The sequence below is a fragment of the Pleurodeles waltl genome, chromosome 6 (genome assembly GCF_031143425.1).
Source record: "Pleurodeles waltl isolate 20211129_DDA chromosome 6, aPleWal1.hap1.20221129, whole genome shotgun sequence".
Classification (NCBI taxonomy): domain Eukaryota; kingdom Metazoa; phylum Chordata; class Amphibia; order Caudata; family Salamandridae; genus Pleurodeles; species Pleurodeles waltl.
In genome coordinates, this window is record NC_090445.1 from 414,251,589 (window position 1) to 414,323,677 (window position 72,089).

Here is a 72,089-nt window from a genome sequence, read left to right on the forward strand (position 1 = left end):
ACAATATCTAATGGCCTACGTGCATGTAATGGCCACTCATTATCACACAAGGATAAACTCTCAAGTTCTCAAGGCAGTGCCACAGAAGCAGGATTGACTACATTATGTTGGACACAGCTATATGGGACAAATTAGTGTTCTTTAAAATGGTATCAAGAATTAATAGTGATCATAATCTGTTACATCTAACTGTGAGGTTACAAACGATACACAACCTCTCTGATCACAGGGGACAATTAAATGACCTCGAGTGAAAGCTAATGCAGATTCACATAAAAAAATATACAATTCCTTTAATACTGCCTTCACTCCTTATATCCATCGCCCTAGATGTGAAATTCTAATAATCGAGATCTTTTGTCCACTATTGAGGACACTGAAGAAATGTTTTAGAGGTTCCAAGAGTATCTTCATCTAAAAAATCTAGGGCTGCACTGTAGTATTCAAACAAATGTTGCAAGGCAAAATCAAAATTGAGCCTAGCGATCAAATCTTGTAAGCCCATTGTAAGGAAATGCCTCCTTGGCATGGTTGCCCCCTGACTTTTTGCCTTTGCTGATGCTATGTTTACAATTGAAAGTGTGCTGAGGCCTGCTAACCAGGCCCCAGCACCAGTGTTCTTTCCCTAACCTGTACGTTTGTATCCACAATTGGCAGACCCTGGCATCCAGATAAGTCCCTTGTAACTGGTACTTCTAGTACCAAGGGCCCTGATGCCAAGGAAGGTCTCTAAGGGCTGCAGCATGTTTTATGCCACCCTGGGGACCTCTCACTCAGCACAGACACACTGCTTGCCAGCTTGTGTGTGCTAGTGAGGACAAAACGAGTAAGTCGACATGGCACTCCCCTCAGGGTGCCATGCCAGCCTCTCACTGCCTATGCAGTATAGGTAAGACACCCCTCTAGCAGGCCTTACAGCCCTAAGGCAGGGTGCACTATACCATAGGTGAGGGTACCAATGCATGAGCATGGTACCCCTACAGTGTCTAAACAAAACCTTAGACATTGTAAGTGCAGGGTAGCCATAAGAGTATATGGTCTGGGAGTCTGTCAAACACGAACTCCACAGCACCATAATGGCTACACTGAAAACTGGGAAGTTTGGTATCAAACTTCTCAGCACAATAAATGCACACTGATGCCAGTGTACATTTTATTGTAAAATACACCACAGAGGGCACCTTAGAGGTGCCCCCTGAAACTTAACCGACTGTCTGTGTAGGCTGACTAGTTCCAGCAGCCTGCCACACCAGAGACATGTTGCTGGCCCCATGGGGAGAGTGCCTTTGTCACTCTGAGGCCAGTAACAAAGCCTGCACTGGGTGGAGATGCTAACACCTCCCCCAGGCAGGAGCTGTGACACCTGGCGGTGAGCCTCAAAGGCTCGCCCCTTTGTCACAGCCCAGCAGGGCACTCCAGCTTAGTGGAGTTGCCCGCCCCCTCCGGCCACGGCCCCCACTTTTGGCGGCAAGGCTGGAGGGAACAAAGAAAGCAACAAGGAGGAGTCACTGGCCAGTCAGGACAGCCCCTAAGGTGTCCTGAGCTGAGGTGACTCTAACTTTTAGAAATCCTCCATCTTGCAGATGGAGGATTCCCCCAATAGGGTTAGGATTGTGACCCCCTCCCCTTGGGAGGAGGCACAAAGAGGGTGTACCCACCCTCAGGGCTAGTAGCCATTGGCTACTAACCCCCCAGACCTAAACACGCCCTTAAATTTAGTATTTAAGGGCTACCCTGAACCCTAGAAAATTAGATTCCTGCAACTACAAGAAGAAGGACTGCCTAGCTGAAAACCCCTGCAGCGGAAGACCAGAAGACGACAACTGCCTTGGCTCCAGAAACTCACCGGCCTGTCTCCTGCCTTCCAAAGATCCTGCTCCAGCGACGCCTTCCAAAGGGACCAGTGACCTCGACATCCTCTGAGGACTGCCCCTGCTTCAAAAAGACAAGAAACTCCAGAGGACAGCGGACCTGCTCCAAGAAAAGCTGCAACTTTGTTTCCAGCAGCTTTAAAGATCCCTGCAAGCTCCCCGCAAGAAGCGTGAGACTTGCAACACTGCACCCGGCGACCCCGACTCGGCTGGTGGCGATCCAACACCTCAGGAGGGACCCCAGGACTACTCTAAGACTGTGAGTACAAAAACCTGTCCCCCCTGAGCCCCCACAGCGCCGCCTGCAGAGGGAATCCCGAGGCTTCCCCTGACCGCGACTCTTTGAATCCAAAGTCCCGACACCTGGGAGAGACCCTGCACCCGCAGCCCCCAGGACCTGAAGGACCGGACTTTCACTGGAGGAGTGACCCCCAGGAGTCCCTCTCCCTTGATCAAGTGGAGGTTTCCCCGAGGAACCCCCCCCTTGCCTGCCTGCAGCGCTGAAGAGATCCCGAGATCTCTCATAGACTAACACTGCGAACCCGACGCTTGTTTCTACACTGCACCCGGCCGCCCCCGCGCCGCTGAGGGTGAAATTTCTGTGTGGGCTTGTGTCCCCCCCGGTGCCCTACAAAACCCCCCTGGTCTGCCCTCCGAAGACGCGGGTACTTACCTGCAAGCAGACCGGAACCGGGGCACCCCCTTCTCTCCATTCTAGCCTATGTGTTTTGGGCACCACTTTGAACTCTGCACCTGACCGGCCCTGAGCTGCTGGTGTGGTGACTTTGGGGTTGCTCTGAACCCCCAACGGTGGGCTACCTTGGACCAAGAACTAAGCCCTGTAAGTGTCTTACTTACCTGGTTAACCTAACAAATACTTACCTCCCCTAGGAACTGTGAAAATTGCACTAAGTGTCCACTTTTAAAACAGCTATTTGTGAATAACTTGAAAAGTATACATGCAATTTTGATGATTTGAAGTTCCTAAGGTACTTACCTGCAATACCTTTCGAATGAGATATTACATGTAGAATTTGAACCTGTGGTTCTTAAAATAAACTAAGAAAAGATATTTTTCTATATAAAAACCTATTGGCTGGATTTGTCTCTGAGTGTGTGTACCTCATTTATTGTCTATGTGTATGTACAACAAATGCTTAACACTACTCCTTGGATAAGCCTACTGCTCGACCACACTACCACAAAATAGAGCATTAGTATTATCTATTTTTACCACTATTTTACCTCTAAGGGGAACCCTTGGACTCTGTGCATGCTATTCCTTACTTTGAAATAGCACATACAGAGCCAACTTCCTACATTGGTGGATCAGCGGTGGGGTACAAGACTTTGCATTTGCTGGACTACTCAGCCAATACCTGATCACACGACAAATTCCAAAATTGTCATTAGAAATTCATTTTTGCAATTTGAAAGTTTTCTAAATTCTTAAAAGTCCTGCTAGGGCCTTGTGTGTTAAGTCCCTGTTTAGCATTGTCTTTTTAGAGTTTAAAAGTTTGTTAAAAGTTTGAATTAGATTCTAGAAACAGTTTTAGATTCTTAAAAAAGTATTCCAACTCTTAGCAGAATAATGTCTGATACAGAGATGCAGGTGGTGGAACTCGACACCACACCTTACCTCCATCTTAAGATGAGGGAGCTAAGGTCTCTCTGTAATATAAAGAAAATAACCATTGGCTCCAGACCTACCAAAATTCAGCTCCAGGAGCTGTTGGCAGAGTTTGAAAAAGCCAACCCCTCTGATGATGACATCACAGAGGAAGAAATTAGTGACTTGGAGGCCAATGTCCCTCCTCCAGTCCTAAATAGGGAGAACAGGACCCCTCAAGTCCTGTCTCCAACTGTGTTAGTCAGAAATAGTGAGTCCCTCACAGGAGGGTCCCACATTTCTGAAATCACTGAGGATGCTCTCAGTGAAGATGACCTCCTGTTAGCCAGGATGGCCAAAAGATTGGCTTTAGAGAGACAGCTCCTAGCCATAGAAAGGGAAAGACAAGAGATGGGCCTAGGACCCATCAATGGTGGCAGCAATATAAATAGGGTCAGAGATTCTCCTGACATGTTAAAAATCCCCAAAGGGATTGTGACAAAATTTGAAGATGGTGATGACATCACCAAGTGGTTCACAGCTTTTGAGAGGGCTTGTGTAACCAGAAAAGTGAACAGATCTCACTGGGGTGCTCTCCTTTGGGAAATGTTCACTGGAAAGTGTAGGGATAGACTCCTCACACTCTCTGGAAAAGATGCAGAATCTTATGACCTCATGAAGGGTACCCTGATTGAGGGCTTTGGATTCTCCACTGAGGAGTACAGGATTAGGTTCAGGGGGGCTCAAAAATCCTCGAGCCAGACCTGGGTTGACTTTGTTGACTACTCAGTGAAAACACTAGATGGTTGGATTCAAGGCAGTGGTGTAAGTAATTATGATGGGCTGTACAATTTATTTGTGAAAGAACACCTGTTAAGTAATTGTTTCAATGATAAACTGCATCAGCATCTGGTAGACCTAGGACCAATTTCTCCCCAAGAATTGGGAAAGAAGGCGGACCATTGGGTCAAGACAAGGGTGTCCAAGACTTCAACAGGGGGTGACCAAAAGAAAGGGGTCACAAAGACTCCCCAGGGGAAGGGTGATGAGACAACCAAAACTAAAAATAGTAAAGAGTCTTCTACAGGCCCCCAAAAACCTGCACAGGAGGGTGGGCCCAGAGCCTCTTCACAAAACAATGGGTACAAGGGTAAAAACTTTGATCCCAAAAAGGCCTGGTGTCATAGCTGTAAACAGCATGGACACCAAACTGGAGACAAGGCCTGTCCCAAGAAAGGTTCCACTCCAAACTCCCATCCAGGTAACACTGGTATGGCTAGTCTCCAAGTGGGATCAACAGTGTGCCCAGAGCAAATCAGGGTCCACACTGAAGCTACTCTAGTTTCTGAGGGTGGGGTGGATTTAGCCACACTAGCTGTCTGGCCGCCTAACATGCAAAAATACAGACAGCAACTCTTAATTAATGGGACTAGAATAGAGGGCCTGAGGGATACAGGTGCCAGTGTCACCATGGTGACAGAGAAACTGGTTTCCCCTGGCCAATACCTGACTGGAAAAACGTACACAGTCACCAACGCTGACAATCAGAGAAAAGTACATCCCATGGCAATGGTTACTTTAGACTGGGGAGGGGTCAATGGCCTGAAACAGGTGGTGGTCTCCTCAAATATCCCAGTGGACTGTCTGCTTGGAAATGACCTGGAGTCCTCAGCATGGGCTGAGGTAGAACTAAAAACCCACGCAGCAATGCTGGGTATCCCTGAACTGGTGTGTGTGAAAACAAGAGCACAGTGCAAGGCACAGGGTGAACAAGTAGAGCTGGAGTCTGGAAGAATGGCCCAGCCTACCAAGAGAACAGGAAAGTCAGTTGGGAAACCAACTGCAACACAGCAAAAGAAAGGGAACCTCTCTTCTCAGGAAGAAGTTCTGCCCTCTGAGGGAACTGAGCCTTTGGAGCTTGAACCTTATCAGGTTGAGCTCTTAGGCCCAGGGGGACCCTCAAGGGAGGAGCTGTGTAAGGGACAAGAAACCTGTCCCTCTCTTGAAGGCCTTAGGCAGCAAGCTGCTGAAGAGTCCAAAGGCAAGAAAAATGGAACACATAGGGTCTATTGGGAAGATGGACTCCTGTACACTGAGGCCAGAGACCCCAAACCTGGTGCCACTAGGAGAGTGGTAGTGCCTCAGCTGTTCAGGAAGTTCATCCTAACATTGGCCCATGACATTCCCCTTGCTGGACATTTGGGACAAACCAAGACGTGGGAGAGGTTAGTCAACCACTTCTACTGGCCCAATATGTCCAACATGGTTAAGGAGTTTTGCCTCTCCTGCCCCACCTGTCAAGCCAGTGGTAAGACAGGTGGGCATCCAAAGGCCCCCCTCATTCCACTTCCAGTGGTGGGGGTTCCCTTTGAAAGAGTGGGTGTGGACATAGTTGGTCCACTAGAACCTCCCACAGCCTCAGGAAATATGTATATCCTGGTAGTAGTGGATCATGCTACCAGGTATCCTGAAGCTATTCCCCTTAGGTCGACTACTGCCCCTGCAGTAGCCAAGGCCCTCATTGGTATCTTTACCAGAGTGGGTTTCCCTAAGGAGGTGGTGTCTGACAGAGGTACCAACTTCATGTCAGCATACCTAAAGCACATGTGGAATGAGTGTGGAGTGACTTATAAATTCACTACACCATACCATCCACAAACTAATGGCTTGGTTGAGAGATTCAACAAGACATTAAAAGGCATGATCATGGGGCTCCCAGAAAAGCTCAAAAGGAGATTGGATGTCCTCTTGCCATGTCTGCTTTTCGCTTACAGAGAGGTGCCACAGAAGGGAGTAGGATTCTCACCCTTTGAACTTCTGTTTGGTCATCCTGTAAGGGGACCACTTGCCCTTGTTAAAGAAGGCTGGGAGAGACCTCTCCATGAGCCTAAACAGGACATAGTGGACTATGTACTTGGCCTTCGCTCTAGAATGGCAGAGTACATGGAAAAGGCAACCAAAAACCTTGAGGCCAGCCAACAGCTCCAGAAGTTTTGGTATGACCAAAAGGCTGCACTGGTTGAGTTCCAACCAGGGCAGAAAGTCTGGGTTCTGGAGCCTGTGGCTCCCAGGGCACTCCAGGACAAATGGAGTGGCCCTTACCCAGTACTAGAAAGGAAGAGTCAGGTCACCTACCTGGTGGACCTGGGCACAAGCAGGAGCCCCAAGAGGGTGATCCATGTGAACCGCCTTAAGCTCTTCCACGACAGGGCTGATGTGAATCTGTTGATGGTAACAGATGAGGATCAGGAGGCAGAGAGTGAACCTCTCCCTGATCTTCTGTCATCAGACCCAAAAGATGGCACAGTAGATGGAGTGATCTACTCAGACACCCTCTCTGGCCAACAGCAAGCTGATTGTAGGAGAGTCCTACAACAGTTTCCTGAACTCTTCTCCTTAACCCCTGGTCAGACACACCTGTGTACCCATGATGTGGACACAGGAGACAGCATGCCTGTCAAGAACAAAATCTTTAGACAGTCTGACCATGTTAAGGAAAGCATCAAGGTGGAAGTCCACAAGATGCTGGAATTGGGAGTAATTGAGCGCTCTGACAGCCCCTGGGCTAGCCCAGTGGTCTTAGTCCCCAAACCTCACACCAAAGATGGAAAGAAAGAGATGAGGTTTTGTGTGGACTACAGAGGGCTCAATTCTGTCACCAAGACAGACGCTCATCCAATTCCAAGAGCTGATGAGCTCATAGATAAATTAGGTGCTGCCAAATTCCTCAGTACCTTTGACTTGACAGCAGGGTACTGGCAAATAAAAATGGCACCTGGAGCAAAAGAGAAAACAGCATTCCCCACACCTGATGGGCATTATCAGTTTACTGTTATGCCCTTTGGTTTAAAGAATGCCCCTGCCACCTTCCAAAGGTTGGTGAATCAAGTCCTTGCTGGCTTGGAGTCCTTTAGCACAGCTTATCTTGATGATATTGCTGTCTTTAGCTCCACCTGGCAGGATCACCTGGTCCACCTGAAGAAGGTTTTGAAGGCTCTGCAATCTGCAGGCCTCTCTATCAAGGCATCCAAATGCCAGATAGGGCAGGGAACTGTGGTTTACTTGGGACACCTTGTAGGTGGAGGCCAAGTTCAGCCACTCCAACCCAAGATCCAGACTATTCTGGACTGGGTAGCTCCAAAAACCCAGACTCAAGTCAGGGCATTCCTTGGCTTGACTGGGTATTACAGGAGGTTTGTGAAGGGATATGGATCCATTGTGACAGCCCTCACTGAACTCACCTCCAAGAAAATGCCCAAGAAAGTGAACTGGACTGTGGAATGCCAACAGGCCTTTGACACCCTGAAACAAGCAATGTGCTCAGCACCAGTTCTCAAAGCTCCAGATTATTCTAAGCAGTTCATTGTGCAGACTGATGCCTCTGAACATGGGATAGGGGCAGTTTTGTCCCAAACAAATGATGATGGCCTTGACCAGCCTGTTGCTTTCATTAGCAGGAGGTTACTCCCCAGGGAGCAGCGTTGGAGTGCCATTGAGAGGGAGGCCTTTGCTGTGGTTTGGTCCCTGAAGAAGCTGAGACCATACCTCTTTGGGACTCACTTCCTAGTTCAAACTGACCACAGACCTCTCAAATGGCTGATGCAAATGAAAGGTGAAAATCCTAAACTGTTGAGGTGGTCCATCTCCCTACAGGGAATGGACTTTATAGTGGAACACAGACCTGGGACTGCCCATGCCAATGCAGATGGCCTTTCCAGGTTCTTCCACTTAGAAAATGAAGACTCTCTTGGGAAAGGTTAGTCTCATCCTCTTTCGTTTGGGGGGGGGGGTTGTGTAAGGAAATGCCTCCTTGGCATGGTTGCCCCCTGACTTTTTGCCTTTGCTGATGCTATGTTTACAATTGAAAGTGTGCTGAGGCCTGCTAACCAGGCCCCAGCACCAGTGTTCTTTCCCTAACCTGTACGTTTGTATCCACAATTGGCAGACCCTGGCATCCAGATAAGTCCCTTGTAACTGGTACTTCTAGTACCAAGGGCCCTGATGCCAAGGAAGGTCTCTAAGGGCTGCAGCATGTTTTATGCCACCCTGGGGACCTCTCACTCAGCACAGACACACTGCTTGCCAGCTTGTGTGTGCTAGTGAGGACAAAACGAGTAAGTCGACATGGCACTCCCCTCAGGGTGCCATGCCAGCCTCTCACTGCCTATGCAGTATAGGTAAGACACCCCTCTAGCAGGCCTTACAGCCCTAAGGCAGGGTGCACTATACCATAGGTGAGGGTACCAATGCATGAGCATGGTACCCCTACAGTGTCTAAACAAAACCTTAGACATTGTAAGTGCAGGGTAGCCATAAGAGTATATGGTCTGGGAGTCTGTCAAACACGAACTCCACAGCACCATAATGGCTACACTGAAAACTGGGAAGTTTGGTATCAAACTTCTCAGCACAATAAATGCACACTGATGCCAGTGTACATTTTATTGTAAAATACACCACAGAGGGCACCTTAGAGGTGCCCCCTGAAACTTAACCGACTGTCTGTGTAGGCTGACTAGTTCCAGCAGCCTGCCACACCAGAGACATGTTGCTGGCCCCATGGGGAGAGTGCCTTTGTCACTCTGAGGCCAGTAACAAAGCCTGCACTGGGTGGAGATGCTAACACCTCCCCCAGGCAGGAGCTGTGACACCTGGCGGTGAGCCTCAAAGGCTCGCCCCTTTGTCACAGCCCAGCAGGGCACTCCAGCTTAGTGGAGTTGCCCGCCCCCCTCCGGCCACGGCCCCCACTTTTGGCGGCAAGGCTGGAGGGAACAAAGAAAGCAACAAGGAGGAGTCACTGGCCAGTCAGGACAGCCCCTAAGGTGTCCTGAGCTGAGGTGACTCTAACTTTTAGAAATCCTCCATCTTGCAGATGGAGGATTCCCCCAATAGGGTTAGGATTGTGACCCCCTCCCCTTGGGAGGAGGCACAAAGAGGGTGTACCCAACCTCAGGGCTAGTAGCCATTGGCTACTAACCCCCCAGACCTAAACACGCCCTTAAATTTAGTATTTAAGGGCTACCCTGAACCCTAGAAAATTAGATTCCTGCAACTACAAGAAGAAGGACTGCCTAGCTGAAAACCCCTGCAGCGGAAGACCAGAAGACGACAACTGCCTTGGCTCCAGAAACTCACCGGCCTGTCTCCTGCCTTCCAAAGATCCTGCTCCAGCGACGCCTTCCAAAGGGACCAGCGACCTCGACATCCTCTGAGGACTGCCCCTGCTTCGAAAAGACAAGAAACTCCTGAGGACAGCGGACCTGCTCCAAGAAAAGCTGCAACTTTGTTTCCAGCAGCTTTAAAGATCCCTGCAAGCTCCCCGCAAGAAGCGTGAGACTTGCAACACTGCACCCGGCGACCCCGACTCGGCTGGTGGCGATCCAACACCTCAGGAGGGACCCCAGGACTACTCTAAGACTGTGAGTACAAAAACCTGTCCCCCCTGAGCCCCCACAGCGCCGCCTGCAGAGGGAATCCCGAGGCTTCCCCTGACCGCGACTCTTTGAATCCAAAGTCCCGACACCTGGGAGAGACCCTGCACCCGCAGCCCCCAGGACCTGAAGGACCGGACTTTCACTGGAGGAGTGACCCCCAGGAGTCCCTCTCCCTTGATCAAGTGGAGGTTTCCCCGAGGAACCCCCCCCTTGCCTGCCTGCAGCGCTGAAGAGATCCCGAGATCTCTCATAGACTAACACTGCGAACCCGACGCTTGTTTCTACACTGCACCCGGCCGCCCCCGCGCCGCTGAGGGTGAAATTTCTGTGTGGGCTTGTGTCCCCCCCGGTGCCCTACAAAACCCCCCTGGTCTGCCCTCCGAAGACGCGGGTACTTACCTGCAAGCAGACCGGAACCGGGGCACCCCCTTCTCTCCATTCTAGCCTATGTGTTTTGGGCACCACTTTGAACTCTGCACCTGACCGGCCCTGAGCTGCTGGTGTGGTGACTTTGGGGTTGCTCTGAACCCCCAACGGTGGGCTACCTTGGACCAAGAACTAAGCCCTGTAAGTGTCTTACTTACCTGGTTAACCTAACAAATACTTACCTCCCCTAGGAACTGTGAAAATTGCACTGTGTCCACTTTTAAAACAGCTATTTGTGAATAACTTGAAAAGTATACATGCAATTTTGATGATTTGAAGTTCCTAAGGTACTTACCTGCAATACCTTTCGAATGAGATATTACATGTAGAATTTGAACCTGTGGTTCTTAAAATAAACTAAGAAAAGATATTTTTCTATATAAAAACCTATTGGCTGGATTTGTCTCTGAGTGTGTGTACCTCATTTATTGTCTATGTGTATGTACAACAAATGCTTAACACTACTCCTTGGATAAGCCTACTGCTCGACCACACTACCACAAAATAGAGCATTAGTATTATCTATTTTTACCACTATTTTACCTCTAAGGGGAACCCTTGGACTCTGTGCATGCTATTCCTTACTTTGAAATAGCACATACAGAGCCAACTTCCTACACCCATAATATGATCTGCAAAAACATTACATAAATGGACCCTTGATATTCGCAAATGCAACAGGGATGTCATTCCATCGCATATGGTACTTGAGAAGAAAGTACCCAATTGATTAACTTATTCAGCCTAAAAGTTCGGTACAGCATTTCACAAACTTGTATTCATTCTATAGTTCAGAACATAGTTAGGCACTGGGCCATTCCCAGATCTTGTCAAACATCACTACATCTTGTCTTTTCCTTTTCTGATACTGTTAACCCCACAGATACCTTGCAAACAGGGAAGGCCCCAGGTCCTGATAAGATTTCAGGGGACCTGTTTCGCTCTGATATTAGTCTGGCTCCTGTTCATCAATATATTGTCCAATGCTGTGATTGCTGGAGAGGATGTTAATGACCCTTGTCCAAAGGCAGAAACCATACAAATCTACAGCAAGCAGTGGCAAAGCCAATAGATCTTGCCTATGCAAGCGTTATTGGCTTTGGTAATGTGTTTTAGCCATTTTGTACACCAGTGTGGCTGCTGTTAAGTATGGCTAATAGTTAGTGGTGTGGAATGGGGTGGGTAGATCAGAGTTGAGTGGAATGGGGTAGATTGGGGTAGGGTGAGTGTAGGTAGAGTGGGATAGAATGGAGAAAGCAGGAGGACTGGGTAATTTGGAGTGGTGTAGACTGGAGTGCTGTTGATTGGAGTGCGGGAGTAGGGTAGATTAGCATGGTAGACTGAATTTGGGTAGATTGGGTAGATTGGGGTGGAGAGCGGTAAATAAGGGTAGACTGGGGTGTAGTGGGGTAAATGGAGTGGAGTAGACTGGAGTGTAGTTGGGTAGATTGCAATTGAGTGGGGGTAGATTGGATTATGGTAGGGCAGAATAGAAGGGACTGGAGTGGGATTGATTAGAATGGGGGAGTTGGGTAGATTAGCGTGGTAGACTGAATTGGGGTAGATTGGGGTGGAGTACTGTAAAATAGGGGTAGACTGGAGTGGAGTGGGGTAAAGTGGAGTGGGGTAGACTGGAATGTAGGTGGGTAGATTGGAGTGGAGAATGGGGTTGATTGGAGTGGGGCAGATTGCATGGGTTATGGTAGGGTAGAATCGAATGGACTGGAGTGGGGTAGATTGGGGTAGTTTGGAGTGGGCTAGATTGGGGTAGATTAGAGTGTAGTGGGATAGATTGGGGGAGTGGGGTTGATTGGAAACTCTGAGTGGTGTGTGAAAGATTGGAGTGGGGTAGATTGGGGCAGAGTAGGGTAAACTGGGGTAGATTAGAGTAGAGTAGATTGGAGTGGATTGAGGCAGATTGAAGTGGGCATATTAAGATGGGGTATTTTGGGGTGTAATGGAGTAGAATGGGGTAGAGTGGTCTAGATTGGGGTCGAGTGGAGTAGATTGGAGTGGGATGGATTGGAGTGGGGTCGAATAAAGTGGGTAGACTGAAGTGTGGTAGGATAGATTGAAGTGAGAAGAGATTGGGGTGAGGTAGACTGGGGTGGGGGTGTTTGGAGTAGAGTGGGATATGGTGGAGTTGGGTGGATTGGAGTGAATTGGGTAGACTGAGGAGGAGCAGTGGAGATGAGTAGTTTGGACTTGACTAGAGAGGAGGCGGTAGATTGGAGTGGGATAGATTGGGTGGATTATTGTAGGGTTGATTGCAGTGAAGTGGGGCAGACTATAATGGAGTGGGGTAGATTGGAGTGAGATAGGAGTAGGGTAGATTGGAGCCGAGAGGAGTGGATTGATTGGCGTTGGATAGAGTGGTGTGGGATAGGGTGGATTAGAGTGGGGTAGATTGTACTAGAGTGGTATAGATTCAAGTGGAGTACACTGGAATAGGTAGATTAGAGTATATTGGAATGGGGTAGATTGGAGTTGGGGGATTGGTCGGGAAAGACTGGAATAGGGTACTTTGGGGTGGAATGGGGTTGGGTGAATTGGAGTGGGGTGGAGTGGGTTAGATTGGACTGGGGTGGGGTAGATGTGAGTGGCATGTGGTAGTATGGAGTGAAGTGGAGTGAGGTACACTGAGTAGAGTAGAACAGAGTGTGATACAATGGGGTAGAGCGGAGTGGGGTAGATTGAAGTGTTCAGATGGGAGTGAGGAACATTGGGGTACGGTTTTGGGGTATACATTGGAGTTGGATATATTGGAGTGGAGTGAGGTAGACTGGGGAAGAGTGGAGTGAAATGTAGTAGATTGGATTGGGGTGTAGTGGGGTAGAGTAGGATGGAGTTGAGTGGGACAGATTGGTTAGATTAGAGTAGGGTAGATTGGAATAGAGTGGGGCAGTTTGGAGTAGGATAGATTGGAGTGGACTAGAATAAAGAGAGATGATTGGAGTGGGGTAGAGTGGAGTGCAGTGGGGGTAGACTGAAGTGGGGTAGACAGGAGTGGGGTCGAGTGCTTTGGGGTAGAATGGGGTGGGGTAGGTTTCAGTGGGATGGGGTAGAGTTGGGTGATGTGCGGTAGATTGGAATGGAGTAGATTGGAGTGGAGTAGATAGAGGTAGATTGAAATGGGGTAGCTTGGGGTGGAGTAGATTGGAGCGGAGTGGGGAGGATTGGGGAGAGTGAAGTGGGGTATATTTAAGTAGAGTGTGGTAAGTTAGAGTGAGGTAGATTGGGATGAAGTGGGATAGATGGGAGTAGAATCTAGTGGAGTGTGGTGAAGTGGGGTATATTGGGAGAGTTGGGTAAATTGGAGTGGTGTGGGGTAGATTGGCATGGGGTGGGGAAGAGTGGAGTAGAGTGGAGTGAGGTAGAGTGAACTGGAGTAGACTGGGGTGGAGTGAGGTAGATTGGAATGGGGTAGATTGGAGTGGAGTTTAATAGATTTGAGTGGAATAGATCGGGATAGATTGGAGTGAGTTATATTGGGGTAGACTGGAGTGGAGTGGGGTACATTGGGAAGAGTGGAGAGCAGTGGATTGGGATAAATGGGAGTGGAGTGTGGTAGGTTGGAGTGGGTAGATTAGAGTGGAGTGGGGAAAAGTGGAGTGGTGTACAGTGGCGGCTGGCAGCTTTAAGAGGGAGGGGCCAGGCGGGATACACACACACACACACACTCATTCTTTCACACACAGACACGCACGCACACCCATTAACAACACTCATACCATTCAAACATGCACGCATTCACCAAACATTCATTTTAAAAGATCGCACACACTCATTCTTTCACACACACACGCACGCATGCACGCACATCCATTAACAACACTCATAACACTCAAACATGCACGCGCACACCAAACATTCAATTTAAAACATCACACACATACACACACACACACATACCTTCAGCCTCTAGGTCCCAGGAGGGTTGGGGCTGCTGCCTACCCTCATTGGCTGACCTATGGTCAGCCAATGAGGGAAAGCCGCAGTCCCAGCTTCGTCACAGAGTGGGATGGGGTCAGTGTGACTGTTGACCCCACTCCACTCTGTGACGAAGTGTCACTGATTGACACTCACCCTGGGCACTTCAGGGCTTAAACCTGAACGCCCAGGGAGAGTGTCAATTGGTGACGCTTTCCTCGTCACCCATGGAAGGGCTTCGAGGCACCTTTGCTGAGCCGAGGAGGTCACGCCCATAGGAGCTGTGACCTCCTCAGCCCAACAAAGTTCAGCTCAGGCAGCCAGGAGTGTGGCAAATCGCGCATGTCTGCTCCTGGCTGCCTGAGCTGAACATGGGGAGTGTCTGTCAGGCTGACCTTTTTTCAGCCTGACAGACACTCTTCATGAGGGGCAAAAGGTGGGGGGGCGTGGCCCCTCCGCCCTAAAGGACGGGCCGCCACTGGTGGTGCAGATTGGAATGGATTATGGTAGAGAAGATTACAGTGAAGTGGGGTCAACTGGAGTAGAGTGGGGTAGTTTGGAGTGCAGTAGGTTGGAGAGGAGTGGGGCAGAATGGTGTGGATAGATTGCAGTGGGAGTGGGGTAGAGTGGGGTAGATTGGGGTGAGTTAGATTGAGGAGGGGTAAATTGGAGTAGGGTAGAATGGCGTGGAGTGGGTTAGATCAGAGTGGATTGGTGTAGACTTGATTGGAGTGTAGTAGATTGGAGTGAAGTGAAGGGGGTAGATTTGAGTGGAGTGTGGAGGAGTGAAGTGGGGTAGATTGGAGTGGAGTAGAGAGAGGTAGATTGGGTAGAGTGGAGTAGACTGTGGTAGACTGGGGTAGGGTAGAGTGGTGTAGATTGGGTGTATTGGAGTGGGTAGTTTGGAGTGGAATAGATTGGGGTAGAGTGGAGTTTGGTAGACTGGAGGGGAATGGATGGAGTGGAGTTGGATAGATTGGAGTCGAGTCGAGAACAGAGTGGAGTGAAAGAAACTGTAGAAGAGTGGAGTAGGGCAGTTTCCATAGGAGTGGGTAGATTAGGGTAAAATGGAGTGTGGTAGGTTTGGTGGTGAGTCGGGTAGGTTGGAGTGGAATGTGGTAGACTGAAGTGAAGTGTGGTAGATAGCAATGTGGTGGGGTGGAGTAGGGTGAAGTGTGGTAGACTGGGGTAAAGTAGGGTAGATTGTAGTGGAGTAGAGTTTGGCAGATTGGAGTGGGATAGACTGTGGAAGGTAGACTGGAGTTAGGGGAGGTTTGAGTGAAGTGAGTGAGGTAGATTTGGGAAGAGTGTAGTGGAGTGAGGTAGAGTGAAGTGGGGTAGATTGGGGTGTAGTGGATTGCGATAGATTGCAGTGTGGTTGACTGAAGTGGGGGAGATTGTGGTAGATTGGAGTGGGGTACATTTTGGTGGAGAGGGGTAGATGGGAATGGAGTGGGATAGATTAGAGTGGAGTGGGATAAATTATAGTGGAGTGGGGAAGAATGGGGTGGAGTAGGGGAGATTAGAGTGGGGGGGCTTAATTGGGTTAGATTGAGTGGAGGGGTAGAATGTAGTGGAGTAGACAGGGGTAGAGTGGGGTAGATTAGAGTGGAGTGGGGAAGATTGGATAGGGTGGACAAGGGTAGACTGAAGTAGGATAGGTTGAAGACGGATGACTAGAGTGGGGTAGTTTGGAGTGGGGTAGACCAGAGTGGAGAGGGGTAGATTTGGGAAGAGTATAGTGGAGTATGGTAGTGTGAAGTGGAGTAGATTGGAGTAGAGTGAGGTACGTTGGAGTGTGGTAGATCAGACTGTAGTGAGGTAGATTGGAGTGGGTTTAACTGTGGTAGATTGCAGTGGGCTAGACTGTGGTGGTGTGAGGTGGATTGGAATGGAGTGGGGTAAATTTAAGTGAAGTGCAATAGACTGGGGTGGAGTGGGGTAGTTTGGAGTGAGGTGAGGTTTGATTGGGTTAGGTTGAGTGGACTGGGGTAGACTGGAGGGGAGTGGAGTAGATTGGAGTGGAGTGGGTGGGGGTAAAGTGGAGTAGGATAGATTGGGGCATAGTGGAGTGGGGTAGATTGCAGTTGGGTAGATTGTAGTGGAGTGGGGTAGACTGCACCCTAGTGGAGAGGACTGGGGTAGATTTGAGTGGAGTGGGGTAGTTTTGGTTATAATGGGGTGAATTAAATGTGGGTAGATTGGAGTTGTTTTGTCACATAGGTTCTCATTATCCTAATGAGACTACTGAATTTGGGTGACAGAATCACCTGTACTACAGGGTCTGGGTCTGAACTCACGCCAGATGACACCTCTCAGCCTAATTCGGGTTTTCTTCCGGCTGCCCAGCAGTGCCTCATCTCCACCCAGGAGCAGGGACGATTGGGTAACAGGGCGCATGACACACATGACTCCTCAGGGAAATTGTGGTCACTCAGATCTCATCCATTTCTCTCAGTTACATTAGTCTCACGTATGCAAGAACAATCAGAGGCAGAGTATAGTTTAAAAAGGTTTTATTGAAGTAACTGCATCTTAGATAATAAAGCATGTATTGCAATAACTAGGATGATGAAGCACAACAGGATTAAATTTGTGACAAGGAGAGTAAAACACAAAAATAACGCTACCATGGTGTAACTAAAATTGTGAAGGATAATTCCTACCAAGGCTGTGTTAGAGCACAGCATGTTAAGCTCTAATTCTGCCCTTCAGGTTTCACCTGGGAAGACATCATCCCTCATACCTGAGGAAGAGGCCAGTAGTCTACATAAGCAGCTGCAGCGAAGCACTCAGCAATCAGCATACAGTCGTGATCATCTGGCTGGAATCTCCCTCTAACGTACATGGGTCAAAGTAGTGTTTTTATAATAAAACAGCTGATGTTCCAAGAAAGGATCTCCACTTAAGAGTGTGTATGTTTCTGTGAACATGGAAGACAAAGCGTACCACTTTTGCCGGTAACCTATCTGTTGTGGTTTAGTTCTCTGGCTAATGATGTCAGAGATTAGAAGGTGAGCAGTCTGGGGATTCTAAGGGAGACAGTTAAAGAGAGGAGAATAGAGAAAGGAGCCTGTTGTTTATTTTGGTGGATGCTGTATCAATAAAGGACTTCTAAATAAGCTTAACCGTAGTGGGCTGACCTTAACAGTGGCGTCGAGGGACTGCAGCATCCACTCATCCGACGAACCTCAACCAAAGTGTAATGGATCGTCAGCCATCCTCAGCGTGTGGTTGAGCACTACTGCCGTGAAATTGGAGGGACTCTGCTGCCGGTCCGGTGAGGCGCAATTGAAGGGGAGGAGTGCTGTGTGCATCGCGTTCCACACGGATTTGTGGATTTGTGCCAAGACGCTGTGTTTGGGTATCTTGGCCTCTGGATGGGCGTGCGCATGTGGCGGAGCACATTGTTTCTTCTTGAGCATTTGCACAAGCGTACTGGCTTGAGCATAGCGCATGCAGGGAGAATTCAGAGGCCGGCATGAGCGGCATCAATCTCACGCATGTGCCCAGACTGTATTAGTTTGTGTGTTCACGTCCGAGTCTAGAGGCTGGCATGAACGCCAGATCTCGCATGTTTTATTTCAGCACATTGACTAGAGCGGCAACCTCTTTAATCAAAAACTCGAGCAAGCATTGAAATTCTTATCCTGATCTACTTCCTGATATCTTCAAACTTACTTCCTGATGTTCTGGCAAGAGCTAACTACATTAATGGAGGAATGGTAATTTCTTGTTTAAAGAAAAAAAGAAAAGGAAAGCAAATGGCTATATATTATTAGAAGTTGTTTTTATTTCCTACTTTACAGACATTAGAAATAAGTTAGAACTTAGGACTTTTTAGTGCTACAGTGTCTTCATTTTAACATAGTTGCTTGTTTTTTTTGTTTTTTCTTTCCTTGTTTAATTGAAACTATTTGCTGCAATATGGCTCCTCTTAATTTATCTCAACCACCGCAATTTTTATCTGAACGAGGTGAACCTGTTTTACCTTGGAAAAAATTGATCAATCTTTTTGAGTCTTATTTGATTGGCATTGGTGGAGCGAAATTCTCACCTGCAAGGAAACAAGGAATTCTCTTACATAATTTGGGTATTAAAGGAAGGAATATTTATGTGAAGTGCAATAGATTGGGGGTGGATTGGGGTAGTTTGGAGTGAGGTGAGGTTTGATTGGGTTAGGTTGAGTGGAGTGGGGTAGACTGGAGGGGAGTGAAGTAGATTGACCTAATTACTATTGGCACTGCTGACGGTGACCCTAGAGATGTGTATGAGATGTCAGTTATGATGCTTAAAAAACATTTTGGTACTCAAATAAATATAGTTATGGAAAGACAAACATTTTTCATGAGAACACAAGCCAAGGATGAAAGAGTGGGAAATTACATTGCATCTCTTAAAACATTAGCACAAACCTGCAAAATTGCTGACTTAACTGATTGCCTTATTAGGGATCAACTTGTACGGTGTACCAATAATCCGAGGGTACAAGAAAAATTGCTGGCATAAAACCCTTCTTTAAGTGAAGCTATTACTATTGTGGAAAGTATGGAGCTTGATACCTTTTGGGCTAAGGAAACGAAAGACACTGTTTCAAATTGTCTTGCTTATTCCGCACCAGTAGTTGAATCCACGTCTAATTCTGCAGTGGCTAGAGTCTTAGCTTAAGAAAGTTTACAAGTAGGAGATATTATACAAAAACAGCGGCAAGCCATCTTAGAGTGAGTAATGATTTGCCTAAAGACTCCAAAATTAGATGTTACAAATGTGGTAGTCCTGGACATCTAGCAAACAACCCAAGATGTTTTGCCAAGAATATCAATTGCAGGAACTGTGGGAAGAAAGGACATTTAGCAAAGGTTTGCAAGAGTCATAGAATAAACTGGTGGATGAGACATCAACGAGTCAACAGATGATATTGAATGTGAATTGTCCTGATAATCAATGTTCCTCTGCAAGTGATGATACCAAACTGGTTATGCCGAAATGCGACATTGAGGTTGATGGGAAAATTGTTCCTGTCCTTGCAGTCTCGGGATCTCCTTTCACTTTGATAGGTGATAAGAACTAGGAAACAATTTTTGGAGATGACAATATTGAATTATCTCCACCTGACATTGACCCCATTGGTTATGGTGGACAGAAGATCGATTTATTCGGCTATTCCTTGATTACGATTACATTTAAAGGGTGAGAAACAGTAGAAAAGATTTACGTGGGTAAACGAGGAGACAATTTATTGGGTTGGAAACACCAAAGGGACTTGGGTTTCATTCTCAATCCGAACTCACCTGAGCAAGTCCTTTCTGTATCACATGTAGGGAATGATGTCAATATTGTGAATGAATTTCCTGAAGTATTTAGTGATAAATCTGGGTTATTGGTGGATTTTAAACATAGAAATATTTTGAAATCTACTGCTAAACCAGTAGTGCATAAAGTAAGAAAGGTACCTCATTTGATGTTGACTCCATTGTAGGATGAACTTGATAGGTTATTGAGTTTGGAAGTTATAGAAGAAATTGAAGCTTCGGAATGGTTAGCTCCTATTGTTTTAGTTCCCAAGGATAATGGTTCCAAAATAAGAATGTGTGTGGACTTGAGGGGTCTCAACCAGTGTATATGGGTAGATCGTCAACCTCTACCCAATACTAATGAAATCATGACTATGCTCAACAAGCCAAGGTATTTAGTGTGATGGATTTGTCAGCAGGATATCATCAAATTTTACTCCATGAAGACTCGAGACACCTTACATCTTTTGTCACACCTTTGGGAGCATTCCGATTTATTAGGATGCCTTTTGGACTAGTATCAGCTGCTGTGTTCTTCCAAAGGGAGATGAAGGAGGTAGTTAAAGGTCTGGATTCAGTTCTGTTTTTTCAAGATGAAATGTTAATCTATGGTGAAGATGAGGAGAAACATGGAACAGCTCTAAGAGCAGTCTTGAAGAGGCTGAAAGAAAAAGGGTTAACCTTGAAGAAAGAAAAATGCAAATTTAGAGTTGGTACAGTTTCTTACTTAGGTCACACTATCTCAGGCGATGGTATTAAACCTAAATTAGCATTAGCCAAATCAATTATATCGATGCCTACTCCGTCTGACAAAGTAGGGTTGGATCTGATTAGAGCATTTGAAACCTTACTGATAATGAAAGGTTTGTCATTGTGTTGGTTGATTATACTTCCAAGTGGGTCACTGCCAGTTGTGTGAGTTCAATCACTACCAAGGTTGTTATAGAGTTTTTAACTGATGTTTTTCGTGTGAAAGAATTCCTAAGGTGATAATCACTGATAATGGTGTACAGTTCACTTCATTAGAGATGAAGAACTTCCTTAACAATTTAGCCATTTCTCATTTTCGCACTGCACTATATTACCCCCAGGCTAATGGCTTGGTTGAAAAGATGAACCAGTTAGTGAGAGCTAGTGCGCAGACTGCTATTGATAATAAACTTCCTTTGAAAACTGTTCTCAGGGAGAAATTGTGGGCTCACAGGAATGCCCCAAATGCTGTTACTGGTATGTCTCTTTTTAGAATCTTAAAAGGTAGGTTGGCTGGATCTAAACCAAATCCATTGTGGCTGTTCCCTGGTAGGGAATGTGGGGAGTCATCAGTTAATGGGGGTCCCATCCGCTATAAAATAATTGCGAACCAAGCCAAATATAAGGTAGTATTTGATGAAAAACATAGTGCACATCAAAGAGTTTGGCATGTAGGTGAAATGGTGTATGTAAAGAAACTTATATGGACTGAAAAGGGTGTATCCAAATTTATGGGACTGAAGAAGATTGTACAGGCCAAAATGAATGTTGTTGTTCTGGAAGGAGGTGATGTGTGGAGTATGTCACGTTTGGCTAAGTCTGTGGATAAAGGATTGTCCTGTGAAAGAATATGCAAAGAGCAAGATGCTTGTGAGCCTGATCTTGGTGGAAAGATTAGGAGGAGAGTAAGGAAAAAGATATTTCCCAAATATTTGGAAAATTCTGTGCGTTAAGGAATCTGTGATAGTAGTATAATGTATAATTGCATATTAACCATTAACTGTTTTTTTACCTTTAGAATCGTTAGAATTGCATTAATTCCATTTATATATAATCAATGTTGTTTTACTATTATTCAGTTTATATATTGTTGTTTTTGTTTTTTTATTTCCTTTGTGTCCCTTCATCTTATCTTGTTCTAAGATGTCATTGTAACAGAAGCTAAGCTAAAGTTATATTTGTTGTTATTGTAAGGGGGGAGATGTGTTGTCGTTTAGTTCTCTGACTAATGATGTCAGAGATTAGAAGGTGAGCAGTCAGGGGATTCTGAGGGCGATGGTTGAAGAGAGGAGAATAGAGAAAGGGGCCTGTTGCATATTGTGGTGGATGCGGTATCAATAACGGTCTTCTCAATATGCGTAACCGGATTGGTCTGACCTTAACACTATCTTACTGCAGCCTTGAGAAAAGCACAGAGTGAAAGAAATGTCTTGTTTACGAACGCAGTGCTGACCTAGGCGAAGAATAGCTAGATAGAGAAAATTAAACAAGACCACAAATGTAGCTATTGTTAAAATAATAAAATGAAGCTGAATAAAATATATCTCGGTTAAAGTGCACAGCGGCAGACCTCGTTTGCTAAAATAACATGTGTACAATTATAGCTAAAATGGCTACACAACACCCTCCCCTTGCCTTAAAGCATCTATATGGGAATATCAATGATGACAAGTTAAAAGACACTAGAACATGTGTTAAAAGGGCAATTTAAAATGTTAATTGTGGCGTCAGCAAAAGACGAATTTCAAAAGTCAAAGTCAATTTTAAAATTGCCAATTGAGTCTGGGATAATTGAAGACAAGAAATCTTCCACTTCAGCAGGTGGTAAAGTAGGAAGTTCATCGCCAAAGAAAACCAGCTAACTTTCGTGTTCCAAAGCCTGAGCTCCAGCTGAGGCAGAAGCATTCCGTGGTAAACAGAGAGTTTAGAGGTGCATGATCCACAAAGGGCAACTCATAAACAGTTTCCCGTAGCAAGCGCACCTTCAATGCGCATGTCTGGTAATGAGCCCTCAGCAAGAACATCAACAGATCAGCGTTCCAAGGAAAGCAAGCGCTGTGTAGAAAGACAAACTTTCAGTGCACATTCAAAAGCGCACCAGAGGCATCGAAACACGGGCTGCACATAATGCAGAACTGATCTGAATGAAAGAGACCAGTCACACTCCAATTGCTCCAGGAGTGATGCTCCAAAGTACTGCATCATGCATTCATGACACAGCTGCACTGGTGGAAGCGCTTTCATTCCTCCTTGTTGCAATGGGACAGCCATTACGCAGCAAAATTAGCAATAGCAAGATGCCACCTATTATAGACAAAGTTATCTGAAACCCCCCGAAAATACGGGAGAATATTGAGTGGATGGCTCAAGGTTTTAAGCCAGATATAGAGGAGAAGGTGTGAACAAAACCAGATCCAACAACCTTAAAGAAATTTGCGATTCCAGTAGTACTGGATGCATTAAATATCCATTCCACAAGTTCACCAAAGTGTCTCTGAAAGTTAGTACTTAAAAGGGACTGTATCTCTGCTGATGACCTCGCAACCTGAAGCGCATAGGTCTCGTGTGCAAATGTGAGCGCCACATGTTTTTGAAACAAGAAAGCCTTGAACTTGATTAACTTGTCAAAATTCACATTTGAAATAGCGATATGGGGCAAAATCTCATCTACTTCCCTCTGTCGTGTAGGAGGAAAAAGTACATTCCACAGCATGTAACAATTTTGGAGACCGAAACAAAATAAACTATTCCGGCTCGCATCCCACAACAGCTCTCACTATTTAGGAGGACATAGCTGCCATTCAAGAGCACCTGGAATGCAGGTCTAATCAAGGGGACTGGGACTCCCTTCAGATAACAAGGCAAATTTGCTGCTGAAATGTTACACGCCCTGTACAGGGACAGCTGTTTACAAATGATCGAATGGCTGACAGAAGTCCTGCATTCACTACTGCTAAGAAAGACCTCTTTCATGCCACTGAGACATTTGTACAAGAAGGGTAGCCCCACACCTCATGGACGTAGCTATCTCCCATCCTTTCATATCTGCCCATTGGAATGTGTTTTAAGCAGGATGTAAACTGAAGTGTTGAAAAAGGCAGATTAATGACCCTTGTGTATTAATAACTCAGCAGATGGTATTTCAGCCACAGTAAAAGGCAACTTTTCTAATTTTTCAATATTTAACATGACATAAGTTGCTTCTTTTTTTGCCATTAGTTGTTGTTGTCGCGTAAAAATAAATGTGTAAAATATATACCTTGCGCTGACGTGTTGCGAGGGGACCCCACCTTCTTTTAGTGTTTGTAGTATCCAATCTAACTGCATAATTGATCTTAGTTGACTCTGTCCATGGTGTAAAGAGGACATGTTGCTCTGTACTATGTCTACTGCAGAGGAAACAATGTTGCAGTCAGGTGAGTCCTTTGGGCAGCCAGGCAGTTCTTCTTGGCAGGTTGCCGTTTCTGGTTCAGGTTCTTTTCTCCAGGAAGTGTCTCAGTTGGTAGGGGCAGAGGTCCTTTGCCATTGAAGTGGGGGAGGCTTCAAAGAGTGGCTTCGAAGTGCATAAGGTCCCCTTTCAGTTCAATCCTGTCTGCCAGGGTCCCAGTAGGGGGGTGTGGCAGTCCTTTGTGTCAAGCCCTCCACCCTCCCAGCCCAGGAAGACCCATTCAAAATGCAGATGTATGCAAGTGACGTTGAGCATCTTGTATTTGGGGTTTGTCTGAGTGAATGCACAAGGGAGCTGTCAACTGAACCTAGCCAGACGTGGATTGTAAGGCACAGAAGGATTAGGTGCAGAGAAATGCTCACTTTCTATAAGTGGCATTTCTAAAATAGTAATATTAAATCCAACTTCACCAGTCAGCAGAATTTTGTAATACCATTCTGGCCATACTAAATATGACCTCCCTACTCCATTTAGATCAGCAGCTAACGTTCAAACAGTATATGAGGGTGGCCCTAATGTTAGCCTATGAAAGGAGCAGGCCTCACAGCAGTGCAAAAATGAATTTGGGAGTTTTACACTACCAGGACATGTAAACTACAAAGATACATGTCCTGCCTTTTGTCTACACAGCACCCTGCCCTATGGATTACCTGGGGCCTACCTTATGGGTGACTTATATGTAGAAAAATTTGAGTTTTAGGCTTGGCAGGTACTTTTAAATGCCAAGTCGAATTGGCAGTGAAACTGCAGACACAGGCCCTGCAATGGCAGGCCTGAGACATGGTTAAGGGGCTACTTAAGTGGGTGACACAATCAGTGCTGCAGGCCCACTAGTAGCATTTAATCTACAGGCCCTGGGCACATATAGTGCACTTTACTTGGGACTTATAAGTAAATTAAATAATCCAATTGGGTATGATCCAATGTCATCATGTTTAAAGGGAGAGAGCATATGCACTTTAGCACTGGTTAGCAGTGGTAAAGTGTGCAGAGTCTAAAAACAAGCAAAAACAGTATCCAAAAAGTGGAGAGGGAGGCAAGCAAAAAGTTGGGGGTGACCACCCTAAGGCTGTCAGGTCTAACAGCGTTGTTTTCTGGGACCTAACAGGAAATCCTGTAAGTCAGTGTTATTAGACAGGAGACTAATGTGTTCTCTAACAGCATCTAGTAAGGAACTCTTCAACCATTTTTGCATAATTTCCTGACACTGAATTTTGTTACTATATCTGCATGTTCAGATGACACATAGCAAAGGTCAGGCCTACTTGTTCTAAACCCCCCCCGAGGAGTTAATAAAACGTTTACACCCATTGGTATCTATTAGCCACAATAACCACCCGCCAGGACGCGAAAGTGAAGCATTAAATGTGCCTTTTTGGACCCATTCATCAAGCTGATCTTCAGTTGCATTTATATACTTCTGCCATTTGTAAAATTTTGCAGGGGCAGGAATCTAGACACATTCAAATTCTTAATTTTTGCTAAGCCTAAACAACTTGTCTGTTGTACAGTTTCATTCAAAAATATAATTTGGACAGGTATCAGGCATGCTCTTAATAAAGCTTCCTTTCCTTTTAGTTGTCAATGTTTTGTTCCCCACACACTTTTTAAGTCTACCGACTTCAGTCAATATTCATAGTCTTCTACAGCCAACCAAGAAACAAAGGAATCTGAATAAACAAATGTTGTATCTGTCAATAATATAAGTACATTTTTCATCAATGGCAATTTGAAATAATATGACTCAGCCTTTTTAACATTGTGCCCAGAAAAATATGCAAATTTTACAGAATATGTTTTAGAACTCCCTTGTGGTGAGGTTGGACAATGTTCCCATTGTGTGTAATTAAAAATAGTTTTTGGGGTACTTGCTCTGTGAATTAAATCGTGTCCATAAAAATTATAGCAAAACATGTCACCATAATTTTCTTTGGATTGATAAACATCCTCACGTTCGAATACAGTAAAATACTGCAACTCATCCATCATAGAATCAACTGTTTTCACATCCCAGTCATCAGAAACAACTCCGGGTATTATTACATCGTTCATAGAAAGTTTAAACAAATATCGTATTTGAATGACCTCCGTCGGGCCATATATATCAAATGTGATTTTATCGCAAACAATCCCATGAGGAATTGGTATAGCGGAAATGTTCATGAAAGACAAGTCTCTCCGGACTTTGTCAGAAGAAAATTTGGGTTTTAGGACCTCATCCACCAGTTCTACTGTTGATTGTTCAGGAAGGTAATGACCATGTATTAATAGAAAGAAAGTAATAACAAAGTCAATCCAAAGGAGGAAAGCTAATACTGTCAAGGAAAGCCACTCAGAGTTCCATGGGAAAATAAAGTAATTTGTTTTAAGCCAATTTCTCAACCTACATGTTTTTGGTAGTTCAAATGCAGAAGAGGCAAATGGGTTTGAAAAGGTGTCATTAATGTCAGCAAAGCATCCAGAGTAGTTTGTGCGAAAACTGGAGCCGTATTTGAAGGAGGAGAACTAGTAGGAGTCTCCCGCAGTGGTTCACTGTAAATGACGCCATCCGTTTTTGTAGCGGTGAAATCAAATCGATCAGCCATTTCCATTATACTTGTTGCAATTGATGTTAGTGGAACTAATGGAAGATCATTTTCCACGCTCCCCAAGTTCGGAGAGATGTCAGCGCTGCTGCTCAAAACTTGTAGAGGGACATCTTGACCAGCAGTGAGAGGGATTTGGGTACTACTGGTTGTTCCTCTTGGTCTGTTGTGCAAGATCAGCCACATGGTGTAATTTGACATTGTTGATGGAGACAAAGCAGTTTTCTTTAGAACCAGGCAGCAGAGGTAAAATAACAGTTCTGGTATTGTGTATTCCCAGGACTGGAACCAGTGCACAATAGGAAGGATCAAACTCCTTTTTCACAGCAACTTTTTCACATACTAGATCCCCAACCTTTGTAATCAGCCTGTAGATGTTAATGTTGCATTCTTAGTTCCTATGGAGGCAGCACTGGAAGAAGTGTTGTCGTCAAGGAACTGTTGTAATTCCTGCAAGACAGTGACACGTTCATTTATGTCAAAAGGTGTTTCTGCTGCCTCCACACCAGAACCATCAAGATCAGGAACCTATATTTGAGTTCCAATCAGGAACTCGTATGAAGTATAACCCCCCAGGGACCTTCTAGGCAGATTATTAAGTGCTCTCTGGACTCCATACAGCTGATTAAGCCAACTACGACCTGTAGCTAATACTGTGGCTGTTAAGGATTGCTTTAAATCTCGGTTTCGTCGTTCCACTACACTATTTCCCTCGGGATGAAATGGAGACGAGTAATGGAGTTGGACCCCTTATGAAGCCATGGCATCCCTGAAAGCTCTTGAGGCAAAAGCAGGGCCCTGGTCCCAGTGGAAAGCCGCAACTGCATATGTGCAGATAAAGACTTGCAAATCTTTAATAACAGTCCGAGCGTCAGCCGAGCGCTGTGGCCACACCCATAGAAATCTGGAGCAGGAGTCAACAGCGACTAAGATGTATTTGTATGCACTGTCCGGTGTCAGGGGACCGCAATGGTCCAAGTACACACATTGTAATGGTTTGTTGGAAATTAAGAGGGGTGTCTGCGGTGGGTATTTGACGGTGGACCCCTTAATTTGTTGGCAGATATCACAACAAAGGACATACCCCTTGGTCTGTTTGTATAGACCTGGCTACCAATAACATGCTTGCAATAATGATATTGTAGCCACCACACCAGCATGGGCAGAAGCAACTCACTCATGCGCTGCTTTGATCAACTCTGGTCTTAGGTCTTTATTGGGAATCACTCAAACTCCCATGCCTGGTATTTTAACTTCTGCATCAAAGAAGCCTCCCATCCGGTAGGAATATTTAGCAGGAAATGCTTTTGGTAAGAGCATGCCTTCAGCCATGGCTTTCACAGCTGCCCATATGCATTGTCCAGTTTCATCCTAGAACGAGTTACTGCAGCAACAAAAGCCATAGCTACTGCTGACTTGGCTGCTTCATCAGCCAGCGTATTCCCAGCAACGTGTATTCCAATGCGCTGGTGTCCAAGTGTGTATACAACATGGACATTTGTTAGCATTTCCTTCAGATCCGCTACTTTCCCCCACAGAAGTCTGTGTTTGATGGTGTTACCTTTGGAATCTCTGAACCCATTCTGGCACCAGTAATGCTGATATTCATTGAAGGACTGGACACAATAATAGAAATCACAGACAATCAGTGTTAGCTGGTCAGGATCCGTATGTTCCAGTGCCATTACCAGAGCCCTTAGCTTTGCTAGTTGTGCAGTGCAATCACCTAGGGTTTGCGTAAAGGTATGTTGTGGATAGAGTTTATTACCCTCCATGTATCCGCTTACGACTGCGCAAGCAGCGGAGTTTTGCTGCTTTGTGCCTATTACAGGTTGTGCTAAGCCATCGGTGTACATGACTCTTTGATATTGATCAATAGGCAATGTATTTGCAGGCACCGGGTATTCTATTTCATACTGCAAAAATTCTTGAGTTTTTATCATTGGTTCAAAAATATAAACATCAGTGGCTGTCAGAGACGCTGCCCATTGGATGCAACATGGATGTAATGCTTTAGCATTTGGAACGCTAGCTTTGGTAACAGTCTCAAGGGCTAGGGCTGGAGATACGACAATAATGCGTTTACCCTGGGCTAGTGGTCTTTCTTTAAAGACAGCATTATGAACAGCAGTGAGAATTTTCTCAGTGGGAGCAAAAAGTTGTTCTGCTGCACAGTACAGATGTGAGTGTATACATTGGGACTGTCTCACCCTCATTGAATGTTGCATAGGTGAAAGCAATGGCACCAGCAATTACTCTGATGACCAGATGTTTTTTATTATCCCTTGTGTGTAAATGTTGTGCTGCAAGCATGTCTTGTTGCAATGCTCTGAGAACGTGTGTGTGTTCAACTGTCCAGAATTTACTGGAAATATAGGACGTATCAAGTCATATAAGGGTTTTATGCATAATCTGGAATGTATGTTCTGCCAAAATGTAGAAAACCCAATAGGGATTGGAGTTTTTTAATGGTATTTGGAGGTTGTAACTGTGCGCATTTTTCTAAGAATTGTGGAGCTAGGCTCTTTCCTTTACTTGATAATTCGTATCCAAGAAACAGGACACTAAGGAAGGCTATTTTTGTTTTCTTAAAGTTAAATTTATAGCCGAATTCGGCAAATCCTACAACAATGCGGGTTACCCATCTTAGATGTTGCAGTAGTTCATCATCTGTAAGGTAGATATCATCTACATAGGACAATGCTTCAGGGTCAATGTTGTGCAATATTGAACTCACACAAGCTGCAAACAGTCCTGGACTGTTCTTATACCCCTGTGGTAAACAGAATTTTTCTGGGAGCCTAGTGCACTGAAACTTGTTACGTCTCTACTCTCAGGCGCTATATTTTAGCAGAAGAAACCATTGAAAATATCCAGTGTTGTTTTGTATTTTTTGCGCACTATGTTGTTCATAAGTGCTGTGCTATGAGAGTTTTGTATGGCATATGTGCGTGTATGACTGTTTAAGTATCTGTAGTCTAGACTATTCTGTATGAATGGTCCCGTTTCGCTACAGGGAATAAGGGATTATTCATTGGTGAGACACAGGGTTCGATTGCGCATTGGTACTCCAGTTGTGTGAGGATTTCCCTCACAGGTGCTTTAGCATCATGCTTTATTGGGTATTGGGGTTGAGGTTGGGGTTGATTTTTAATTGGAATTACATGATAGAGGGAATCTTTATCCCACCCTATGTGGTTGCGATATAACGTGGGTGTCTGCGCCAATGCCCAGTCAATGGAGTAAGACTCTGCGAGCTCATCGGGAACGAGAGGCGAGAAAGGAGGTTTGATAACCTCTTCCCTATATGGGCAGGTACGGACAAATTCAGATGGGCAATCCTTTTTGCCCAGTAGAATATCATATATATTTACAACGCAGTCCAAAAGATTGCGTCAATTGTGCATTCAATCTCTCCTTCTAACTGTAAAGTTACTTTGTACACCCTATCAGGCATGGAGACACGCATGTCTGCATTTTTAAGTTGTAAGAAGTCATCAGTTGCTTTCACTTCCAGATGCTCTTGAAGATTCCGGCGAACTATTGTGACCTCTGCTGCGCTGTCTAGCAGAGCTAGTGCCCAAGTCTTGTTCTTTAATAAAGCTCTCTTCTTGAGTTGCATGATGAATCGCAACTGCCGCCACTTTTTTCTTTTTAAATTGGGCTTTTTGTTGGGGAAGTTTCTCTTCTTTTTTAACAGAAACTTCTTTTGAGCGTTGTGATTCCTGTCTCGGTTTCATGTACTCAGTTCTTTGCTCTGACCACCCACCTCTCTCATTGCGTTTTTCCAGTGAGTCCTGTAAGGAACGCGATTGGCGTGTGTCAGTATATTGATATCTGTCAGGCTTTTTTATATTATCTCTATTTCTGAGATTATATCTATTCTGTGGGGTCTCCGTATGCAGAGATTCTCCGCTTTCTTTTTTAGGTGGCTTTTGTTTTTTATCCCAGCCTTTTTTAGAACCTTCAGGTGCTTGCTTGGTAGAATCTTTATTAGACTTACCCTGACACTGTGGTTTTGTGGGTCTGGCACCCAGGCTATCTCGACCAATACTAGAGTATGTCTCTGCGATAATCTTTGGCAGCTCACGTTCTTGATACTGTGAAGGAACGTCCTGGAGCTGAATGCGCACTGCTAGTGCAACTGCTTCCCCTTTAAGGTTACTTAATATAATTGAAAATATCCTGGGTAAATTGCCCATAAGTTGCATCCCCAAGTCCTGGGCCAGGGCAGCCCCGTATTCATCTTGAATTTGTTTTAACACTTTCAGTAGATTAGCAAGTGTTGGTGTACTGTGTGCCGTAATATAGAGCGTGGCAAATACCGTGTCCCAAGTACTACAGTTATCTACTGTGGGAACCATCCCAAACGGCAAGCACATAGTTAATATTCTATGCTTATCCTGAGTTCCCGTATGGGGAAATACTGCTTCCAGTGCATTTATTTTTTGAGCTAACCAAAATGGAATCTCTTCCAGTTTTGTGGGTACTTTACCTATGATCGAATGTGCAGTCGCAGGATTAATGTCTGGTGTTACTGAATGTGGTTGCACCAGTTCAGCACGTGCTGGGTTTGTATTTAATGTTTGCATTACAAACTGTACTAACCGTCTGTATACTGCCGTAAACTCAGCATATAAGCTGCAGACTTCAGCTACCGTCAAGGTTGCTGTATCAGGGTGCAGTGTATATGTGGCCAGTAAAGGCCAGGTAGGCCCATCATAACTTAGATGACCTAACCTAAAGTGTAATATGTATGTGGTAGGGCGCCATCAAGCCAACTATTATGGTCTTGATAAGATAGTGGTATTTCTAGATAAGCCTATGCGCTATATTGTGCAGGTATGTTTGCATGTGTATAGTGATGAAATGTATTTGTGTTCCCATCAGCTGCTGGAAATGTGACCCAGGAATAGAACATTTCTGTTCTATAGGATGGATGAGCCTTAACAACAAATGTAACTGGACCCCCCTGGGCCGATAGGCCATGTGCCAATAAATATGTGGTAAGGGGTGACCGCATATTGACTGCAATTGCTACCCGTTGAGGGTTCGCCATAGTGAATGTTAAATTTTGTTCAGGGATAAGCACACCAAATGGGAATTATCCTTTTAGAGTTCAAGCTTGAACAACCTACAGCGTTAGTTAGGTACTCCCTACTTAGCTGAGGCAGAAAATCCTCAATACCACGGACATCTCCGTAAATAGTACTGAGGTGTCTTTGCATGTAGAGAGACAGGGATACTCGGGAGGACCCAAACATTATTGCCTGACCAAACGTTGGCGGCGCCATGTCTCGTTGGTTCTCATTATTCTAATAAGACTACTGGATTTGGGTGGCAGAATCACTTTTACTGCGGGGGACTGGGTCTGAAACCACACCAGGTGACACCTGTCGGCCTAATCCGTGTTTTCTTCCATCTAGCTAGCAGTGCCTCATCTCCACCCAAGAGCACGGATGATTGGGCAAGCGGGCGCATGACACTAATAACTCCCCAGGGAAATCATGGTTACTCAGATCTCATCCGTTTCTCTCAGTTACATTAGTCTCACATATGCAAGGACAATCAGAGGCAGAGTATAGTTCAATAAGGTTTTATTGAAGTAACTGCACCTTAGATATTAAAGCATGTATTGCACTAACTAGGACGATGAAGCACAACAGGATTAAAATTGTGACAAGGAGAGTAAAACACAAAAATAACGTTACCATGGTGTCACTAAGATTGTGACGGATAGTTCCTACCTAGGCTATGTTAGAGCACAGCATGTTAAGCTCCAATTCTGCCCTTCAGGTTCCCCCTGGAAAGACATCATCCCTCATACCTGAGCAAGAGGCCTGTAGTCTAAATAAGCAGCTGCAGCGAAACACTCAGCAATCAGCATACCGTTGTGGTCATCTGGCTGGAATCTCCCTCTAACGTACAATGGTCAAAGTACTGTTTTTATAATAAAACAGCTGATGCTCCAGGAAAGGATCCCCACGTAACAGTGTGTATGTTTCTGTGAACATGGAAGACAAAGAGTACCACTTTTGCAGGCAACCTATCTTACTGCAGCCTTTAGAAAAGCACAGAGTGAAATAAATGTCTTGCTTAAGAACGCAGTGCTGACCTAGGCGAAGAAAGGCCAGATAGAGAAAATAAAACAAGACCACAAATGTAGCTATTGTTAAAATAATAAAACAAAGCTGTCAACACCAGGACAGTGCGCTCTCTTCGGGCGTCTAGAATGCAAAAACCAAACACTCTCAAGATAATGTAATCTATGCATTGTAATGATATGTTATTGTTTAACCTTTTGCATTGCAGAATTCAATCCAAAAGATTCATTTTTAAGGTGCTTATAAATACTGTACATTTGCAATGTATTGCTGCAGGATTTCAGAGTGAGTCAGGGTGTGGTCCCTTTCAAGGGCCTTCTAGAAGCTTTTCCTGCAGCATGCTTGGTGAGGCTGTGGGCTGGGACAAAACTCTATAAAAGAGAGTCAGCCCAGTTCCACATGCTCACTATTCAGAGGTCCCGGTGCAGAGCAGCAGCAACTTCCTGAGCTCCTGTTCCGGTGGCCTACCTTGACCTTCCAGGCCTCTGTGCTTCGTTCTTCAGTGGTGATTCTTAGTCAGGGCGGTAAGACGGAGGTTGGGCTGGGCCCCCGACCCCATATTCGATGACGCTCTAATTCTTGGGCCTAATTTCAGACGTTAACAACATTTTGTTCATGTGAGTGTAATTGTGCTTTTAAAACTTTCGTGGCATTTTTATGCACGAATTCGAATCGGCAATACGCGCGATTCTTTCCTTGAGATTAATTCATGTTATTCAATGTGCGCTACCATTCTTTGACAGTTTCATGGTAGCATTCGAATCGGCAAAGCGCGCAATTCTTTTTTGGTGTGTAATTCTTGATATTCACTGTACGCTACCATTTTCTTGGCAGTTTCATGGTGACATCCGAATCGGCAACATGTGCGATTCTATCCTTGTGTGAAATTCTTGATATTCATTGCACGCTGCCATTTCCGAGGCATTTTAATGGTGGCACTCGAATCGGCAAGACGTGCGATTCTTTTCCTTGAGTGCTTTTCATGTTATTCATTGTGCGCTACCATTTCTGGACAGTTTCATGGTGGCATTTGAATCGGCAACAAGTGTGATTCCTTCCTTTTGTGTGATTCATGATATTCATTGTACGCTACCATTTCCGAAGCATTTTAATGGTGGCATCCGAATCGGCAAGACGCGCGATTCTTTTCTTGAGTGCTTTTCATATTATTTATTGAGTGCTACCATTTCTTGGCATTTTCATGGTAGCTTTCGAATCGGCAACATGCGCGATTCTTTCCCTGTGTGTGATTCTTGAAATTAATTGTACGCTACCATTTACAAGGCATTTTCATGGTGGCATTCGAATCGGCTAGATGCGCAATTCTTTCTTTGTGGTTAATTCATGATATTCATTGTGCGCTACCATTTCTTGGCAGTATAACGGTGGTGTTTGAATCGGCAAGACGTGCGATTCTTTCCTTGTGTGTAAATAATGTGAATTAATGTGCGCTACCATTCTAAGTCAGTTCCTTGGTAGCATTTTCGAACTGATAAGTTGCGTGATTTATTCCTTGAATCTACGTTGTGTGATTTTGTGGTGCACAATCCTTTATGGTGTTCAATACACTTATGAAGATTTGCTATGTGCACAATTTACTTCCCAATGTGTTTTTGAGAAGAACACAACAAGACCAGAGTTCTAGATGTAATGCTGCATGTTACTGATATGTATTCTTAAAAGGAAATTCATATGATTGTTTAGAAATTGCTCAGAGTGTTTTTATGATTCTCATGCTAAAGAAAGTACTTGAATCTAAAAGTTGTATTTAACTTTTCTTGTTTCCTCCTCAGGTATTCGGTCATCTAAAGCTTAGTCAGTTTTAGAACTATTCTAGAGTTGTTTATGTTTTCAGAAATGACAAAGCTTAGAGTTGTAGCATGGTACGGATTTCATGAGATGTAATTTTGATGTTTTGTGTTTTAACCTTTTGCTTCCTGCAGGTCTCCTTCCAGCTGTTCCCTTCCTAATCCCCTCTTCCCCACTTGGACTCTCTTAGACTCTGTGACAAATCTAATCAGAGTATTGGAGCTGTCTTGTGGTGGAAGTGTTGGGAACGTGCACAGACCCCGAGGATCTGGTGACTCTGACAAAAGCTTAATAAAATATATCTAGGTTAAAGTGCACAGTGGTAGGCCTAGTTTGCTAAAATAACATGTGTACAATTATAGCTACAATGGCTACACAACAAAGATTGGAGTGGAGTGGGATAGTTTTGGTTAGGTTGGGGTACATTGAAGGTGGGTAGATTGGAGTGGATTGAGGTAAATTGAGGTGGGGTGGAGTAGGGTGGGTAAATTGGTGTGGGGTAGATTGGAGTTGAGTGGGGTAGACATGAGTGGAGTAGATTGGAGTAGTAAAGTGGGGTGGGGTACATTGGGATACATTGGAGTGAAGTGGGGTAGACTGGGGTGGAGTGGGATAGATTAGAGTGGAGTGTGGTAGATTAGAGTGCAGTAGAGTGGTGCAGGTAAGTGGTGGATAGGCGTAGAGTGGAGTGGCGCATTGTGCTGGGGAGTGAGCGGCATATGTCGGAGTGGCGTGGTAAGACACAGAGGTTCACAGTGGAGGGGCATAGAATGGAGTTGAGTGTTGTAGAATGGAGTGGGGTGGCATAAAGTGGAAGGGTGAGGAGTTGATGACATGACGTGTGGTTGACAATGAAGTTGTCAAGTTGGGCGAGCAGAGTCAGAGGTCGGAGGAGAGAGCTGTGCGCAGCAGCATCTACCTTTGGTGCTTGGCATGGTTGCAGGGCTGGGGATGGGGTTCCCCCCCTTTTCTCCTTTCCGTGTTTCTCTCCTGCCTTTCTCTGCCCCGCAGCTGCCGGAGTTGTCATTGCTGCTCAGGGCTTGGTGCCTGTAATCGCGACTAGGGGCTTGAGCAGTTATGCTGCACTAATGCTGGTGTTGTCTGCCCTGTTGCTGGCCCCCATCACTGGCCCTTCTGACTTTTGACTTAGGTGTTTTGGCTAGTATCATCAGCCCCTATGTCAGCTCTATTGTGCCTCGCCCTTTCAGCCACCACTGCTTATCACCACACCACCATTATCAGTGCCATTAATGCCATTAGGCCGCTAGAAGTACACAAGGAGGAGTGTGAAGGGGGGGTCCACCGGGAAGGGTGATGCAGTGCCATCTGACATGCTTGTGCCCCCGTCCCTGCATCAGTGGATAAGCAGTCGAGCTGAGAGCAGGACCAGATGGAACAAGTGTAACAAGAGGACGGTACAGCTGCAGGTGTCCATCTCATTGGGTGGAAGCGCTAGTTTGGGGGTGAGTGCAAACCAAGGCCATAGGGCAGTGTCGCGACCCTGACTGGTGCAGAGGCAGCCTGCATTAGGTCGGTGTGGCTTGTGTCATCAGCGCCTGTGCCACACAACAGCGCTGCCCACAATCACCCCACAAAAACACGGTCCTTGAACTTGCTGCCCCACAGTCCCTCATAATAGTAGGCTACAGTCCCAGAGCCGGATACTCTCCAAGCCCACAAGAGATAGCATGCTCGTACCCCTCCCCCAGTGCTGTGGGAGTGCTTGTTGGGGCTAGGCGAGGTGGCGCTATAGTTCCAGGTTCTAGGAAGGGGGTTACTACTAAGCAGCCATGAGATCGGGCAGAACAGGGAAAGAACCACTGATGACTGAGCAAAGTAGGAGGAACAAGAAGGGATGTGTTAACCTCCCGAGCAAGCCTGGGTAGTCCTGTCCACCAATTGCGAGGCCTAAGCATCAGTGCCCTTCATCAATTCTTTCATCACCGTCCTCCTTGGAGACGTCATTCCGAAAATCAAAAGCATGGATCAGTTGACAACATCATGCGGTCGTTTGGCACCAGTCATGCTGCAAAACATCGACGTTGGAGGCCCCACAGGCCTACGCTTCAGGACTTAAAAAAAAAAATAATCTGTCACTGACACGGCTGGCAAGACTTTAGCTGCAGTAGCAGGAAAAGACAATAGCCCTCATTATGACATTGCCAGTAAATGCCGCTTATCGCCAAGGTGGCGGGCGCCAACATACCACTGTGGTGGCGAATATTCGTTCCCCATATTATGACACACACACACCAATCCGACAGAATACTGCCACGTACACAAATCCGCCAGACCAAAGGTCAGTGCTAAAGTGACACCCGACTCCCATACCGTTACGGCAACACAACAACGCCCACTACATCATGACCCACTAATTACCACGGCGGACCTTCAACTGCGTTAAACCATTGGTGGTAAACACCGGCACGCTCACAATGGACACCCAAATACTAAACTGCACAACATTGGCCAATACCAAAAACACACACCTGACACTCATACAAACACCATACCCACCCACAGCACTATAAAACACACACCCACAGCACCCACAACTCTTTACGAATACAAATCATTGCCACCAGACTGACACCAAGACCACTGCGACAACTAGACACACACACCACATACACCTATGCATCCCTCTCGCACCCTACTAGGCACACCCGACCACAGTACCCGACACCCACACACACCACACAACACCCTTGTCCCCACAAAGGCACCCCCATTTCACAGATGAGGAATTGAGGGTCATGGTGGATGAAATAGGGTAGAGCTGCAGCTGTTTGGAGCACAGGTACAACAAATATCCTTTGAAAGGAAGATGGAGCTATGGCGGAGAATCGTGGACAGGGTGAACGCCGTGGGACAGCATCCATGAACAAGGGACGACATCAGGAAGAGGTGGAACGACCTATGGGGGAAGGTACGTTCCATAGCAGCAAGGCACCAGCTCGCCAAACAGAGGACTGGCGGTGGGCCCTCACCTCCTCCCCCACAGTTCAGAGCATGGGAAGAGCATGTCTTGGCAATACTGCATCCTGAGGGACTCATTGGAGTTGTCAGAGGACTGGACACTGGTGAGTCAGTATTTACTACTTATCACCCCATACCTGCATGCCATCACACCCCCTCACCCTCACTCCCATCATTCAACTCCATCTCACACACTGCACCTACAGATATGACTAACCCCAATGCCCAGCCCTGCATGCAATACCAATGCATGGACAGCCCTCCCAGTCTTGCATGGACACCCATCACTAAAACATGCACAGTACAGGGGAACTAACAATCCCACAATACATCAATATACACAAACCAAGGTGGCAGGGCAACAGCAACAATAGAGGGGAAGCTAGGGATGAACAATATGTCACAGGCATGAAGCATAATACATCATTTACATCCTGCAGGTGCCCCAGCAAATGTCAGCGGAGAGGAGGTGCCACGACTATCCAGTCCCCCAACACAAGATGCCCCCAGTGATGACAGTAACCCTGGACTTCAAGATCAGGATCAACAACCTGGCCCATCAGGGACCACTGGACAGTCAGTCACCCCAGCCCACTCACAGTCCACCACAGAGTCCTCATCAGTATCCAACACCACAGCACCCACCCAGCGTCCCCTCACCTCTGTCCCAAGGACACGTCAATCAGCAGTGTGCTCACCTGTACAGGGACCCCAGTCCACACATAACACCCAAGACAATCAGGGACCTGGGGTCAGTGGCAGTGGGCACACGGTTCAGGGAACAGGGACACTGGGAGGACCGCTGTGCGTCAGGGGTAGGACAGGCCCAGGGAACCGACTCTCGAGGAGGCACTCATCAAGATCCTGGGTGCCTACCAACAATCCCAGGACACGATGGGCCAGATCCTTGATAACATGCAGGAGAACAAGCGGCTGCAGGAGGAACACCATCTGGAGATCAGGGAGGACTTGCAGGCTCTCAACACCACCATGATCTCCATAGCAGGGGTGCTGGCAGACATGGGCAACATCATGAAGGAATCGACAGCACACCAGCGGGCCCCTACCACTGGCCAGTCTATTGACCAGCCCACCACCTACACCGCAGATAGTGGGCAGGAGGCCCCACCATAGGACCCACAGGCCACCAGCACCCCTCCCCTGCAGAAGGTGAACCACCCCGCAAATGTTCCCTGTGACCCAGACAGAAGCCAGAGACACTTACTAAGACCAAGACCACTGCCAGGAAATGAGACTCTCCTGATTGTCCCCCTTGTATCTCCCCCTGTCACCTTATCCACTTTGAACTGCTTTTGCTCCCCTTCCTATGGCTCCTTGGACACTGCACCTGTGCAACAAACAGACTGGAACAATACCCTGAACATTCCTCTACCATCACCCTATTCCATTGCACTTTATCCTCATTTTTATAGCACTACAATAAACACCCTTGAACACAACTTGACAGATAGTATGTTAAGTGTTAAGAATATGCATTTAGGGGAACAGTCACATCTGGTGCAAATGATATGCACACTGTGATAGCATACAATTAATGACCTGTAACTGTCTGTAGTAATCACATCAGGGCACTATTGTCATATCACCAACATCTGTTAAATGACAAGCCATAGGTGACAGTAAGTTTAGATGCAAAGGAAGCGAATGCCATCATGCCACAGTCACACAGATGAAATCAATATTCAGAGCAATGATCAGTGCTACTGTCTCACCTGTGCCCTGGGGGCACCTTCCACAGCTGAGACAAAGCAGCCCTCACCTCCAGCAGCATACCTGTAGGCCACCCTCCAGGGACTGCTGCACAAGGAGCCCCCTCTAGAAGCAGTGGGCAAGTCCCCCACCTCGGATACTGTGGCCTTGCACTCCCCAGCATTGGGAAATGGGCATGGAGCCCCTTTCCAGAAGCAGTGGGAAAGTGCCCCACCTCAGAGACTGTGATCTTGCACTCCCCAGCATTGGGAAATGGGCATGGAGCCCCCTCCAGAAGCAGTGAGCAAGTCCCCCACCTCAGCAACTATGACCTTGCACTCCCCAGCATTGGGAAATGGGCATCGTGCCCCCTCCAAAACCAGTGGGCAAGTCCCCCACCTCAGAGACTGTCACCTTGCGCTCCCCAGCTAATTGTTATGGGCATGGAGTCCCCGCCAGAACCAGTGAGCAAGTTCCCGACTTCAGCTGAGGTGCGCCCCACCCACCTTTCCCCTGAGGTGCCTGCCCACTTCAATAATAATGCCCCTGCACAGTTCTGTGAGGATGTTGTCAGGAAACGAGTTGGGCCTTGGTCTGTGCCCTGTGGCCATGTGAGCCCTCAGTACTTTGGACTGTGCATTGGCCCTTTGTGGACAATTTTACATATCTGGTTCATGTGGTGGCTTTTGCCTTGCTAATACATTTTCAGTACTTACGAACTCTAGTCCTTGTATTATTATGCCGTGTGTCATGTGCCATTGGCTTACATCTGCAGCTGGTTGTGTGGATGGTGTGTGTATGGATGGTGTGTATTGTGCGTGTGTCACACTCCTTTTCCTCCCTCCCTCCCTTGTGTGCTAGGTGGCTGTACTCACCGTCGTCGTCTTCGTAGGCGTTGGTGTTCCAGGTGGAGCATGGCATAGAAGAGCATCGGGAAGGCTTGCAGTTCCAGTTCCATGGCAGCTTTTTTCTTCTCTGTGTTTCTGATGGTGAGTCTTTGGTCTTCTGTGCAGTATTTCCTCCAGGCTTTTGATGGTGTTGGTTCCACACCGGAAATCGTGGTGGATTGCAGTGTCATGATATGGTGGGCGGTACCTTGTCTTCCGCCTGGTTGTTGATGGCTACCGCCGTGGTGAGTGGTGTTAACGCCCTGGCGGATGGTGTGGTACTTCGCCTGTTTATGGGAGTTCTCACCGCCATGGTCTTAATTTGGCAGTAATTAAAGCCAGCCTGTTGGCGGTATTTCCGCCACTTTATCACTCACCGCCAATGTCATAATGACCACCAATGTCTCTTTCAAGCATCCCACCCCAGAGCCTGCAGCGGAGAGACCTTCATCCTTCATTATTTGCATTCATTGCTACGATACATCCATCCCCACCACCACGGGGCAAGTTTGGTCTCATTAGCAATCCACTGGAGGAGATCGACGTAGCAAAAATCGAGCCTTGGTTAAAAAAAAAGCATCTCTGGCAACATTAGTTCCCAATCAACAGCCAGATCTGCAGCATACATTGTGGAAAAATCTATCGCGTCATAATTTTTCACAGAGAGTTGTATGCCTCGCCAACTCTGTCAGGTGGAATGTTTCCACTAAAGGATCCACATTATCAATGAAAGCAAGGCACCCATGATGGGAATAAATACATTTTAGTCATGAATAACATCTCTAGCCCGCCTTGAGCGCCAACTGGAGACATAATATTACTTTCACCATATGAAATCTATTCTCCTGGACAGCACAGAAAATCTTGTTAATAAACCTGACGGCATGGGTCCAAATCATCAATCTCTTTTGGAACAGTCCTTCTTTCGTTCACTTCCCATTAGATGCCCAGATCAGCAAGATAGCCCTGCCCCTGACAAAACAACAAACACCTCCTGGCACAATTTGGCCTGAAATCCACGGTCTCAGCTTTAAATTATCACTCAGACAAATTAGCCGTGCAAGTAGAGCTTCTGAATTTACTGGCCATTTTTACGTCTGGAATCAATAGTAAATTGGATAACTTAAATAAGCTGATTACAAGAGCGTATTCCAACACAGATCTGGTGCAATTAATGTGCCAACATTTCTTAACACAGTATTGACTGAAATCAAGGGACCCTACGAGGGTCCAGATCTAAGCAACAAGGAATGTGTGCAGCTATCCAATGGCCCCATAAGGCGCGGGAAGTCTCTAATTCAACAACCACCTTGGAAATAAAGTCCATCAACGTTCACTATCTCGGCCCCAGGGGCAGGCCTACAGGCCAGGGTCTCTGAGTGATCAGCAGCCCCCTCAGAGATCTGACTGTGCTCTGTTAGGGTCATTGGCAGCATCAGCCCCTGTAGTGGAGGCCTCTCCGTTAGGCAGTAAATCTGTTGTGGGCGAGATAACCTTAGTAAGCCCTCCGTTTTTGCGACCCCTTAGTAAGAAGGAAAAGAAAAGGCTTCTGAAGCATCGGAATAAGATAAGCAATCTCCCCATTCTACAACCAGTAGCCATCTACGCAAGTAAAGGTTCTGATCTGGCTCCCTCAACTGGGGCAGACTGTAGCCCCTCACAGCCATCGCCTTTAAAAAAAATGGCTTTAGACATTGCAAAAGAGCTTCCTGTTCTTGAACAACTGGAAAACCCCCAAGCGCCTGACCATCCGCTTTAGTCACACAGGTACCCAAACTGCTATCACGGAGAGAAGTAGTGAAGGACCACCTCAACCACTTCTAAATCAAGGTGTGAGCAGAGGCGCTGCACCAACCAGGTCTGTTCAGGGAGATCAGGCTGCACGAATTCAGTTGACCATTCGTGATGTCGGCTCTCCTTAATCCGACTCCATCAAAATTGTTGGTGGAGACATGACTTGATCCTCGATGGATACCATTAGGGTAACGATAACAAAGGACAAGGCACCCTGGTCCTCCCAAGTAGAGAGGAAGTTTCAAACTGTACCCGCAGCATGGCTTCTGGAAGGTATGCCACCAAGGCATAACAGTGGAGTCACATAGGACTGAGCAGCCATCTTGCAGGATTAGGGGATCAAGTCAATGTCCCAATCAAGAGATGGCCCTGCCAAATTTGAACGGTAAGCTGCTATTCAGCCCTGAGTATCACTTGCAAGGCCCCCATGATATTTTAAATAGGGGGAATATTCTCAGGTTGTTAAAGGCTATCCTGGAACTCAGTCACATCAGGAATCAAATGACATTATAGCAATCAAGTTCCTTCCCCCAAATGGTTCCCTCAGAATCCACACTAGCAACATTCACTTCAACAACACTTGGCCAGACAATATGATCCAGATCAGAGTTTTTAAAAAAATGGGGAATCCAGATTAGTCACTTAGAGATAAAGATTACCCCACAGTGCTAGCCAAACCATCAGCCCAGCTAGAACCCAGAAGAATGGAGCCATCCTCGACCCTGAAAAATGCTCGGGATGCATTTCCCCAAAGTATAATGAACAAAGGGAACACATTTTGGATATTGCAGGAGGAGATTGAGATAGGTTGCCCACAGTGCTATGCAGTAGAAGCTCTGACTGAATCAATCTTCATGTATCAGCATGCTCCAAGCTGCCATCACTCTCCTCGTGCTCCTGGAACGTTAGTGGTCTTACACAGAAACTCCAGCTGCCAGACGTCGCTGCATTTTTAAAGTCACATGAAGTAATTGCCCTGCAGGAGACCTGGTCAAAGGTAAGCCATCCAATAACAGGCTACATAGAGCATTGGATTCCAGCTTCCAGGAAGCACAAGTATGGCAGATCTAAATGTGGGCTATCTATTTATACTTCACTCAAGATAAAAGGGAGTGTCAAGATGCTGTTGTTTGAGGAGAATTGGCTGTCAGGAATTAAGATCATCAATCTGCGATCTCAGTAAATGATTTTATTGACTAGTGTATACATCAGCCCCAATGTAAGGGAGAAAAGGTTCAAACTTTATAGCTTAATAAAGGTTTTGTGCTCTCTTGCAAGCGATATTACCCAAAAGCAGCATGTTTGATTACTTGAGATTTCAATACAAATCTATTACAGGATTTTCCTGTCGGCCATGAGGATTCCAATCAGGGGAACGTCTGGGATGTCAGTGGTCAGGTTAAGCCAAGTAAATGTCCGCCCAGCACGCTAGGCAAATATTTGGTCTTGCAGCTCAGCTGCATGGGTTATATCATATTGAATGGCCACTTCCCCGAAGATGTGCCGCTCAACTGGACAAGATCTGATGGGAAAACCAGCTCCTACCTTGACTATACAATCTGCAATGCCAAAATGTATCCTTTTGTAGAGTCTTTTTACATCTCTCCGGGGGCTGAGAGTAATCATCATTCGCAGGTCATTACGCTGTCATTCTCCCTGCCGTATCATTTCCAGGCACAGGCAACAGAGTGGAACGTGCAGGGAGAATCTCCATAGACTTAAGTGGAAAGGTTTAGTTAGCTGTCTAATTATGGCCATATGCAAAGAGTCTTTAATGGTAAATAATCTTCATAGTGCTTCTCAGATCATGCAACCAATGAATTTTAGCCCCCGGATGCTTAAAAATTCCCTTGATCCACTTGTCAGCCAAAACAGCATAGAGTCACCTCTACATCAACTATGAACAAAGATCTTAAGAGAACATGTAACAGAGCCCTGAGGCAAGCTAGAAAGTCTCCAGAACACAAGGAGCTATATAAAGAATTTAAGCGGGCCCAGAAAGCCTACAGGCAAGTGTCTTTCACTGAGAAGAGCAAAAAACTGGAGCACTTCTGGGCCAAGCTCCTCTTTGTCAGCAAAATTCCAACTTGAGGGTTTTTGGGCTTGGATGAACAGCCAAGTGAACGGCCAAAGGGGCCTGGGCTGTGCTAACGTTTTAGAAGCAGAGTGGGCCTCCTTCCTACCTACGCATTTCCTGGCCACAGAGGAGGAAGTTAAGGGCAATAGTGTGAAAATGGTTGCTTATCCCCAACCTCAAGGCTCAGGCTCTTCTACTGATGATTGGGATTTGGCTTCTCACAACTCGCATAGACTCTAGTCTCTTTGACCATAGCCTGTTGTTACCTGATATATGGTGTGGTGCTATAATAAACAGATCAATAAATGAGGCTTCAGACCCAAATACCTATTGGTTAATAGCTCTCCTGGATAATGAGGCGAAGTACTATGCCAATCTGCTTCTGGAAGACCCACGGCTTTCGGCAGAACAAGAGCGGCTAGTTCCCTTTAATCAAACAGGGTTTACAGCAAAATCAGGTACCTTGCCCAATTTAACAGCCATAACTTTCTTGATGGATAAAGTAACAATCTCAAAAACTTCGATGCTCTGCTGTTTTGTAGATTTCAGGGCAGCATGACCGAGTTCCAAGGGGAGCCCGTGGTCCAAAATACAGAGTTGGGGAAAGTCCCCAGAAGCTTCTGGACGTCATAATTCAGCTACATACAGGCACCTGGATAGATTAAACTGGGGGAAGGTACACACTTGTACCGGAAAATGTTGACATCACAAGGAGTGAAGCAGGGGTGTCTTTTAGCACCTCCGTTGTTTAATTTGTTCTTAGCAGATTTACCACAGCTACTCAACGCCATCAATAGCCATCCTCCAAAAATAGGCGGCATGCATATCAGCAATCTGCCGTATGCAGATGACTTTGCCTTATTCAGTCATATTAGACTGGGACTGTAATGCTTACTTGACCAGCTGTACATTTATACAGCCACTAATAACTTCGAGGTGAACCCGAAGAAGACGAAGGTTGTAACATTTGGCAGGAAAAAATACAGGGGTGGAGGCTGGTACTACAACAGTAACAAGATCACAGTGGATCGAGTCTATAAATACTTAGGGGTTTCCTCAATGCCAGAGGCTCCTTCGTAAAGCATTGGAAAGAGGTCAAAGGTAAAGCCATGATTCTATTGGTGACACTGTAAAACTCATTAAAGCTATTACTGGGTCCAAGCTGCCTGCCATTATTAAAAGATTTCTCCTTCATTATCTTATGGCAGGGAAATCTTATTAGGCGTGGACAATAGCTTCCTGAAAAAACTAATTGTAAAGATCTATAAACAAGTATTGCACCTCACGAGGTACTCATCCTCTGCTCAGATTAGGCTTGAGTTTGGTTTACCTGACAATGGGCTGTCGGCTCCGGTGCCTACCTTAATCTTTGTCATAAGTGTAAGAAGCTGGCCTGGTGTGTAGTAGGTATCTAAGTTACTAACACCTTATACCGGGTCCAGGTATCCCCTCTTAGTGAAGTGTAGGCAGTGTCTAGAAGCCAGGCTCTCTAGAGGTAGCTGTGGATAAGCAGCCAAGGCTTATCTAGGAGACATGCAAAGCTCATGCAAAACCACTGTAGTCACACAACACTTACGCACATGAAAGAAAACACTCAGTTGTACAAAAATAAAGGTACTTTGGTCACACAATACTACAAAGTACTAGAAGGGCAACCCCCCCAATAGGAGGTAAGTAATACACTAATTATCTAATTATATACACTAGCAAACAGTAATAGGCATAGAAAAGGTTAGAAGACAGTGCAAATAGCAATAAGCAATAGTGACCTTAGGGGGAGCCTAAACCACATACTAAAAAAATGGAATGCGAACACAGGACCACCCTCTCCCCAACTAGGTAAGTGGAATGTGTAGAGGGGAGCTGGGAGTACTAGAAAACCACAGAGGTATGTAACACAGTACCCCCCAGCGACCAGGAAAGCAGGAGTAAATCACTGGAATTTCCCCAAACCACCCAACAGGAATGAAAAGAAGAAAAGAAGACACCAAGACAAGACTGCAAGAAACCAGCAGTGGACTCCTGGAGAAGAAGACCTGTGGAGAGAAGGGACCAAGTCCAAAAGTGTCAGTGGAGTCCAGGAGGAGTCGGAGCTACTACCCACCCAGCAGTACTTGCAGGAGTTGGTCGACTGGGAGGATGAACAGGTCAGCACTGTAGCCCTGGAGCCACAGAAGAGTTCCTGATGGATGCAGAAGATGTCTGATGCCGGAATGAAGATTGTAGATGGGTGTCAGTGCAGGAATTCCACCAACATGCCTTGGCAAAGGCAAATGTGTGGTTAGTGGAAATGTGGAGCTGCCAGGGGCTAGCAAGGCCCAAGAGGACTCAACCCAGGAGGAGGAGTCAGAGGGGGCCCTCAGCAACAGAGAGAGCCCACAGGAGCAGAGGCAGCACCTACAGGACTCCCACAGGACAGGGACAAAGATGTCACAGAAGGAGCCCATGCAGCACTACAGAAAGGGATCCCACGCCGCAGGAGAACCACGCAGAGGGCTGTGCATTGCAGGAAAGAGTGCTGGGGACTGGAGCTACATGTCGCCTGAAGATCCCTTGGAGGAGATGCAAACAAGCCTTGACCGCTGCAAGAGACACGGTGCAAGGGGGTACAATCCTGCGTGGGAAGGCAAGGGCTTACCTTCATCAAAGTTGGACAGCTGACAGAGAAGATCAAGAGGACTACTCCGAACCACCACCTCTAATGCAGGATCCATGCAGCTCAGGATGAGAGGAGATCCACGTAGCCGATCGTTGTTGCAGCAGGTGTCTGCGGATGCAGGGGAGTGACTCCTTCACTCCAAGGGAGATTCCTTCTTTCTTCTAGTGCAGACTGAAGACACGCTGCCCTCAGTGCATCGACAGCCAGTGGAAATGTTGCAATTGCTGGCAGAAGCCCTGGAAACAATGTTGCAGAAGAGTTCTTCTCGGAGGCAGGTTGTCGGGTCCTGGATGTTCCAGTCGCAGTTCCGGCGGCCAGAAGTTGAAGTGGAGATTGTATGAAAGTACCATCTTGCCTGGCATGTTACCCCCATATTTCACTGTATATATGTTGTTTTAGTGTATGTGTCACTGGGACCCTGCCAGCCAGGGCCCCAGTGCTCATAAGTGTGCCCTGTATGTGTTCCCTGTGTGATGACTAACTGTCTCACTGAGGTTCTGCTAACCAGAACCTCAGTGGTTATGCTCTCTCTGCTTTCCAAATTGTCGCTAACAGGCTAGTGACCAATTTCACCAATTCACATTGGCATACTGGAACACCCTTATAATTCCCTAGTATATGGTACTGAGGTACCCAGGGTATTGGGGTTCCAGGAGATCCCTAGGGGCTGCAGCATTTCTTTTGCCACCCTTAGGGAGCTCTGACAATTCTTACACAGGCCTGCCACTGCAGCCTGAGTGAAATAACGTCCATGTTATTTCACAGCCATTTACCACTGCACTTAAGTAACTTATAAGTCACCTATATGTCTAACCTTTATCTGGTAAAGGTTGGGTGCTAAGTTACTTAGTGTGTGAGCACCCTGGCACTAGCCAAGGTGCCCCCACATCGTTCAGGGCAAATTCCCCGGACTTTGTGAGTGCGGGGACACCATTACACGCATGCACTGTACATAGGTCACTACCTATGTACAGCATCACAATGGTAACTCCGGACATGGCCATGTAACATGTCTAAGATCATGGAATTGGCACAGACCTGGGTACTGCCAAACTACCTTTCCCGGGGTTTCACTGCAGCTGCTGCCAACCCCTCAGACAGGTTTCTGCCCTCTTGGGGTCCACCCAGGCTTGGCCCAGGAAGGCAGAACAAAGGACTTCCTCAGAGAGAGGGTGTTACACCCTCTCCCTTTGGAAAAAGGTGTCAGGGCTGGGGAGGAGTAGCCTCCCCCAGCCTCTGGAAATGCTTTGATGGGCACAGATGGCGCCCATCTCTGCATAAGCCAGTCTACACCGGTTCAGGGATCCCCCAGCCCTGCTCTGGCGCGAAACTGGACAAAGGAAAGGGGAGTGACCACTCCCCTGACCTGCACTTCCCAGGGGAGGTGCCCAGAGCTCCTCCAGTGTGCTCCAGACCTCTGTCATCTTGGAAACAGAGGTGCTGCTGGCACACTGGACTGCTCTGAGTGGCCAGTGCCAGCAGGTGACGTCAGAGACTCCACCTGATAGGCTCTTTCCTGTGTTGCTAGCCTATCCTCCTTCCTAGGTAGCCAAACCTCCTTTTCTGGCTATTTAGGGTCTCTGCTTTGGGGAATTCTTTAGATAGCGAATGCAAGTGCTCATCCGAGTTCCTCTGCATCTCTCTCTTCACCTTCTGCCAAAGGATCGACCTGCAAAACCGCAACAAAGTATCAAAGTATCAAAGTAGCAAAGACGACTACTGCAACCTTGTATCGCTGATCCTGCCGCCTTCTCGACTGTTTTCCTGGTAGTGCATGCTCTGGGGGTAGCCTGCCTCCTCTCTGCACTAGGAGCTCTGAAGAAATCTCCTGTGGGTCGATGGAATCTTCCCCCTGCAACCACAGGCACCAAAAGACTCCATCACCGGTCCTCTGGGTCCCCTCTCAGCACGACGAGCGTGGTCCCTGGAACTCAGCAACTCTGTCCAAGTGACTCCCACAGTCCACTGACTCTTCAGTCCAAGTTTGGTGGAGGTAAGTCCTTGCCTCCCCACGCTAGACTGCATTGCTGGGTACCGCGTGATTTGCAGCTGCTCCGGCTCCTGTGCACTCTTCCAGGATTTCCTTCGTGCACAGCCAAGCCTGGGTCCCCGACACTCTAACCTGCAGTGCACAACCTCCTGAGTTGTCCTCCGGCGTCGTGGGACTCCCTTTTGTGTCTTCGGGTGAGCTCTGGTTCACTCCTCTTTGTAGTGCCTGTTCTGGCACTTCTGCCGGTGCTGCCTGCTTCTGTGAGGGCTCCCTGACTTGCTGGGCGCCCCCTCTGTCTCCTCATCCAAGTGGCGACATCCTGGTCCCTCCTGGGCCACAGCAGCATCCAAAAACCCTAACCGCGACCCTTGTAGCTAGCAAGGCTTGTTTGCGGTCTTTCTGCTTGGGAACACCTCTGCAAGCTTCTACATGACGTGGGACATCCATCATCCAAAGGGGAAGTGTCTAGCCCTCTTTGTTCTTGCAGAATCCACAGCTTCTACCATCCGGTGGCAGCTTCTTTGGACCCTCAGCTGGCATTTCCTGGGCATCTGCCCAATCTCGACTTTGTCGCGACTCTTGGACTTGGTCCCCTTGTTCCACAGGTACTCTCGTCCAGAAATCCACTTTGGTTGCATTCCTGGTGTTGGTCTCCCTTGCAGAATTCCCCTATCATGACTTCTGTGCTCTCTGGGGAATATAGGTGCACTTTACACCTACTTTTCAGGGTCTTGGGGTGGGCTATTTTTCTAACCCTCACTGTTTTCTTACAGTCCCAGCGACCCTCTACGAGCTCACATAGGTTTGGGGTCCATACGTTATTCGCATTCCACTTTTGGAGTATATAGTTTGTGTTGCCCCTATACCTATGTGCTCCTATTGCAATCTATTGTAACTATACACTGCTTGCATTACTTCCTTTTGCTATTACTGCATATTTTTGGTATTGTGTACATATATCTTGTGTATATTTGGCATCCTCATACTGAAGGTACTCACTGAGATACTTTTGGCATATTGTCATAAAAATAAAGTACCTTTATTTTTAGTATATCTGTGTATTGTGTTTTCTTATGATATTGTGCATATGACACCAGTGGTATAGTAGGAGCTTTGCATGTCTCCTAGTTCAGCCTAAGCTGCTCTGCTATAGCTACCTTCTACCAGCCTAAGCTGCTAGAAACACCTCTTCTGCACTAATAAGGGATAACTGGACCTGGTACAGAGTGTAAGTACCCCTTGGTACCCACTACAAGCCAGGCCAGCCTCCTACATTGGTTGTGCAGCGGTGGGATAAGTACTTGCAACTACTTACCACTTTGTCATTTTGTACTTTTCATAATAGAAAAATATACAAAACAAGTTCAGTGTATGTACACCTAACCAAAAAGTTTTTCTTTTCTTCTCTTACTCTATTTGCTAAGTGCTGAAAAGTACCTCTAAACTTTCAAAAAGTTTTTTAAAAGTTGAAAAAGTTTTTTTTCTGTTTCCTTAAAAAATCCTGAAACTGTTTCTTTCTTTTATCTGTCCCTAAACCTTTTCGATCATGTCTGGTACAGGTCCTACTGTGGATCTGGTCAGCTCTGCTTATGATAACCTTAGCTGGAAAGGGTTGAGGAGTCTCTGCATTGATAGAGGTTTAGGGGTAGGGAAGAATCCCTCTAGAGAATTGTTAAATAACATGCTCATTGAAAATGATAAGGCCTTAGCTGGCACATCAGTTGAGAAGTTAGGAGATGGTTCACACTCTGATTCTGGGGCACCCCTAGTAAGAATGTTAGATGGTATCCTTCCCAACCTGCCCCTTAGCAGACCACCTAGCATAACTGGTACTAATGTGAGCTCTCATCACAGTAGGGATGTCATTCCTGCAGGCCAGGTTGTTAGAGTGCCAACTGTTAGGGACAATTCACCCTCTGTTCATTCACATCATTCTTCTGTGTCAAATCATGCCCAACCCACCCACCCTGATGACAGAATGTTAGAAAGGGAGCTCAATAGATTGAGAGTGGAAGAGTCCAGGCTGATGCGTAAACAGCAACAGCTGGCTCTAGACAGGGAATCTTTAGACTTAGAAAAAGAAAGACAGAGGTTGGGGTTTGGACCCCATGGTGGCAGCAACAGTATTCCAGATAGTAATCCTGTGAAAGAGCATGATTCTAGGAATCTGCATAAGATAGTTCCCCCTTACAAGGAGGGGGATGACATTAACAAGTGGTTTGCTGCACTTGAGAGGGCCTGTGTTGTACAGGGGGTCCCTCAAAGGCAGTGGGCTGCTATCCTATGGCTATCTTTCAGTGGAAAGGGTAGGGATAGACTCCTTACTGTTAAGGAAAGTGATGCCAATAATTTTACGGTTTTGAAGAATGCACTCTTGGATGGATTTGGCTTAACCACTGAACAATACAGGATTAAGTTCAGAGAAACCAGAAAAGAGTCCTCACAAGACTGGGTAGACTTTGTTGACTATTCAGTGAAGGCCTTGGAGGGGTGGTTACATGGCAGTAAAGTTTCTGACTATGAAAGCCTGTATAATCTGATCCTGAGAGAGCATATTCTGAATAACTGTGTGTCTGATTTGTTACACCAATATCTAGTGGACTCAGATCTGTCCTCTCCCCAAGAATTGGGAAAGAAGGCAGACAAATGGGTCAGAACAAGAGTGAACAGAAAAGTTCATACAGGGGGTGACAAGGATGGCAAGAAGAAGGATGGTAAGTCTTCAGACAAGGGTGGGGACAAATCTAAAAATGAGTCTTCATCAGGCCAACAAAAACACTCTGGTGGGTCCAAATCCTCTTCTAATCAAGTAAAGAAACCATGGTGCTATTTATGTAAAGTAAAAGGCCATTGGACAACTGATGCCAGTTGTCCAAAGAAAAGCACCAAGCCTCCCACTACCACAACCCCTACTGCTACACCTAGTGCCCCTAGTAATAGCAGTGGTGGTGGGAGCAAACCTACTAATAGCCAATCCAAGGGAGTAGCTGGGCTCACTTTTGGTAATTTAGTTGGGGTTGGTCTTGTTAGGGAGACCACAGAGGCTGTGTTAGTCTCTGAAGGTGCCATTGATTTGGCCACCTTGGTTGCTTGTCCCCTTAATATGGATAAGTACAAGCAACTTCCCCTAATAAATGGTGTTGAGGTTCAGGCCTACAGGGACACAGGTGCCAGTGTTACCATGGTAATAGAGAAACAGTACACCCTGAACAACACCTACTTGGTCACCAGTACAAAGTGACTGATGCTCATAACAACACTCTTAGCCACCCCATGGCTGTTGTAAATCTCAACTGGGGGGGGGGGGGTTACTGGTCCAAAGAAAGTTGTGGTTGCCTCAGATTTACCTGTAGACTGTCTACTAGGGAACGATTTAGAGACATCAGCTTGGGCAGAAGTGGAGTTGGAGGCTCATGCAGCAATGCTGGGCATTCCTGGGTATATTTTTGCTTTGACAAGGGCTCAGGCCAAAAAGTAAAAAGGACAGGGTGACTTGGATCCTGGAACAATGGACCAAGTGCTCCCTAAAGTTAGGGTTAGTAAAGGTAAATCCCTACCTACTATCCCTCCCTCTACAGATGATTCAACTTCTGAGGAAGAAGAATTTCCCCCCTGTGCAGAACCTTCACCAGAGGAACTGGAAGCAGACACTGCTGAGCTTTTGGGTGGAGGTGGGCCTGCCAGGGAGGAGCTGAGTGTGGCACAGCAAACCTGTCCCACATTAGAGGGTCTAAGACAGCAAGCTGTCAAACAGCAAAATGGGGATGACAGTGACTCACATAGAGTTTACTGGGAGGACAACCTCTTGTATACAGAGGCAAGGGACCCTAAATCTGGAGCAGCCAGGAGATTGGTCATTCCCCTGCAATAGAGAGAGTTCATCCTAACTCTAGCCCACGACATTCCCTTGGCTGGACATCTAGGGCAAATTAAAACATGGGAAAGGCTTGTCCCCCTGTTTCATTGGCCTAGGATGTCAGAGGACACAAAAGATTTTTGTAAGTCCTGTGTCACCTGTCAAGCCAGTGGCAAGACAGGCGGCACCCCAAAGGCTCCCCTTATTCCACTGCTTGTGGTTGGGGTTCCCTTTGAAAGGGTAGGGGTTGACATAGTTGGCTCCCCTGACCCTCCTACTGCTTCAGGCAATAGGTTTATCTTGGTGGTAGTGGACCATGCCACAAGATATCCTGAAGCAATTCCTCTAAGGACCACTACAGCTCCTGCAGTGGCAAAAGCCCTCCTGTGAATCTTTTCCAGAGTGGGTTTCCAAAAAGAGGTGGTATCAGACAGGGGATGCAACGTTATGTCTACATACTTGAAGGCCATGTGGAAGGAATGTGGTGTAACATACACATTCACCACACCTTATCATTCACAAACAAATGGACTGGTAGAGAGGTTTAATAAAAATCTCAAAGGAATGATAATGGGACTCCCTGAAAAACTCAGGAGGAGATGGGATGTCCTGTTACCTTGCCTCCTTTTTGCTTACAGGGAGGTACCCCAGAAAGGAGTGTGCTTCAGCCCCTTTGAACTCCTATTTGGGCACCCTGTAAGAGGTCCTCTGACACTTGTAAAGGAGGGTTGGGAACAACCTTTAAAAGCTCCTAAGCAAGACATAGTGGACTATGTACTTGGCCTAAGATCCAGAATGGCTGAGTACATGAAAAAGGCCAGTAAAAGCCTTCAGGCCAGCCAAGAGCTCCAAAAGCAATGGCATGACCAGAAGGCTGTTCTGATTCAGTACTAACCAGGGCAGAAATTGTGGGTCTTGGAGCCTGTGGCCCCAAGAGCACTCCAAGACAAATGGAGTGGACGTCACATTATTGTTGAAAAGAAGGGAGAAGTCACCTATTTGGTTGACTTGGGCACTGCCAGGAGTCCCCTTAGGGTACTCCATGTCAATCGCCTAAAACCCTACTATGACAGGGCTGATCTCACCCTGCTCATGGCAACAGATGAAGGACAGGAAGAAGAGAGTGACCCTCTCCCTGATCTCTTCTCTTCCACAGAACAAGATGCTCTAGTGGAAGGTGTAGTTTTAGCAGATTGTCTTACTGCTGAGCAGAAAGACCACTGCATAAATCTCCTGGGGCAGTTTTCTGAACTTTTTTTCTACTGTGCCAGGCACCACGTCTTGGTGTGAGCACACTATAGATACTGGAGACAGCATGCCTGTCAAAAGTAAGATCTATAGGCAGCCTGACCATGACAGGGACTGCATTAAACAAGAAGTTCAGAAAATGCTTGAACTGGGAGTGGTTGAGCACTCTGAAAGTCCATGGGCGTCTCCTGTGGTGCTTGTACCAAAGCCTCACTCTAAAGATGGGAAAAGAGAAATGAGGTTTTGTGTAGATTACAGAGGTCTCAACCAGGTAACTAAAACTGATGCTCACCCTATACCCAGGGCAGATGAGCTCATAGATACACTGGCATCTGCCAAATATCTAAGCACCTTTGATTTGACTGCAGGGTATTGGCAGATCAAGTTATCAGAGGATGCTAAAGCTAAAACTGCATTTTCGACTATTGGAGGGCACTACCAATTCACAGTAATGCCCTTTGGTTTGAAAAATGCACCTGCCACTTTTCAGAGGTTGGCGAATACAGTCCTGCAAGGGTTGGAGGCTTTTAGTGCAGCATATCTAGATGATATAGCTGTCTTTAGCTCCACCTGGGATGATCACCTGGTCCACCTGTGGAAAGTTTTGGAGGCCCTGCAAAAGGCAGGCCTCACTATCAAGGTTTCAAAGTGCCAGATAGGGCAGGGGAAAGTGGTTTATCTGGGACACCTTGTAGGTGGAGAACAGATTGCACCACTTCAGGGGAAAATCCAAACTATCATAGATTGGGTTCCCCCTACAACTCAGACCCAGATGAGAGCCTTCTTAGGCCTCACTGGGTATTACAGGAGGTTCATAAAGAACTATGGCTCCATAGCAGCCCCTCTTAATGACCTCACTTCTAAGAAAATGCCTAAAAAGGTATTGTGGACAGCTAGCTGTCAGAAAGCTTTTGAGGAGCTGAAACAGGCCATGTGCACTGCACCTGTCCTAAAAAGCCCATGTTACTCCAAGAAATTCATTGTTCAAACTGATGCATCTGAATTAGGGGTAGGGGCAGTCTTATCACAACTCAATTCTGAGGGCCAGGGATCAACTTGTTGCTTTTATCAGCAGGAGGTTGACCCCTAGAGAAAAGCGTTGGTCTGCCATAGCGAGGGAGGCCTTTGCTGTGGTCGGGGCACTGAAGAAGTTGAGGCCATACCTGTTTGGCACTCACTTCATTGTTCAGACAGACCACAAACCTCTACTTTGGCTAAAACAAATGAAAGGTGAAAACCCTAAATTGTTGAGGTGGTCCATGTCTCTACAGGGAATGGACTATACAGTGGAACATAGACCTGGGAGTACCCACTCCAATGCAGATGGACTCTCCAGATATTTCCACTTAGACAATGAAGACTCATCGGGTCATGGCTAGTCTTATTGTCCTTCGTTTGGGGGGGGGGGGGGGGGGGGTTGTGTAGGAAAGTACCATCTTGCCTGGCATGTTACCCCCATATTTCACTGTATATATGTTGTTTTAGTTGCATGTGTCACTGGGACCCTGCCAGCCAGGGCCCCAGTGCTCATAAGTGTGCCCTGTATGTGTTCCCTGTGTGATGACTAACTGTCTCACTGAGGTTCTGCTAACCAGGACCTCAGTGGTTATGCTCTCTCTGCTTTCCAAATTGTCACTAACAGGCTAGTGACCAATTTCACCAATTCACATTGGCATACTGGAACACCCTTATAATTCCCTAGTATATGGTACTGAGGTACCCAGGGTATTGGGGTTTCAGGAGATCCCTAGGGGCTGCAGCATTTCTTTTGCCACCCATAGGGAGCTCTGACAATTTTTACAAAGGCCTGCCACTGCAGCCTGAGTGAAATAACGTCCACGTTATTTCACAGCCATTTACCACTGCACTTCAGTAACTTATAAGTCACCTATATGTCTAACCTTTACCTGGTAAAGGTTGGGTGCTAAGTTACTTAGTGTGTGGGCACCCTGGCACTAGCCAAGGTGCCCCCACATCGTTCAGGGCAAATTCCCCGGACTTTGTGAGTGCGGGGACACCATTACACACGTGCACTGCACATAGGTCACTACCTATGTACAGCGTCACAATGGTAACTCCGAACATGGCCATGTAACATGTCTAAGATCATGGAATTGTCACCCCAATGCCATTATGGCATTGGGGAGACAATTCCATGACCCACCGAGTCTCTAGCACAGACCCGGGTACTGCCAAACTACCTTTCCCGGGGTTTCACTGCAGCTGCTGCTGCTGCCAACCCCTCAGACAGGTTTCTGCCCTCATGGGGTCCAGCCAGGCTTGGCCCAGGAAGGCAGAACAAAGGACTTCCACAGAGAGAGGGTGTTACACCCTCTCCCTTTGGAAAAAGGTGTCAGGGCTGGGGAGGAGGAGCCTCCCCCAGCCTCTGGAAATGCTTTGATGGGCACAGATGGTGCCCATCTCTGCATAAGCCAGTCTACACCGGTTCAGGGATCCCCCAGCCCTGCTCTGGCGCAAAACTGGACAAAGGAAAGGGGAGTGACCACTCCCCTGACCTGCACCTCCCAAGGGAGGTGCCCAGAGCTCCTCCAGTGTGCTCCAGACCTCTGCCATCTTGGAAACAGAGGTGCTGCTAGCACACTGGACTGCTCTGAGTGGCCAGTGCCAGCAGGTGACATAAGAGACTCCTCCTGATAGGCTCTTACCTGTGTTGCTAGCCTATCCTCCTTCCTAGGTAGCCAAACCTCCTTTTCTGGCTATTTAGGGTCTCTGCTTTGGGGAATTCTTTAGATAACGAATGCAAGTGCTCATCCGAGTTCCTCTGCATCTCTCTCTTCACCTTCTGCCAAAGGATCGACCGCTGACTGCTCAGGACGCCTGCAAAACCACAACAAAGTAGCAAAGACGACTACTGCAACCTTGTATCGCTGATCCTGCCGCCTTCTCTACTGTTTTCCTGGTAGTGCATGCTCTGGGGGTAGCCTGCCTCCTCTCTGCACTAGGAGCTCTGAAGAAATCTCCTGTGGGTCGACAGAATCTTCCCCCTGCAACCGCAGGCACCAAAAGACTGCATCACCGGTCCTCTGGGTCCCCTCTCAGCACGACGAGCGTGGTCCCTGGAACTCAGCAACTCTGTCCAAGTGACTCCCACAGTCCAATGACTCTTCAGTCCAAGTTTGGTGGAGGTAAGTCCTTGCCTCCCTACGCTAGACTGCATTGCTGGGTACCGCATGATTTGCAGCTGCTCCGGCTCCTGTGCACTCTTCCAGGATTTACTTTGTGCACAGCCAAGCCTGGATCCCGACACTCTAACCTGCAGTGCACAAACTCCTGAGTTGTCCTCCGGCGTCGTGGGACTCCCTTTTGTGTCTTCGGGTGAGCTCCTGTTCACTCCTCTTCGTAGTGCCTGTTCTGGGACTTCTGCGGGTGCTTCCTGCTTCTGTGAGGTCTCCCTGACTTGCTGGGCGCCCCCTCTGTCTCCTCATCCAAGTGGTGACATCCTGGTCCCTCCTGGGCCACAGCAGCATCCAAAAACCCTAACCCCGACCCTTGCAGCTAGCAAGGCTTGTTTGCGGTCTTTCTGCATGGGAAGCTTCTACACGACGTGGGACATCCATCCTCCAAAGGGGAAGTTTCTAGCCCTCTTCGTTCTTGCAGAATCCACAGCTTCTACCATCCGGTGGCAGCTTCTTTGCACCCTCAGCTGGCATTTCCTGGGCATCTGCCCAATCTCGACTTTGTCGCGACTCTTGGACTTGGTCCCCTTGTTCCACAGGTACTCTCGTCCGGAAATCCACTTTGGTTGCATTGCTGGTGTTGGTCTCCCTTGCAGAATTCCCCAATCACGACTTCTGTGCTCTCTGGGGAATATAGGTGCACTTTACACCTACTTTTCAGGGTCTTGGGGTGGGCTATTTTTCTAACCCTCACTGTTTTCTTACAGTCCCAGCGACCCTCTACGAGCTCACATAGGTTTGGGGTCCATACGTTATTCGCATTCCACTTTTGGAGTATATGGTTTGTGTTGCTCCTATACCTATGTGCTCCTATTGCAATCTATTGTAACTATACACTGCTTGCATTACTTCCTTTTGCTATTACTGCATATTTTTGGTGTTGTGTACATATATCTTGTGTATATTTGGCATCCTCATACTGAGGGTACTCACTGAGATACTTTTGGCATATTGTCATAAAAATAAAGTACCTTTACTTTTAGTATATCTGTGTATTGTGTTTTCTTATGATATTGTGCATATGACACCAGTGGTATAGTAGAAGCTTTGCATGTCTCCTAGTTCCGCCTAAGCTGCTCTGCTATAGCTACCTTCTACCAGCCTAAGCTGCTAGAAACACCTCTTATACACTAATAAGGGATAACTGGACCTGGTACAGAGTGTAAGTACACCTTGGTACCCACTACAAGCCAGCCAGGCCAGCCTCCTACAGAGGTTGCAGAGGGGTCCTGCTGGAATCTTGTAAGCCGAATCTGAGGACCCACCCAAGAGAGAGACCCTAAATGGCCCTGAAAGGGGGGATTGGTCACCTATCCAGATAAGCACCTATCAGGAGGGGGTTCTGATGTCACCTGCCTGGCCTGGCCACTAAGATGCTCCCAGAGTTCCCTGCCAACCTTGGAAACAAGATGGCAAAACCCAGGGACACTCTGGGGGAACTCCCCTTTCCATTGTCCAGTTTCGCGCCAGAGCAGGGACTGGGGGTCCCTGAACCGGTGTGGACTGGTTTATGCATGGAGGGCACCAAATGTGTCCTTCAAAGCATACCAGTGGCTTGGGGAGGCTATCCCTCCCAAGCCAGTCACACCTATTTCCAAAGGGAGAGGGTGTTACCTACTTCTCCCAAAGGGAATCCTTTGTTCTGCCTTCCTGGGCTTGTCAGATCAAGCAGCAGGAGGGCAGAAACCTGTCTGACTGGTGGTAGCAGCTTGGGCTGCCCAGAATCCCTGGAAGACTGGTGGTAGCAGTGCTGGGGGTCCTCTAAGGAGCCCCCGGAGTACATGGAATCGCACTTCCAATACTTGCAACAGTATTGGAGTATGAGTCTGACATGTTTGATACCAAACATGCCTAGGTTTGGAGTTACCATTATGTAGCTGGACATTGGTGGTGACCTATGTCCAGTACACGCGTAAAATGGTGTCCCCGCACTCACAAAGTCCATGAACATGGCACTGGAGTTTGTTGGGGCACATTTGCTAGTGCAGGGGTGCCCTCACAGACAGGTACTGCTCTCTGGGCTAGGAGGGCCTGTCATAGGGGTGACTTACAGTGACCTGGTGGTGAAAGAGTGCATGCACCCTTTCACGCAGGCTGCAATGGCAGGCCTCAGGCTAGGGGAGTGGCCATTTCTGAAACACATAGCTAGCTGGTGGCACCCAAGTGAGGATACTGTATTGCTGGGCTTTGGTGGCAGTGATGAATCCCTTGAACATTGTGTATGCCTCTGCCCAGCTTTACTGAATGAACACAGGACTAGACTGCGGGTGGAGTGGAAGAGTCTTGGAGTATGCCGGCAGGCAATCATTGCGTCCCTAAACCCAGATAACACAGTTTGAACATTTTGCTAATTAAATATGTTCTCGCTGCGTCCTTCAAGCTCAGTCGGCTAGGGGCCAGGGCGGTGGCCTCCTAAATACTGGTTAATCATCTGTCAAGAGCTTTTGCATTGTTCTTTTTGTAATCAGGACATCAGCCTTACATTGATGATTATTAATTAATTGTGAGAGAATACGTTACATTAATGATGGGTTGATTGAGTCAATTCACTAGTATTTTATTTAAGCATTGCACTACCACTTTCTGAGTGACAGTTTACTTCTAACTCTATGACAACTTGCCAAGTGATCCCCCTGAGGTTATTTAAGTGACTTTGTTGTAGAATGGCTTCTCTAAGGATTTGCATTCTATACGTTGTACTAGCACTTTATTTAATTAATGTTCTATTACCTTTTGGGGCTAACCTGTTTCTTACTTCGTGGCTACTAGCTGAGGGGGGTCCTCTCAGGTTAACTCAAGTGACTTTATGTGCAGAATGGCTGCACTAAGGATTTACATTTTTTATGCTGTTTGATGTTGCACTAGGACTTCATTAATTCATTGCACTATTATCTTTTGAGTGCCTACCCCAAGGATTAACTTTTTAATTATACGGTTGGCTGCTATACTTGAGGGGAAACTGTTAATCTTACTGTTTATTGCACTTTCTATTGATAATTCTGTTATTTATTTAATTTGTAGTGTTTTTTTAGAGTATGTATTAATACTATTTTGTGTTTTATCATTTGATTTATTTTTTGTATTGTGAACACATATAGTTAACGCTGCATCATACGCCCAAGTTCACTTTGTTAATTGTAATGGTTTTAAATAATCAAAAACAATAAAGATATAAAAGTGGAAGGGCACAGAGTGGAGTGGCGTAGTGTGGCGTATCCATGGTGTGGTAGCACACTGCCTTTACAGACAACACATTTTCAATTAAAATGCCCCTTACGTTTGCACCAAATCATGGTTTTAGTGCACACAAACAATAATGTGTGTAAATGTCATCACCTAGTGTATTAATGTGTTTTGCTAGTATTCTCTATTATTCAAATATTTGTTTGCACCACACTTTAGAATTACATTGCTTCATTTGTACTTATTCTGATTTATTATGAAACTGCTCATTTTGTTTGTTGTGTGCTAGACAAAAAACATCTTACACCCTCTCCTTTTACATGGGCACTCCGCAGGATTATCACATAAATTCTCTCACTTTGAAGTCAGAGAAAGAAAAATAAACACCAAGTTCCCTGGAAGAGAGATCCTGACACTTGACCTCTGTCTTTGAATATGCAGCAAATGTGGTTAGATAATAATTGTAAGAACTGTTTAGCGAATGCCAGTTTGTGGAAGAATACAGTAAACAAGGTTTGGAAATGGGAGGAATGAGCTCAGGCCTACAGCAAATAATGTCAGCAAATAGCTAGAAATTGTGAGTTACAACCACAAAGCTAATGGTAAGCAATGGGCAGAATTAATTCCTAGGCCAACTTCCTGAAAGTCCCCAAGAGTCTTTAGCAAAACAGACAGCTGCACTGTCTGGTAGGCTTCAACCCAAAAAGGGAGACAGGCATGCCCCCAGTAACTATAGGCACATCAGCCTCTCAGATAACTTGCAGAATGTATTTTGTAGGCAGCTACTGAACAAACTCCAACAGTGGATGTGTGAGACACAGATTTTATCTCCATTCCAGGCTGGGTTGAGACTAAAAGCTATCACTATTGACCAAGTCTTCACATTAGTCTTGCTCCTCTGGAAGCTAAAGAAAGAGCATCTAAACATCACTTTTGGTGACTTGAAGGCAGCATTCGACGTTGTCCACAGATATTGACTGTGGGTAATCCTCAAATCACTGGGCATTTCTGCAAATTTATTGACAACCATAGTAAGGTTCCGTTAAAATACTTATGTACAGGTGCATTGGGTCTGGCAAGGTGTGCTCAATTAATGCAAAGATCATCCACAGAGGTGTGCACAAGGATGCGTATTAGTGCCCATCTTATTTTCTTTGTATAGTAATGATGTCATTGATTTGCTCATGGTTTGTACTCATAATTTCCTGAAACTTAAATGGTATATCAATCCCAGCACTTCTTTTTTTCTAACAACAGCTTGTTAATTTTGAAAACCCCTGTAGGGCTCCAAAGTGTGCTAAGTTGGACGATTTTTGTGATTTGGAAATGAATAGTCACAAGTTAACAAATTTGATTACTTGGGCCTTAAGATAGAAAACTAATTATCTAGGATACCCCATCGTGAGACGAGCAGGGCAATAGTGCTTTTCAGAGCCGCAGCTCTCTTGAAAATGCACAGATCAACAGCATCTTCACCTCAGTCTCCAGCTCTTGATGTCTATAGAGCAAAGGCCCAATCTGCAGCCATGTATGGAGCATAATTTTGAGGAATGGCAAATGTTAATGTGTTGACTTGTAGGGAAATCTATTTTGTTAGATCCCTACTTAATGTATGCCAAAGCACTTCTATTTTGCCATTCTACATTGGCACTAGCTTTAAGAAAATTGAACACCTTGCCACTTTTGACGTCTTATGCTTTGGATAAGATTGTGGTCAACAGATTAATTATGTTCCTGTACGAATAGCTTATTAGAAATATTGAAGTTAGATAATTATCTTACTTATGGCCTTATGCCTTCAGACCAGAAAGCACGTGAACCTTTCTCCATTGAAGCATCCAAGGGAAATCTAAAATCAACCTTTTGGGACCACACAATGGGGATATGGCACCTGAACATGACAAATGAAAGCCTACCTGATACATTTTTGTATATTAACTCTGTAACCCACTTTAACTTCTATATAGATGGAATTTTACCATACCTGACAAAAATCCTGATGTATTAAATTTTGAATTAGGAATTTGTGAGTCAATAGGTTTACGTATATATGGAAAACCAGTTCTTATGACAACTGTTTGTGTGAAATGTACAATAATGTAGTTAAAATAAAGAACATGTTTTATTCTTCTGCTCTCATATTACTGCACAAGAAGAAAATTGATGTGTCATTTATGCCTTAGTTTAGGCTTTTGAGCACCAGATATGTACATTAAAATCTAATACGAACACTTTTATTGTTGTTGGTACTGGTACATTTCAGTACTGTGTATGCATTAGAAGAAAACGCTTAGGGCTAGCTTTTTAATCTTTTGCCAATCATGACATTTGTGCTGTAACCTTGAATTGGGCCGCTATACCTGTATATTGTATATTTGTACACATATTAAATGTGTTGTTATTTATGTGTTTTATGGGCTAAAACCCCGAAATAAACATTAGACGTTTTTCAGGAGGCCCTGGTGGTCATCGGACACCAAACCAGTTTGGGTGAGAACAGCACTGCTTTACCAGGGGTGGTAAATATGGTTAGCAACCTTTGCAGGGTTGTTTCTTTCTTTTCCATTAGGGTACCTCTGCTTAGAGTTTTCCACTTATTTCTAAGCGATTGGGCCTTAAGGGGGCAAACTGCAATAACCGGGGAAAGGCAATGAGGGACACCTTCTAACCTCGGCTAAGGCTACTATAACTAAAGGGGTCTGACAAGTACATGTTATAAAGACCGACAGGCACGATGTCGAGGGTACAGGACAGGAAAGGTTGCAGGTGAGTGCATCACAGTAAACTGCATGTGGAGTTACTGCATGACAGCACTACACTGGGAGTACCAATACATCGCAGGTAAGTATGTTACATCTCTCAATGTAGTGGGGTGTATCAGAGGTAACAGACTAACCTAAAGTGTGTCTGCTGTAATTAGTGTGGCAGGGGCCGTTGGCCTGCCATAGAACCTGCATGGGCTTCTCCAGTAGGATGAGCCAAATGATCTCCTGTTTTACTTCTGGGGACTCAAAAGGAAGGATTGACAGAGTGGAGCAGAGCAGTCACCAGTTGGAATTGAGGTAGCATTGGTATTTTCAAAGATTCTTTGTTGAAACTTGGAAGTCTGTGATAAACCAACTTCTACTACTGTCAGGTGGTACCACGAAGAACAACTCTCCCATGAAGACGGAAGACTCACACTTGAAAAAGTGAGGGCTTCATCTATTGGTCTGGCACAAGCAGAACAAACACCGTCTGTCGGGGAGATGTATGCCAGGAACACAACTAAAGGGACTCTGAAGACTGGAAGCTATGAACTGGGTGGGAACTACATGATGTGACTTACTTTTATCCAGGCCCTCCTCCCGACTGAAGATTAGAACCAGTGTGACGCTGGCAGGGAGTTGAGAGCCTTGAAGGAGAGGAAGTCTTGAGTAACCTCTCTCGGGTACTATACAGACGTTTTCTTGGACTGTGCATGCTGAACTCAATTTGAAGAAGACAGTGGAACAATTACTTTGAAACTCTATAAAATGGAGTGCTAGAGTTTTTGTTGTTTTTGGTCTTATTCTAGCATAAATTTCCATTTTACTAATTTCACATGTGTGCATTACTGGGTGGTGTCTTGAATAAATTGTTGGTTTGGTTGCATCTACATTCTTAGCACCCGTGCTCTAGAGAAAACTGTCTCATGCCAACGGAAGGCAGGCATGGTTATCTCAAAGAGGCGGTGCTTACCTGTTTAGGAACTAGTTTAGCACGATGATGAGAGACTCTTTCTCACCGTGATAAACTCGCTTCCTAAAGGATATACCAAAAGTACTCCTTCATCCACAGTCCAAGATGGATACTGATCTCAACGCAGTTTAAGCAGGGATTCTTGGTTAACGAGCGCTGATTGTAATCACTGCAGAACAGTCCTTTCAGACTGCACCCTCGGACAAGGGACGATGTATCAGTCTCTTCCTTGTGCATTTTGTGCAATTCACCATAACTGGGTTTCTTGCTTTCCACCATGGTATGTGATAAGGAGTATGGTGCTTCACATGTTTGGTCAATGTGTGGGACCAGGCAAGCATGTGCGTGGCCTTTGTCTGGCATCCCAGCGGTGTGATGAGCAGGGGAAATTTTATTTGCTACACCATTTTGCTTTTGTGTTACCAGAAACTCACCTTCCTGGATTCCTGGGTTGGGAGTTGCGCAGGAAGGAAAAGTTCCTCAAAGTTATATCTAACAGTCACTGACGTAATGTAAATCTGCTGAGTCAACAGTTAGTAATACTTTGTAAACCAATCACCTCACAGAAATTAAAGCAATGGGTATGACCTAGAAAATTGTTTAAAGCAAGCAGCAGCCCCATTGCTCCTACAAAGTCTCTCTCAAGCAGTTGGTGTGTCCGTTCACTTGAAATCTGAAATGTAATCCCACCATTATTGTCATTATCAACAACTTGGATAACAAGAAAGTAACTTTTTCCACTCCTTCCTGGGATCTTCACTGTTAGTCAAAAGCAGGGGTTTGAGTTGCATGGTCTTCTCCTTAAGACACATTTACGAACGAGAAAACTATTCATGAAGGAATAAGGACCTTCAGGTTAGGCCTTTCCTAAAAGTGTCAAAATTACCAAAAACGTGTTTTGCTTTATTGATCTATTGAGTTCATCTTCTTCTCCAGTTAATTATGGGAAGATCTTCCAGCGCTAAAGGAGCTGAAACAATTTTCCGCTGGGAAGGTGCGGTTTTGAAAGGAAGTGGGCAGTAGTATCGATGCTACTTTCAGAAGAAAGGTGAGATGATTCCTCATTACCTTTCTATTTTTGTGAAAAAGTGTAGGGCTCACGCACATGCAGGGCTTAAATGTCACTTACTCTGCAAATTGATAAAATAGCTGCAAAGAAGGCTAACTTCTAAGAAAGACACTCCAATTAAGATTTGTGCATGGGTTCTCAGCAACACTGTGAGGACTCTGCTTAGCTCCCAACAAACGGAGGGTCAATTGAAGAGTGAAAAAGGAAGCATCTGTACGTTGTGGTAGCAATCAGGTTTACCTGTATGTAAGAGAATTGACGGCCAGACTTCACCAGATGCACAAGGTTTGCCAGTATGTCTATAACCAAGAAGCAGAGTTAATGAATTGCTGATCAGAACCGTTTCTATGTAAAACGATATACCATCCTTGCAGATGGACGTTTAGCTTCTAGGAACACACCAGGAGCAAAGCTTAAATAAAGGTAAGCTAGGGTGGCATATTTTATCATAGAGCCAGGAGAGAAGATAGACTGACATTTGGGCCAGACCTGGGAAGCCCATCTGACTGTGCGATTCTGGGGCAAACAGAATAATTTTACTTTGGAACTTTTCAACTTCTTGATGGCTGCGAAATGAGTGGTATATGATGAAAAGCATAAGGACATGTCTGCAACCAGCTGATCAGGAAGAAATGGACGTTGGACCACCCTATTGCGGTACACTGATGCAAAGTTGGGCATTCTTTGCTGCTTCCACTTGAGAGTTAACACTATTTCTTGATACCTTTTAGACTGAAAGATGCTGTGCAATAACATTTAAACCGGTGCACAGCTGCAGTTTCCATGAAAGGTTCTGCTAAATGTGTCTGCCTCAAAATCTAGCAGATGCTTTGGCATCCACATCTGGTTCCTTGCTACAAGCTAATGACCGATACTCTATGATTCTACAGATGGTACAATCCTGCAATACTGTTCATGAATGAAGGCTTTCATAACCACTGAAATAACACAAAAGGCAGAGGAACAGGAACAGGGGTGTTCAGTTGGTCTATATTAAAATCAAACAACTTAGACATCTTAAGTCCTGGCCCATTACCATACTGACATGGAAAATGGGCCACAAGCAGTGGTCGCAAATCCTAGTTACTTTTAGTGGGCCGGAAAAAGGTTAGAGATAAACACAACCAAAGAATCCCAAGTAGAAGTTTAAACAGAGACTGCCAGAGTCAGGATGACTTGGAACCCCTTCTAATCACTTTGAAATATGGACTAGGGGACCCAAGTGAAAACACCATATAATTTCTCAGCCCAGAACGCTTGGAGTGCACAGAAATTTGCTCAGGAGTTTCCACATCATCACAGGATGAATCCCCGAATTGCACTTAGTCAAGCACAGACAACAACCACAATAAAGCCGACAATCTATCAAAGGAAGACCCTGGGACACCTCTCCTAGCAGTAGCGCAAGAAGCAGTTGAGGCTTTAAACTTAAATTCTGGAAAAGGTAGCAATTCAAGTAGACCTACTAAGCATGCTAGCGGTATATGTCACAGGAATTAATGCAAAATTAGGGACATTAGCCCAGTCTCTATTCCCTCTTGCTAAACAGACGGAGTTCAACCCAACGGTAGACTTATACTCCCCCTTGTAGACAAGCTTAGCTCCTTGCTAGCATTCGGAAATCCATAATAAACGAGTTCAAGTTAAACCTAAAAAAAAACACAGCTCATAGGCTAGGAGAAGGCATCAAGCCCCTCAGCATACCAAATAAAATCTCCAATCTTCAACAGGCCATTTTCCTCCTTCCTCAGAAAGGAATGACACGAGCATCTCAACAGACGAATAGACACAAATAGCACCCATTCACACGGAGGATGTTGCAAGGGATACTTCACCTACCCATAAAAACACTCTAAATATAAATACCGTCCTGGTGATTGTGGCACACAGTGAAAGAGTAACAGAAGCCATATCTCTCCTGAGAACACCAGATTCACCAATATCAGCTGAGGATCTTCTCAATGGATCTTTTAGTCTAATAACGCAGACATTGTTCCAAAATCCACAGACTCCTGGGGGCACTCCACTGAAAATCAAGCTTCCAGGTCTAGTCCACGAAAAAGCAGCCCAATCCCGATAGGCACAATGATGACATAAGGGGTCGAACTTCACCACCATTGCGAGACTCGAGCAACCACAAACTATTGAAACACCAAAGCAAGAGGTTTCAAAAATGAAGAAACAAGATGCAACTAATGCTGACCCAAGATCGAACATTACAGCCGCAACATAGGGCCCCAAACATGCGGCAACCCAGACAGCTACTGAAAAAAACAAAAAGAAAACATATCCCTGGCAGAACACCAAAGCATGGAAAAACAGACACAATGGGAGAGAGAAATAAACTAGAGTCAACTTCTTCAGTATCAGTCATCTTAGCAGGCAAGGATACGAACGTTAAGAACACCATCAAGCTTAATAGCTCAAGGTCCCCTACAAAGGCTAACATTTAAGGCCCAAGTCACCGCAGGGAGGAGAAGAAATACCCTATAAAAATAAGGCCACCATCAACACATGTGATGCATCAGCACCAGAGGCCAGAAGCTGCCTCAGAACAGGACTTAATAACCAGGATCCACTCAACACGGACTCAGTCCATCATAATAATTGCCAAAGAAACCCTCCAACTGGCATTACAGACTGACCAAACTGACAATTACAACCTAACACCCTTTGGCAGATATGTTCAGTCTCAACTCACAGGTACCAGTAACCAATGTTCAAACCTGGCATTGCCAAAACAATATATGTGAATAAACCGGCAGATAAAATACATGGCAGTCACCAAACGAACAAGCAAACCCACCCAACAGACAGACACGTCAAGAGCAAATGAAGTCAACACCGACTAATTTTTACACCAACATACGCCTCAAGGGGCAGTCATGGCATACTAAATCAAGGCAAACTTCTAAGATAAGTCAACGGGTACAGACTATGTCATATTCATTGCAAACATGGGACACAGTAAAGTATATCCGAACGTTGGTCAGCTGCCACTTGCATGAGATCACCAATGCTGTCCTGTAACATAAATTGCACTTCGAGAAGTAAGGTATCCTCATCAGAGGTCAAGCAGATTAAGCCTATCCCCAAAATCTGCCTAGAAGGCCCACAACATAAGACTGCCACATCTTCAATAATCGAGAACTGCCCACCAACCCATTCGATCCTGACAAATCTGATAGGTAAAAACTGGTCACGCATTCCCACAATGGTTAAGTGACACTGGCATAATGGGTAAGACAACTAATAAACTGGAGAAACCAGACACTGACTGGAACTGGCTGCCTCAGGCCCTAATAAACAAAACCAAGGGATGACTCAAAAATACACATAGAACATCCACCCGGGCCACAGAACATCTCACAATTTGTTTGTGGGATGTGGGAGGTCTAAATGTGCATTCAAATCCATTGCTGTTACTGCCTTCTGGAGGACACAGCACATTATCCTACTGCAAGAGACATGGTCCCTGCAAAGTGTGGCCCTGATTGGTTCCATTGAATTTAATAATTATGCAGTCAACAAAGGGAGGCCTGTCAAGATACATCTCAGTGGATCTTAAGGTCATGGCAACCCAGATGGAATCAACTGAATCCTGGCACCTAGTGGTAAATTTGGAGGGCTGGTTCATGGATGCATCTCACCCTCTAATTTTTGTGAATATATATATATCAACCCAGCAGCATCCGAAAAGAAGTTGAGGTAAATCTGCAATCAATGCTCATGGGATGGAAACAGGAACACAAAACTTCTGAATTTATATTAGGTGATTTTAATGAAAATATGTTCAACAGCCAAGATGTGGACAAATCTGTCTTAAAAAAGACCTTGTTTGACAGAAAGCAGACCAGTGGCCACCAGCAGAGAACAGATTTAGAAAAATGAGTGCCTCCATCCTCATGTCTTGGCCCAGTATGGGTCTAACAGTCCTAAACGGAAGATTCAAAGAGAACCAACCGGCTGCAAAAATTAGAATCACCACCAAGGAAAGCTCCACAATCGACTACACTGTGGCGTCCTTGGGCTGTTTAATCTGATAATTTCCTACAGGAGTGAGCCAAGATTATAAAGTGAACACTGTCCTCAGTAATAAGTTTAAGCATTAAGATCTGCCTCCACTCAAAAGTGACAATGGTGCTAGCCTCAGTAACCTCAGAAAACTGAGAAGGCTAGAATGGAAAGGGCTAATTCCTAACAAGATAACTGTGGCGTGCTCGGTTCTAATTCTCTATAAACAAATTCAAGATTGCAATCCTGTCCCAAACTGGGACGCAATCATGGAAATGTTGTTACATAAATATTCAACTTGTAACGTCAAAAAGGCCGTCAACTCGGGCCCAAGAAACAAAGATTGGAATGGTATACTTTGGCCCTAATGTAGGAAAAAACTGATTGAATTGCCTAATAAGAACACAACGAAGTCTCTGTCCAAAATCTTGCTGGTGGTAAAAAAAAAAAAAATCAGACAAGCAAGGTTGTTGTAAAAGAAGAATGTCTGGTTAGCAAAGACGAAGCATAGGACTGTGGGTGAAAATGTTTGCTTGACTGCAAGAACAACAATCTAAGACAACTGTGGAGATCTATAAATAATCTGGAAAGAGGTCCTCATACAGCTATTAATGCCAACATCACACAGCAAGCCTGGGTTGAGAACCTTCTAGGCCATCATGCCACCTACATGAAAGAACCAGCAGTAACAAAGTCACACAAGGACTTACTTGTGGCAGGGTGGGAACAGAATGACTGGGACCTGCAAGCCTACCACCCAAGAAGGACAGAGAAACGGATACTTGAAAGTCAAACGGATTGGGCTCCAGGTCCAAGCGTACTGCAAATGCCTTGTCGGTCTTGTTTAAATCCAACTCTGCAAGCTGGTAATCCAACTCTGCAAGCTGGTCGAACTTTCTCGCACATCTGTTCAACTACTGATTTGCCCACAATCAAATTCCTGACTCCTGGCGAGGCACAATCAGTCATTCGATATATAAAAGTTGTAACAAAAATGATCCGGCCAATTACCACTTGATCGCCTTATTAGACAACAAGGCAAAATACTACGCAGGTCTTTTATTACTGGATCTAAGCAGCTGGGCCGATGAGCAGCAGACAATTCCATACAGTCCGTCTTTTGCCCAGGAACGGGCACAGTGACCAGCATTATAATTTTAGTACATATCATAAAAAAAGGCTCAGAACTTTAAAAGCCCCCTTCATGCCTTCTTTGTAGACTTGAAGGCTGCCTTTGACCACATTGACAGGACAAAGCTCTGGTTAAAACTCGCTAGACGGGAGATACCAGAGAAATCCCTGAAGGCAACACAACTTCCTTATATGAATACATGGATCAAGATAAAAATAGGGGACAGAACAAGGCTCTATCATAATATCCTGATAACATTCTCAAGCAGGGATGTGTGTTGGCCCCAACGCTATACAATCTCTTCTGGCAAACCTCACTCAAGATCTGTACCAGATGCACGTCCATGGGTCCAAACTCAGACGACAACAACTGGCAAGCATGTTATATGCAGATGATATTGTTCTCCAAAGTGGGTCTACAGAGGCTGCTACATAAGTTAAGCTCCTTTATCTCGGACAAAAAGCTGGAGATCAATATAAACAAAATGAAAGTGTTAACTTTCAGTAAAAAACTAAAGACATTTGCACGCTGATACTTATTCACAAACTAACCAAAGAAATTGAACATAAGTATGTCGTAATCAAATTTGATACAAAAAGCACCAACCAGCGGCATAAGGATGAAATGAAATCTAAATCTGGATCTCTATTCACAGTCTTCCTATCCTTACAGAAAAGTATAGGATGCAGCCCTTCCAATACCAGAGGTCATCAGAGCAAAGTTTTTGCCAATCATCGCCTATGGTTGCAAAGCCCTCTACGGTCATGACTCTAAGTGATTGGAAGCATTACATCTCAACTTGTATAGGCAGCTCTTTTGGCTACCTTATATTGCTCCACCTGCCCAAGTAAGATTGGAGTTCGGACTCATAAAGCAAAAGTATGCATGACAAGGCTTTTTTGTTGAATTCTGCCACAAACTTAGAATTGCCAAGGAGAACACTCCAAACCAAAGGTTATGGAGAGAACTTTCAAACAACTCAGGTCATTGCCTCCATAGGGACTACCTACGGTCTTCCTTAGAGAACCTATAAATTATTGGGCTGTGGGAGCTTCCAATATGTTTTCAAGAAACAGGCTAATAAGAACTTGCATGCTCTAATAAAAATGACTTCTCAAAGCGAGCACGCTCATGTATCACTATGAAACCCCGGGGCAGCAGACATATTTATGGTTTAGCTGCTCTTCCGATATGAAAACAAAATTAATTCACCTGCATTTGGGAGACTTTCTAACCAGGGGCAGGTCCCCCACAATGATGAAGGAGCATCGCCCCATTGGCTCAGAGCCAGCAGCCGAAAAATAAAACGATATTTGATTAACGTTTTATTTGTCAGCTGCCAGCTCTGACCCAGCATGTGGAGGGAGGGGTGCGGCTGGGCCATGGGAGGGAGGAGGAGGAGTGGAGCGAGTGACCTTAAGGGCGCATGTCAGCGTGGCCGGCCTTCTTAGGCCGACCAAACCGACATGCACACTTATGTTTAAGGGTTGGAGAAACCGCACAGACTCCAGTGTACTGTCTGAGCAGCAGACCAAGCCTCTCGGACCAATCCTGAAGCTGCTTTTTATGTTAGGTATAGCATTAGAGCAGCACCAAGACTGCATGGGGATGCCGGGCTAGTGTCCCAGGGACTGCTGGGACACTAACACCATCGGGAGAAGAGCAAGGTGGCCGGCAGCGGACAGGTACTTTCCTTTTTTTTTTTTTTTTTTTAAATGTTACTGTTCCCCTCCTACCCCTCTCCCATCGCAAACAAAATGAATCGAGAAACCCAGACAACGAATCCACCTTACATAGTGGAAAGGTGCCAGCTTCTCCATGCAACATTAGCATTTTTAAAATCAATCTCTCAGATGCATTTTACAGCTTATTATGTATTTTATGTCTACTGATACTTGTAATTTGCCTGGAGGCCGTGTCAGTCGCATCCAAATCACACCTTATGCTAGTGTTGCAAATGCCCTTTTCCTCCTCCACAATATTCTTAGTTCTCTTCTATTATGCATCAGGGACATTACATTAACGCCACCACTTCCTCCATTAGTGCCTTTTGCATCTTGCTACTAGGGCCAGAACATTTCAATGCTCAATTGTGGTGCTGCTCCCATTCCTACCAGCTTGCCTCCAGCTTAGATCTTGCATTTGTGTTGGGTGGTGCAGTTTTTTCCAAAACCTGCATAGGAGCCCTTTTCTGAGCCGTGTGCATCACCAGTAAGCAAGCACGGAGGCATATTCCCTTAGTTGAATAGTGGATCCCGAACATGTAAAAATGGAGGGCTTCTTGCCCAACTCCCAATACAGTAACTCAAGTTTA